The sequence below is a fragment of the Dicentrarchus labrax genome, unplaced genomic scaffold, assembly GCF_905237075.1.
Source record: "Dicentrarchus labrax unplaced genomic scaffold, dlabrax2021, whole genome shotgun sequence".
In the NCBI taxonomy this organism is placed as follows: Eukaryota; Metazoa; Chordata; class Actinopteri; family Moronidae; genus Dicentrarchus; species Dicentrarchus labrax.
Window position 1 is genome coordinate 22891449 of NW_026136720.1, and position 72089 is coordinate 22963537.

The window sequence follows — 72089 nt, forward strand, 5'->3', positions numbered from 1 at the left end:
GATTATGGAAAGCAACAAAATATGTTACCATTTTAATGCTCATGACACACAAATCTACATAACCATGTCAGCAGGGGACTATTAATCCCATAAAAGTGCTGAGTAGGTGCACTGAACAAATCAAGAATTGGATGCTGATCTTTAATACTAAATCAGAGGGCAATGTGTAATAAACAAACAAGCAACGTAACACTTTAATTCTAATAATTTCTTACAGTCTCTTTTTAAGCTGCCATATTGTCAGTGTTAAAATGTATAGTGTCTTTTAAGATTTTTTTAGATGTTTCATGTTGATTTTGTAATGTTTTTTAAATGTTTGTCTGTTGTTGAGGTATGTTTGTTTCTGTGAAGCAACAAATTGTAGCACTGTGCCCAAGACAAATTTCCCCTTTGGTTTATTCTATTTTATTCTATGTGCCAATTTGAGGTTTTGGATTAATATCTTAGACTGCACTATAAGATAATGATGGTACATTCTTGCTTTATTTTATTCTATTATTATCTTTTTTAAACTTTTAATTGTATTTAAATGTATCTTTATTTTGCCTTATGTTGATTGTACACTATCTTGATGCCTTTTATGTTTTATGTAAAGCACTTGTTTGCTTGCTAGTTTGGATTGCCTTGTTGTTGAAATGTGCTATACAAATAAACTTGCCTTGCCTGAGGGCTGGGTATTGTCAATTTCATCCAACCCCCGATGGAGTCTAGACCAGATCTGGATGTATATATATATATATATATATATATAGAGAGAGAGAGAGAGAGAGAGGCATAAAGATAGTCTTCCTGATTGAACTTGTGCTGAGCTTCATAAGAAAACTTTTTATTGGCCCATATCACTTTACTAGTTAATCCATCTTTAAAACTGATTGATCTTGCTTTGCTGTGTTTTTATATCCTTGTAAACTGGTAGAGAGGCATCAAACAAATCAAGGTATTGTGAAATTGTAAATTTCAGTTGCCATGATAATAAAAAGCATACAAGTGTGCACAAGAGTATTGTACTTCACACCAAATAAAAATATTTTTATCCTAATGTATAATGTATAGAAATAGAAGTGCATGTTGCAGGAAGCAGACATTCAGCCGCCTCAGGTCATCATCAGTGCTTAACAGAGGTACAAGACACATACATCTTTTTAAATTGGTTAGCAATAACTGTCAAGTAACAGATGGACCAGCAAGGTACAATAAATCCATAATGGCGTCTTAAAGAAACATGACACTTTTTGAGCGAGGAATAATAGAAACTGAAGACAACTTTTATCTTAAGACTCAGGAGAGCACTGGGTTTTATGTTTGCACGTCTTATGCCAACCTTTTGAGGGGATTTAGAGAGAAATATGCAGTATCATATCACTTTCTTGCATTATATGTTATAAAAACATTATCTCCATTTTGTTTTTTTAAACTTCAAGAACAAATGTGCTGAGCTAGACTGTGTTTCATTATATTGCTCATAACTGTTCTCACATTGTATTGTCTACAATAACCTCATTCTGCTTCAGCATCTCTCATATCCTTCCCCTTTGTGTGAATGATCTTTGAGCTTTGCCTCTAATGTATTCCTCTTATGTGTGTATGTTGTATGTCCTCTTCACAGGTCTTTATGGTACCCCAGGGTACTTGAAGGCAGGGAGAAAAAACGGCTATCATATCAGAGAGGTTTAAGACACGACAAATCACACAAATGGGCATAATGGCGCACACTTTTCGGACAGTCTCTCCTTGATGACATTTATGTTGTGGCACTTTGTTATACACACAAAAGGTTACATGTGTCTGTTTGGCCATACAACAAGCACTTTGTATACTGCACCTTAGAGCCATGTTTCAAATCTTGACTATTTCTTCACATCTTACATATTTACGATTAAATAAGCAACAATAAAAGTTGAAGGTTTTAAAACTGATTAAACTGTTGACTGAAACATATCCTTTATATTGAAAACACATTCACACCTGCTGTCTGTAATCAAGCAAAATGTGTTTTTCTTGTTGCATTTCATATGTGATTTGTTCCTGTTTAGTCTGCCTTACATGTACAAACTACAGTACATAAGTACATAAACAAACCCAGAGGCAGAAGCACCAATTCTGATTCCCTGTGTGTGCTCTGACTGCTGTAATTTATCTGATGTTTATGACAGTTGAGAAATCACAAGGAAAACAACAGCTGAATGTGGGCATGAGTCCAAAGTTCAACCCTCACTCTATTGTGTTTGGATTTCCAAGTAAAGAATCTTTCGGATATCAGATATCATCAGTCCATACCCAAAAATCCCTGAATAGTCAAACCAGATGCTCAACATATCAGGTCTTGTTTCCTGCAACAGGAGCTGTCTCTGTATTCAACAGCACTACAGTACATTTGTATTAAGCATAGGCTGGTACACGTGAGATGCCTACATATGAGAATCATCTAATTAGGGCTGTATCATGTCAGAACATGTTTTTTAAGGCTGCTTATTAATTCCCTACCAGTTTACGTGTTGCCATTCTGCACTGTGTGACATAATCCCATTTAACTGCCAAACCACGAGTCTTTTTTTTTATTTTTTTTTAACAACTTTATTTAAGGCATTTTCAGTTATAGAGACAATGGTTAACATACATACACAAACATATCAATTCTCGTGAACATAAACCCGTACTAGTACCCTCCCCTCCTCCCTCCCCACATACCCTCCCTTGGGACCAAGGGTACAAAAAATAAAAAATAAAATAAAAAATAAAAAACGTGTTTGATAAGAGTCCCACCGTTAACACGTCTACATGACAATATTAAGACAAAGTAATAGCGGAACCTACTGGCAACAGGAAGTAAGCACTGAGTGGCAATTTTGAGCTGATTTTCGTGAAATTTTCATGTTGTGGTCCGCACGTGTAACGACGGCACGTGTTACGACGGCACGTGTAACGACGGCACGTGTTACGACGGCACGTGACGCGGCCACAGCACACCCCGAGTTGCGTGGAGTGCGAGGTCCTGCCCAACGCTGCTTGCAGCTTTAATTTCATTTTGAGATTTTAAGATTATCTGTTTAGTATCTCACATACCCCATTGTTCAACCCCACCTCACCTTCTTTCTTTCTACAAGTCCACCCTCTGTCCGTCTGTCTACAAGTCCACCCTCTGTCCGTCTGTCTACAAGTCCACCCTCTATCTGTCTGTCTGTCTGTCTACAAGTCCACCCTCTGTCTGTCTGTCTACAAGTCCACCCTCTCCCTGTCTGTCTGTCTGTCTGTCTGGTCTGTCTACAAGTCCACCCTCTGTCCGTCTGTCTACAAGTCCACCCTCTATCTGTCTGTCTGTCTACAAGTCCACCCTCTCTCTGTCTGTCTGTCCGTCCTGTCTGTCTGCAAGTCCACCCCCCACCCCACACACACAGAGAGACACACACACACACACACACACTCACTTGCACTTGTGAGTGCACCTGTTCAGGTATGTCAGACATACATTGGGTATGGCATGTTATAGCCTTTAACCCCTGTTAACGTTTGTATAAACATGTATTTTTAAAATAAATGTTCTATTTTTGGACAAATGCAAGAATTCAGTGTGAAGCTCTGTCATTTACCATGCAAGTTGAAACAAATTTGGAATTTTATTCCTCTTAAATTTAAATGGGTAGTCGTATAAATATGAGTTATTTTAATTGTGAGTTACAATAACAATGAAATGTCTGTTTGTTTTACTAGCTAAAGAACGTTATTGTATTGATAATGTTTAAAAAAAAATTTTTAACTCACAGTATCAAGTTTAAACAAGATGTGATTAAAAGTTTTCATGTATTGATGATGTATAATGATTTTTTGTTTCAACTAATGGTATCAAGTTAAGATTACAAGTCATTAAAAGTTACTTATAACTCGGGGTACCTCACAGTACACCGAGCTAAATGGGGGGGCACGTACGACCCGCAAAACAAAGATGGCAGCGCCCATATTGAGATGTATTTTCTTTGTATTTGTACTACGTTGGTTGTTTTAATGTCGATTTTAAATGCTCCTACACACTTTACTGCATTACTTTACATTACTGCTTTAGTCCGGTCACCAATTTATGCATTGCACGGTGTTGTTGTGCGTGCAATACAATGTAAAGTTTTGTTTTCGAGCTGGTTTGCTAAATAGGCTAATGTAGCTAACAATAACACTAGCCTGCCACTGCCCCTGGTGGCTCGAGACAAACGCCACAGCACTTGTTGAAATTTAAATAGGCAAAAATGGCAAAATATTATTGAAATGTAAGACTTGCAATAACGGAATTACTTGAAATGTTAGTGTTTCTGTAGAAAAACATGTTACTATTTCACATTGAGCTTGTTTAAATGAGCCACAAACAATAACCAGACAGCTGCTGCACTTCTCTCCGACTCGTAATGCCCAAAGACAAACTGGAACACTATAAGTGGTACAAGCCAGGCAATGACGTCTCACGGGAGAACAACTCAGGCTCCGAGTTCACGAGACAAATGGATAGCACCATTAATTGCGGCTTGGATCTCATTGGTGGTGAGAGGTTGATCAAGGGAGGATTGGATGTTTGGATTAAGAGTGGGAGCATCTAGAGAGTCCAGAAAGGATTGTATTTTAGCTGTATTTGTGTCTGCATCTGACAAATAAAGGTTTGAGTAATACTTTTTAAATTGGCAGTTTATAAGGTTTGGGTTAGATGTGGTTACGCCCAGGCCAATGTTAATCTCTGTAATTTGGGAATTGCTGGTTGACTGTCGCATCTGGATTCAGTTTCCTTCATGGGTCTGCAAGATTGTAGGAGTGCATGAAAGAATCAAGGAGACCACCAGATTTGGACAGTTGGCTGCCCGGTTTGGGATTGGATCTGTCTAATTGTGGATGAAGCACACAGTTCAAGTCTCCAGCTATAATAAGCTGATGGGTGTTGACATCAGTTAAGGACGAAATAACTTAAGTATGAATTGAGGATCATCCCAATTTGGGCCGTAGATATTGACGAGAATAATGGGAGAGTTATATAGCTTGCCAATTAATATAATAAATCTACCAATGGGGTCTTCGATTGTTTTAGTATGGCTGAATTGGAGTCCCTTCCTAAAGAGAATTGCAACACGTCTTGAGTTGTGGTTAAAGTTGGAATGATAGACCTGGCCAATCCAACTGTTTCTCAGCCTTGTGTGGTGATTGACCTTCAGATGTGTCTCCTGCAGGAATATAATGTCTGGGTTAAATGATCTCAATGACAAAAATCTTGTTTTTAACTGCCCTCATTTCCAGATGGAAACCGCCTCAGTTGTTACATTGAATTTGTAAATATATATTGTGTCCTCAAGCCCTTGGAGAAAATGGTTGGATCTAATAATACAAACGTACAGTACAAACAAACTCAAAGAAAACTTCAGTAGAGTTGAGAACAGGTTAACAAAATACTCTTGGTACCCTTCCTTAAAGGCTATCAGCCCACCCATGTAGGTTGCTCCATCACCAGTTGAGCATAACATCGAACAAGAACACTTGGTGTTAACTGTAAATATTGACGTATTGGTTAATGCACCCTTTCAAAACTGTCATGACTTAGTTTACAGTTCAGATGAAAAGTAGATAGACTGTACATGACATTTTGTGGCATAACAGGTTGTATGTGAGTGTGGGGTTTACAGTCCTTCAGTTATCTGTATCCTCGATTTGCAAGTGACCAACAATGTATTGCTTAGCTTCAGCAGGGTTGTCGAATGATCTCTGTTCTCCATTTGGGCCAGTGATTTTCAACGTCGTGGGGAACAGCAGACCAAACCGGGTGTTAGGGCAGTGGCTCAGCAGCTCTCTCGCTTCTTTGAAGGCAGCCCGACGTTTCCTCACAGCAGCAGTGTAGTCTGGATAGATGTAGATCGGCTTGTTGTTATGTAGAACTGGGCGTCGGCTTGACGCTCTTTTCAAGACATCCATCTTCTCTTGAAAATAGTGAAACTTAAACACTATCGGTTGCGGGGGATCCCCCTGCTTGGGTTTGGGCAGCAGGCTTCTGTGAGCTCGGTCAAGTGTCGGAGTGTAGTCCAGACCCAGTGCATCTTGTAGTAGCTTAGCCACTGACCTTTCCATACGAATATCCCCGAGGCTTTCCTCCACTCCGATAATTCGGCAGTTATCTCTGCGCTGTCTTGACTCCAGATCTTCCGTCTTAGATATTAACTGCTTGACTTGGGAGGACAGCAATGTGAGCTGTGTCTCAAGCTCAACGACCCGGTCGGAGTAGTGGTTAGCCCCGTCTTCCAGGCTATGTATCGATGTAGCATGTAGCTTGAGCTCCTGGTTAGCCGTCTCCAGAGCTTCCCGTGCTTCAGAGCGGACTGTATTTATTTCTTGACGTAGCTCTGCGGAGAGGCTCTCTATTTTTGTGTGCAAGTCTGTTGATAGTGTAGAGACCGTGTCCTCTATTTTGGCCAAGACCGACCGTTCAGAGGCTTTGATGGCTTCCATTATGGAGGTGACGGCCAAGGTGTCAGTGGGCGGTCCTGTCGGGCTTTGGCTGTTTGCCTGGGCCTTTGTTTACTTGACATAAGCGCAGGCGTTAAACGGGTAGAAAAAAGACAGAGAAACGAAAAAAAACTGCAGCTACTGTATAATAGGAGATCTAGGATACGCTTTGGTTAGTTGTTTGATTGTTTTAGAGGATGAAATTTAACAAAATTGTAATTTTCATGCAGAGCTCAAGGAAGATGCGTGTTTACATGTTGCTGCTCTTGAGCGCCCCCCAAACCACATGAGTCTTAAGCTGCTTCCACTGAACTAAGGCCAAGGAGTTTATAAAAATATGTGTATGTACAGTAGGAATTTCCAGTAACTGAACAGGCAATTTTCGTTTAAAATAAGTTGAAACACACATTCTTCAATTACACAGTGAAATTAAACATATTACAAGTTTTTATCCTGTGACCTCACATGACTTTTTCTGCTTTTGGTTTATATCAAAAAAAGACTGTCTCTGTAAAACATTAAAGTGAAACTATAATTAAAATGTACTTTTGCCAAGAAATCAGTATATGTAACGTTGCTGTTTTTTTTTCCATTTAGGCTAAAATTGTTACCAAAAAGAAACAGCCATCATTCAGCAATCCTCCAACTTTACTTTTCTTTACTTTATTATGAGAATGTATGAGTGAGTGGAAAGAGGTTGAAGATGAGTGGGTTTGAAGGGCTTTCTTATTGACTGGAAAGTTTGAATGGAGTTTCTTGGGGAAAGTATACATGAGTAGATTTATTTTTTAGTCGCAGAGTTGAAATTTGACATTTTTAGATTTGTTTCCAGTAAGCCATTATTGACTTTCTATAGTGGCTTTGCTGTGTAAACTTTACTGTTGCTGCTCTAGAAACAATATGTGTTGATATTTAATATATAAATAAATTATAATGCAGTTCAGTGCAGTTTTTCTTGCTGAGGAATGTAAATATGAGTAAATATATGTAATATGTAAAAATGCATAGTTTCTAGTCAAATAACATTAAAACTTACCCCATAATTATGTGTATAGGATTTATTTATGGTTTATTTAATAGGGACAGATACAATGAGCATAGACATGCTGAGAACAGCTATCTGATTCAAGTATCATGGTGTTTATTGCAGATGCTAATTTGTAACACTTTGGGCTTTTATGAAGAGTTTGAAACAGGAAGTTAATATAGGGTAAATGGAATACAAAACTGTCACAATTTGAAACTCTTAAGTGATGAAGTTTGATGTTAAACCAGGGTTATAGTTTTAAATGAAAATATATTATGAAATACTATAAATGCATTTTCATTTATAATGCAGGGCACTTAATAGGAGTCTGGGAGTCTTCAGGGGGCATATACAGACAGATCGGCATGAATTACAGCTTCCTCAAAATAACATTTGGCCTTGATTTAAAGTTTAAGGGTGGATCTTGTTGTGTTTCCCCACATAATCCAGTGTTGTTTCTTGTTTTTAAAAAATCCTGATTTGATTGATTAGATTTAAAGTCACTGTGTGCCCATACAGTAATTCACTGTAGTAATAAAAGTCAGAACTTTTTTCTCCATGAATTCCCTTGTTGGTCATTCTTTTCTGTTCTGGAAAATCTCAAAGCTGTACAGTATAACAGTTTTTGCAAAAAAATGTCTCCTTTGTGCATCCTGGTGGTCGCAGGCAAAGTAATGAGACCAGTGGCCTCAAGGTTGAACAATGCCACCTTAAATTAGGTTGACATCAGTTCCCCACAAATAACAGTAAAGGAATAATACAGAGGCATGGGTTTTGATTCTGGATGGTCAATTCATTAAACACTAGCTATAAAAAAAAATCAGGTTTAGGACAATTTAATACAAAAGGATAAAAGCACAAACAGTCATTAACATATATAGAAAGTAGCTTAAGCCTGCTTTGAAGTTGTAGAGCTGTTAATTTACATATCTGTGGCACTATTAGTTATGTGCACATTAACATGTATGTTGGAATAAGACTTATTGAGCAACTTTTTGATTCAACTTTGCATTTTTAAGCATCTTTTCCATTAATTGTTTTGTTTTTACAACACATTTACTACCAGCAGGCAGCAAACAAGCTCTAATAAACACACTGTACACTACCTGCCTAGCACCGATCAGCAGACAGACACAGTTAGCAACAAGCCTCTAATAAAAATGGAACAGAGCCAGATATACTTTTAGTTCTGTTGGTTATCAACCAAGAAAGAGCTAAAAGGAGAGTGACTTGTTAGCTATGACTACAACTTTATATAGTCATATTGTTTAAGGGCTGTCAGTTTGTTTTGGACTGACAAGTGTAATAATTAATTTTTAGCCCCCCGAGTAAGTGTTGTAATATGATTGTCAATTGCCCACCACATGTATTAAAGAAAGTTTTATTGTAAATATACATATCTGGTCACTATTGTTTACAAGATAAATAATAGTTACTTAATATATTTATGGGTTTCACTAAATATTGAGCTTTAATCTGCAAGTGTATTAAAAAAGGTACATTGTGACACTGAAAGCATTAAAAGGGAGAAACAACAGGAAACATTACTTCAGTTCCAAAATTGTAAAAAGGACCTTTTCTGCCTTCTGTCTGGCCTGTAAAGGGAGGCTGTTTCTTTTCAGGCACTGTTACTCACACTGCTTTTGACACACTTCAGAGTCAAATCGGGCATAATAATTCAGGCTGTGGATCTAACTGCAACTGAGGTCATTCTGCATGTTCAGACCAGGACGCTTAATGTAACTGTGAACATATGCTTTCCTTTAGTCCAAGGACAACAGTAATGCAAGAATTTCTATTTTCATGCCTAAAAATAATATAATCGTACACAGATGTTTTCTAAAATGTGCCACACACGCACACTTAAACAGAACATAGTAAAAAGCAAATCTAAAGTGACCTCTATCATCAGACAATGTTCAATTGCACAAAATACACTGATTTTAGGATTTGTAGTGACTTCATATAGGTTTGTGAATCATTATAGGTGGCCCTCATGTTTTTTTAATCTTCGTCCCAACTCTGAGAATTTGGAGAATTACTGCATCTCAGATCCACCCTTCATTTCCCACAGTTTATCTTCTGATCACACAATTCTTGGCATCTAAAAGCCAAACACTGATGACTAACTAACTGAACTAACTGAACTAACTGAATGGGTTGTTGTTGACACTGTTGACAGAGATGCAATTGGTCTCACGCACACAAAGGTCGGTCATGATATGATATACCCTGATAACCAGGGTCTTATACTCCCAGGCTTGGGGAGTAACGGATTACATGTACAGTATCTGAGTTACAGAATCAGGATACAAAATAGGTAACTGCAATAAATTACTTACAGAAAAAAATAAGTAATCCGATTATAGTTTCACTTAGTGAAAAAGGGGGATTATTAGCAGGATTACAACTTTAAAATACACTAGTATTTCTTTAAAAATACATTGAGCAAAGGAAAAAAAATGTATGCTAAAAATCTTAGTTTCTGTTTTTTGTTTTTATTATTATATATTTAATGTTATATATTTCTTCAGTTATACGAACCTGACTGCACTAGATGGTTTGTTATAAAGAACCATCTGGAAAGCTGTCATTGGAAACCATTTGGTAACTCTGCAGATTATTGGATGAACCATCTGTCTTTCACCGTCTATAATAGGCAAACTTCAACAAACCATTTAACATAGTCAAACTCTGACCTAAGTTGGGGAGAGGGGCGAAAACATGTTTTCCATTGAGAAAAGCCTTCAGTACCGTTCTTTGCTCTTCTTTTAATGAAGAAATACTTGCCAGTTTTGAATAAGTATAATTTGGATATATTATTACTTCTGCTGAAACACCAATATTGAAATACTTTTACCCTCAGTCAAACAGGCACCAACATGGCCAAAACTAACTAAACTGACTTTGAAAATTCCACTAGAAGTTACATACCATTTTTTTTTGTTTGTTTGTTTGTCGTAGTTGTCTTAGTTTGTTTAACAGACATGTGACTGTTTCCAGCTTTATCTAGGATTCCTCCAGTTTGGCTGCCTGCACTAAATTGCAAACATGAGCCAAATTCATGATTTAAAATGACAAGCAGAAAGCTAGATTTGGCAACTAACGCTGTTAGTAAAACACTTTATGACCTCTGAGCTAGAGCTGAGATCATACATTGCCTATCACATATAAAGACATGAATCATGGCTTCGTCTAATTGTCAGAATCATACCACCGAGCATTTTCAAATTGGGTAACAGGATGGATCAAAAAGAGATTTTCAGTATCAGTTATATAGAATTTGACAATATAGTAAACACACAATTTTGGGAGAAACTGATGGAAATGAACATGTCCTATTACACAATAGCAAGTTTTTTACAGACATTCCTTATGCATCTAACATAAAACACAATGGTAGTCCCAGTTGATCCCTTTCAAATAACTCCCACACAGTTTGTCCAGCAAATAAAACAGCAGTGAAGTAGTTTGAAATAATTGTGTGTGAGATTCAAAACTTGTCAAATGAGGATTTGATTCGTTGATTAACCAGATTATATCTACATCAAGACAAGGAATGGTATAAAATAAATGAAGGCAAAAATGTGCCATTACTTTACCATAATGCTGAGTGAAGTCATTATGTACATAATTTTGTCTATGCCATGGTATGGAGTATGTGAAACATCCTGCATTTGAGCTTATCCTTGTACATTTAAGAGGGTTTGGTAACTACAAAGCCAGGGTCAGTCTCATAGCCTACAGTATCTATAATAGCCCACTTTTAAGTAAAGAAAACTTAATCCTAGCCTTTTATGGAATCTGAGCTTGTCCACATCATCTAAACTGGGTTAGAGTTCATGCCTAATTTTAAATGTCCACATACTGTATCACTGTCCATCCATTGTGAATTAATGCTGCATAACTCGATATTAGCATCAAATCTGGAAGATGTCTTTGGACCAAAAATGGATTTATTATTAATTCATCTGATACATCCATGGCCAGTCATGGAGCCAGAAGTTGGATGTTTTGAGGAGGAACTCCTCTAAGGTTGATGAAAGAGGGCCTCTAGTAGGGAGTTTTGTATTGCATTGAAATGCTTTATAAAACTAATATTTTTTTTTTATGATCAACTTTGTATGTCCCAGAGCTGCTGATGTAGAACTTTGAAGTTATAATATAATATGTATCTATTAATATTATAATTTAAAAAAGTTTAATATAATATAGCCAGAAATCAGCACCTATCCCACTCACAGCTAGTACCTGGCAAAAATACATTTTGTTAAAAAAAGCTGATAAGTGACTTAATGGCCCACACACTCACACATTTCCCCAGAATTACATATTTTTTACAGATCATAGTAATGGTTAAGAATTACAAAGTATACAACACTTTCAACAGAGACTAGTGTACCTGCAGGTAAGTCTGATAAAGTTTCACAAATGAATATTTGATTTTTTGTGATCTACTTTCTGAATCTCTGTCTCTGTTTTTCCAGTCATAAGTTCTTCCGCTCATGAGCTTTCATCAAACAAATCTCTTTTATAATGTGTGTAACTGATATATAATTTCTTGGTTGTTTCTTGGAATCCCAAAGCATTCGTAAATATTTATCTACACTGCTGAGCTTTCATGGCACTCACTGACACGCATTTTTAGGAGGGGTGGTCTCTTGCCCCATACAATCAGTAATAACAGACATATCAATCCTGCTGATGTCATTATCAGCTGACACTGAGTCTGAAAGGGCTGCGCCAATTTAAAGTTTTGGACACGTTGCCTGTGTCTGCAGCACGTGTGCATTGCAGAATGTCTTGCTTTTTATTTCGGTGCCCATGTCACCAGACTAGAGCATTCAAGCTGTCCGTGTGAGCAGTTTGTGTCATGTGCAGCTGCAGCAATGCTTCACTAGAGGGTAGAGGACTCATCTTTTTTTTCCACAACCTACTATGTTTCCAGCAAAAACAGATACATTTAATAATCTGTTCATAGTAATTTAAAAGGATCTGTCATAGTCATGTCAACATTATACCAGCAACAGCAGCAAAGCTGTGTCATCCACATTTATTGGCACTTTTTTGCTGTTTTTTTTTACTCTTCCACAGACAGATTATTCAGGATTCCACCAAATGTTGACTCGACCCAATGTTTTTAGAACCAGGCAAACAGGCAGGGGAGTGATTTACCTTGTTTCTAGGAGTGCTTATTTAACTTTATTTCGTTAAATTTAACTTTATTTCGTTAAATTCCTCTATCAATCAAAATCAAATTCTAAGGAAAATTTACCTGACAAGTAGCAGTTGCATATTTGAACACCTAGTTTTAATACGGTTTAATAACCCAACTGACCATTAATACTGATTGTGGTATCTGTATCGGTGAAATATCAATAACCTATCCTGGTTGGAAACGCTAAGAAATTTTACAGTTTTTCGCTTGAGTTGAATTCTAAAAAACAGGAAGGAACAGAAGAATGTTTGTGGTTTCAGGAACAGCAAACTGGTTAGCCCAGTAGTATGCTATGATCCATCAAACTTTGAACATGGCACAAAAACTTGCACAACACAGTATATGTTGTAATTTACTATCAAGGAGAGAGTGTTACGATAACGATAACGATAAATCACTTGTCTTGTCTGTACGCCCTACTTACTGGCATCAGTTCAGAGTTTCTGGTACATGGACTGCCTCATGATTTCAGGTCTAAAGACAACTTTAATATGAATAATAACAGTGAGGAAAGTGCAGCGCCACAATGTCAACATCCACTGTCCCAGTGATGTGCACTACAACTACTGTTGTCAGTAGCACAGGACGGTTGGAAGAGATAACATTGATATTTGTGAGTAATGTCAGGCATCAGTAATAACATGCTGACCAACTGCAATGAAACAAATCATGCACATAATGTGTGGGGAATCAAATCTTGATTCATATCTGCTACAACAGTGTTCACTGCTAAAGTTTATCTGAAACTTTTCATTTAGTTAGCTGACGGAAAGTGAGGCAATGAGGACTCGGTTTCCATGTCACAATTTTCCAATTATAATAATTAGTTGTTGCTGAATAAAAAAGCAAGTAGTCTATTTACAAACTGCTCAACCCTCCACAAAAACTCAGAGATCAAGACAAGGACAGGATTTAAATTACAGGACCAGTGAATTTGTCAAAAACAGTGGGTAATTGCGACTGTAAATGTTACCAGGGTGAAAAATGACCAATATTTTGGATTGAGAGATATCAAGTTACACAAATGCATTTGTGCAGAATATATGGTGTGTTCTTGTGATGGTGAGAAAACAGGAGGAGCAGCTGAGTATTATTGATGTATCACTGTAACTGAAGGTGGGAGCAACAGAGTGCTTTGAGCCTGCGAATAGAGTCTTTACAGTGGTGTCTGGGTCAAAAGTGAATTTGTTGTCTAGTGTAATTCCCAGGTATTTCAAACTGTCAACCCGTGTAGAGGAAAGGGCAGAGGACACAGTCTTGTGGGCTCCAGTTTGGTGGTGATGGTTATAGATGTTGCTGTGCTGACCCACTCATCCAGGGGATGAGAAGTGAGGTGACGTTGAGGTGCTGGAGCTTCTTTATCATGTGATGGCAATGGATTGTGTTGTGCACGAAACTTAATTAGACAGTTTATACAGTGAGCATGGTAGAGAGCTCCACGTCACAGGCCTTCAGCAACCCTGCTGGGATTGCATTGGGTCCTGCAGACTGGACTGGTTTCCAGCAGCTGAGCTGTGACGTTATATTTGTACCTTATTGCGAACTGCGAACTGAGAACTGCAAAGGGTAAATTCTGATAAGCTGTTTTGTCTCTAGTTAAATCTCCAGAATAACTATCTACAGCATCCCAAGAGTTATGAAGCATTATGAAAAAATTATAACTGACTCGAGTTAATGTGTTCAACTACATCTCAATTAAAATACATTTTTGGTCATTATTGTTGATAGACATCTTTTCTTTTCTTTTTAGAAAATATATTTTGGGGCTTTTTGCCTTCATTAGATAATGGGGGAGAAAGAGAGGGAATGAGATGCAGCAAAGAGCCCCACAGATCAGACTTGAACTTGTGGCTGTTGCAACAAGTACTTAGACAGGTGAGCCACCAGGGCACCCCAGAAATATTTTCATGATTTGATTATGTCTGGTGGCTTTCATCTTCTTATGCCAAATTAGAATTTACATTCCGCAACTCTTTTTGAAAATTGGTTGATTTTAAAGCACGCTGTGCCAGGTTGGCCGAGTGTGCAGGCAAAGTAAAGTATGCACAAAGAGTATGTGTGCAGCAGTCTTCCAGCGCACCAAGCAAGAGTTTGTGAGAGTGCATGAGTAAAACTGAGTTATTTTTGCACGTTAATAAGGATAATAGTAAACATGCAAATACATTTAGAGAGTACTGAAGAGATTTTTTGTTTGCTCAAATGAAATAATTTTTCACGTATAATTTCTCTTCAAAATATAATTTAGGGACTTGCACAGTACTGTTCTGTGCTCCAAATTTCTCATTGCTCACACAGGAATGAGACACAAATATAATTCCATACTCAGCTCAGTCTGTGATTACAGATATTCACCTAAAAGATATTACAGTTTGTGCAGGCCAGCGCTCCCTGTAGCTATGCAGTGCTGGAAAATGTTTTGGTGATAAACAGCCAATCAGCCATAACATTATAAGCACTGACTGGTGAAGTGAACAACACTGATTATCTGGTTATCATGGCTCCTGTCAGTGGGTGGGATATATTCGGCAGCAAGTGAACATTTTGTCCTCAAAGTTGATGTGTTAGAAGCAGGAAAAATGGTGTTCCCGGTCTGCAGTGGTCAGTACCTATCACAAGTGGTCCAAGGAAGGAAAAGCAGTGAACCAATGACAGGGTCATGTCTCATGGCCAAGTCTCATTGTTGCACGTGGGGAGTGAAGGCTGGCCCGTGTGGTCCGATCCAACAGACAGGCTACTGTAGCTCAAACTGCTGAAAGTCATCAACAAATCATATTCTTTTATATAATATTGATTAAACTATACAAATTTGTCCTGCCTCTGAATATCATAGTCCAATTAGCCACAGTGTCAAGGTGTGTTCCGTAAAGAAGACCTAAATATACACACAGCTGATGACAACAGTATCTCCAAATTTGTAGATCAGATCTGACTATTGCTTTTAATGTTGTTACACCACTCATTCCAGAATCCACTGCCTGTCTCTTTACACGACTCCCCCATTCTGTTGGCTTTGAAGATAGTAAAGTTGTCAAGGCTGACTTAAGCCTCAAGGAGCCATGTCTCAGTCAGAGCGATGATGTAGGTGTCCCTGAAGTACCTTACACCATACATTTAGTATGTAGCATGTCAAATTTATTCCGGAGAGACCTTACATTTGACAGGATGATGAAGGGAAGAGGAGGTCTGAAAGATCCCCCCTTGTCTCCTCTTTTCCTCAGTTGGATTTCCAGAAGGACACAATAATAGACAAGAACACAACTTGACAGGATAATTCATTTATGTGGAGGCAAGTGAAGTGGAGCACAGACGTGTCGATAAGTATTGAAAAAATTAGTACTTACTTGAAGCATGAGACCCTGACCTCTCTTTAGGCCGTGTGCTATAAGAAAGTCATGCTTTTGTCCTGTATTGGAACTAAATTTAGCCAGTGAACGAAATATCAGATGCATTTCATTTCCCCCTAAACATTTTAGCCATGCAACGCAGGGGCCGTCCACACAAATACGTTTTTTTAGAATCCGGATAAATACTTATCGTATCGTATACTAATCGTATCGGCCTCGCGTCCAGACGGATACGGCGTTTTTCGGGGTGTGAAAACGGTATTTTTTGAAAACGGGTCCCAGAGTGAGAAAATCCGAAAAACGCCGGATTGCCCGGAGTCGTCTGGAGATTTTTTTAGAAACAACATCCACAGTGAATGTCCAAGGTGAGTATTGCAATAGGAAAGATATGGAGATGTGGATGTGGATGACCCCTTTTCCGAAGGTGAGTAGCAACCAGGTTGGAGATGCAGATGGATGACAGCAGAAGATGTTAGAGGAACCGAGGACTGAGGACCCAATTGAAGGACTCTAAAAAAACCCAGCCTACACAGCCAGGCAAAATAATTACTCATCTAGTCCATATAAAAGGGTCCATTTGGATATATTCAAATTAAGTTACTGCTTTACAGTGTCCATTTTACTCTGTTTTGCATGAATTCTTAATAGCCGTCATAACTCACAGTACACTTAACATGAATTCACATAAACATTTCAAAATAAAGTGTTTCCTTAATATACAGCTCAAACTGTAACCTATTTACATGAATTTTACACAATTTTACATCACTCCAAGAACTCAACACACTCATAAACTTAGCTGCATGAAATTTCTGCTGGCCTAACACCAGCGCAGCACCTAATTAGCCTGCACCAAGCAGTTATCAAGCGTTTCACACACAGTAATAATTTGAATAACAACACAAGATTCATAAAGCACATAAACACAGGCTTCAGACTTCTGACTTAGTTTTACACACACTAGCATCTACACACACCATGCATCAGTCGAGGGGATTGCGCAAAGATTGGTACCCAGGTAAGATGACCACTCCTATCAGTTTTTCACGCTGAAAACAGCACCTAACAACTGCTGCTTCAATTAAAGGTACAGTAACACATATACAGGTTGTGATTTGACTTAAGCTTTGGAGAAGATACTTTTAGATTTCCTCTCGTGAAAAATAATAATACATTTATAATATTACAACTAAATTAGAGAGAAACATTTAGAACACAAATACATTATATACAGCTAAATTCTTGGAACAGATTAGAAATAACCTGGGATTTAACTAACCACGGTTACATAAGGCAGCTCTAACACATTTCCAGTGTAAATCAGGGAGTGAACACATTTTCAACAAACATTCCCATAACCTTTTTGATACTGACCAACTTTCCAGTATTATCATGACCCAATTAAGACTAATAAATAACAGCTTCCAGCCTTCTGGTCCCGTGGCCTAATTTAATATGGTGTACCTTGGACTAACGGCTTGGACTCACTGACCGGGTGACCAGTGCACTGAACTGCTGCAGCTCGCACGCCTGTGGTGTCCACACAGAGGTACAGGAGGTGTTGAGTTAAAAAAAGAATAATATTTTTTTATACATACACAGACATATATTTACAGCTATAGACACTGAAACTGTAGTGAAAGTTGCATATGTTGCTGGTCTCATGTCAATATGACTGTGAACATATCCTTATCACTGTCTTTTTTTGCGGGGAAGTAGACCTCAGCTCTTCTACGAGACATGCAGCTCACGTAGGCAGTGTGGCTGCTCCAACCTGTAAACATGGACACCAACATAAAAATGTGTGTCCAGGCTGGTAAGCTGCATAAAGTAGCTTAAAAGCAAGAGTGGAAAAAACAGCACCATCTTTTGTCTAATCCCTGATCTGTTGGTATTGGTTACATTTGGAGATTAGTTTATTTGACTTGCAACCATAAATAGCGCACCAAAATCTTAAATATTCCTTCCAGCTCACTGTGTCTGTTTGAAAGTTAACTGGGAATGTTCCAAATCATCTACAGGCAGAGATATTTAGAATTCGGAATGCTTTTGGGAACCAAATAAGCTTCTTCTGGTGAAAAATTGTACAGATTTTCTACTTTTTATTTTAATGAGTTAGGAGTATTCCTAAAATTATTTTAGTAGTATTAATTACATTAAATGAAACAACTGAAGCAGGTTTAGTTCTATGGATGGAGTTGACTGGCTTAGTTTACTTTAGTACTGGCTACCTTTTACATGTTATTCAGCTCAGAGCAGGGATGTGCAGAGGATGTTAGAGGGACAGGGGGGAAATAATTAATAAACACATGGCTTGAATTACTACTTTTATGAGACTGTTTCATAGTTTTCTTTTCTCTCTTGTATGCTGCTGCTGGTAGGGGTTCTCAAGCTTATTTAAAGGTCCACATCTAATTTCAATAACCTACATTTACAACCAGTGTTGTGCAAGCACACACATTAAATGGAACAAGTTCACATTCAGAGGTCACAATGTTAAAGTTCACATCAAACGGCAGGTGATTTTCAGGACCGGGCACCCCGGATTAGAAGGAGAGCAGTGAGTTTAGAGCGAGTTGATTTCTGAATTAAGTTGTAAATTGTGTTGATATTTGTTTTTTTGAAGTTATTCATTCTGTGTTTTGAACAACTGTGTTGAAATAAATTGTTTAGTCAGTCTGGTTGTTAAGAAATCTTCAGAATAATTTCTGCAAATATATATTTAAATAATTAAATAAATAGCATAAATGTTCGACTTATATAGTCGCCCACATATACATTCATTAGTTGCAAATGCATACTTTCAGTTCACAGTTCACCAAAAACATGAGCACATTCAATGATCATTGGTAATTTAGCACATACATGCAGAACAATAGTTACAACAAACTAAATTTTCATTAGTTGTACTAATTGTGTAGTAGAGAAAGCAGACACATTCTGTATCTGCAATTTAGGAGCCAATAGCAAATTCTCTGCTATATGGCTTTGGTCTCTCGGATGGATTAAAAAAAACATAAAAGCATGTTCAACAGCCATCATGTTGTTAGAAATTCATAGCATGAGTTATGGGCTGGGTCCAGGTTGACTCAGATAAGCTGTGCATTAAGAGATTTGCAGCATTCAAAATGGTTTCATCACTGCTTGGTTACCACACACACACACACACACACACACACACACACACACACACACACACACACACACAACAACAACGATACTATAGACAATGAGCTGGTGGAGGACTTAGATTCACTGTACACTTTTTTTAAAGAGAGAGAGAGACAGACAGACAGACAGACAGACAGAGAGAGAGGGAGAGAGAAAGATAGAGAGAGACAGACAGACAGAGAGAGAGAGCGCCCCGTAAAAAGAGCACTTTCTCTCTAGGACACTAAGCAGCAGGTGCCCAAGCCCCATTTGAGGCCTATTTATGCACGTGCCAGGCTCAGTGATGGCACACCTCCAAATTGAGTCACGTTTCCCATGGATGATAAAACCAAGGGCAGGTAATACCCTGACAGACTTTCTCTAATACCTCACGTACGGAACATTGGGACTGAAGGTGCCTCTTCACTTAATTAACACTCGCATCTGTCAATACGACACAATCCTGATTAGGATTTAGGAATCTAGTTAGATTTGTGCCGAGCTGCAAGGCTAGACAACCATCTTAAATGTAAATCTGTGCAACTGGCCTGTTCCTTGCCTAACCTGGTGATGGTCTTAGTTTCAAACTTGTCCCAGCCACATGGCTTTCACATATGGTACTTACTGTGTGTGGCCCCATTTACACCTGCTATGTCACAGAAGCTGTTTATAACTTATGTTACAATAGATGCTTCAATAGTCCTGCATATTACATTGTAAGTGAACATAACCAGCTGGTACACTTGATTGGCAGCAACTTCAATTTATTTAATGTAAAACACAATAAAGCTACAATTAATACTCTTTAACATGCGGTCTTTCTTTATTGCTTTTATACGCAGATCAGTCGCAATGGAAAATAATAATGGTGAGAGAGGGTAGCCGTACAGCAAATAAAACTGTGATTATTATTGTTATCTATGTAAACAATTGCCATTGGGAGAAGTACCATTACAGTATGATCATGGTCTAAATCCATAAAATAGAACCCAAGAAAGTAAGATATTTCCAGTATGAGTGAAAAATAAAGAGAAAGACAAAACATCAGTCAAACATAAACTTGCTTATAAAGAAAACAATTTGGAAATGGAAACATACATACTCTTATACTAACTTAACCCCTACCACCAGAAGAATAATCAGCATGCACAGCACGCACTGTGCATAGGCCACCAAGGGCCTAATCATAATTAATCATAACAACCATAGTGTTATATGTGTCATTTATGGCCGTGTTTGCTTCTGTGTCTCTCTGCAGGACAGAGAGCAGGGCAGCTCCACACACATAAACACACACACACACAGAGCATACAGGACACTGTGCAGTTTTCTTGAGTTGACGACAACTCCCAAAGCACAACATCAATTTAATCAGTTTTGCAGTAAAATATTTCCATACAAGAATCGATTTCTTATGCGGGAGACCTCGGAGGATAGGAAAAATATTGTGTTTTGTTCTACCTCCGCTAGGTATCTCAGGATTTAACAGCCATTAATTCCATTAAGATAAGCATGGGCCTCTCATGGTCATGGATGCCAAGAATTGCTGGCTGCATCTGTATATTGCATCTATACATCCATTCATTTAGAATACTGACATTTTAATTCTGTTTAAGGAAAGTTCATCTTGGATAAACTGGCTGGATTATACATTTTTTCACAGCAGCCATTTTGACATGTAATAGCAAAGTAAACACAGGTGTTATCCAATGATACTAATTAAGGTTGTGTTCCATTCAGATCAGCCAGTGTCAGGGTGCTGCTGTTCTGCATATTGGCACACTGGAAAGGCTCTGCTACACTGGATGGAACCAAAAGTCAATAGCTTGAATCATCAGTCACAAAGACCTGGAGTCAACTTTGCATTTTGTTAGTGAAAGTTAGTGTTTTTTAGCTGCGTCACTGTACACAGCATGGCAGGTTGTAAACTTTACAAACCAAGTGTCAAAATTACCACTAACCATAAAACTTGGAAGCACAGCAGTTAATGGAAACAGCGTGATGCCAGACAGCAGGGCAGCGACTGCTCTGATGCTCTCTGCTCTGCTGACTGTCAGTTAAGTCTGCTAAACCACTTTTGAAGCAGACGGTGGTATAACCTCCTCTACTGCCGTCCACTGTTATTGACTCCTGATCTGACAGTGCTCTGTGGTATGCTGATATTTTTTTAACCAAACTACGAGCAGCACAATTTTACATACTCTGTGTTGAAATATGATGTTTTCACATCCCAGATGACAGAACAGCATTAAAACGTGAGGTAGACTAATGCATGCTGTGCATCGGTGTATAAGTGTGTATGAATGATTAGTTTCCTTTCAGATGAGCAGTTGGCGCCTTGCATGGCAGCCACTGCCATCAGTGTGTGAATGAATGAATGAGTGTGGCATGTAGTGCACAGTGCATTGAGTGGTCGAAAGACTAGAAAGGTGCTATATAAGTACAGTCCATTTACCATTTTCCATTTACAGAGGTGCTCCCTGAACTGCTGCAGCTTACACAGAGAGCTTTTCTGCAGCGGCTGTTATTATACTGAGTTTGCTTTTGATAAATTCAATACAATAAAAGCCTTGTTAAAATATGAATGGATTCTGTCCCTAGAAATGCGAGACAGCTTTTGATCTCAAACAGATGTTGAGTTTAAAAAAAGAAATTTATATTTTTTTCATGTTTATGACATATTTTACTTCTAGGTACAGACATTGAAACTGTAGTGAAAGGTATATATTTTATTGGTATAAAGTTGATCTGACTATAAACAGATCATTTTCACATTTTTTGCTGGGAACCATGCTCGATTCGTGGAAAAAACAGACGAGACCTCAAATCTCTGGTGAAGCCTGTGACGCACGTCTCAGTGGGGCAGTGTGGCTGCTCTAATCTGTTAAAATGGGCGCCAAAATAAAAAAGCAAGATATTTCAGCAAGCACTACAGACGCAGGCATTGTGGACTGTCAGGATGCTGATATCTGATCAATATCAGCTCCTCGTGGTTAAAGAGCTGAACATAGAAGTATAAGAGAGCAAATTCCAGTCTAGACTGATACCAAAATGAAAAATGTTGGTACTATCATTGTGATTTACAGACTAAAAAAAAAATAAAATAAACATATTTCTGTTCTCTCCCTCCAATCACCTTTATTCCTCAGCACTCATATTAATGGTGGTTCAACACTACATCCATCATTCGATTTAATCATGGTCTTAAAATGATAATGACATAATTATCACAATTTGTCTGTGTATCCCTCAGAGACAGATGAATGATTTAGCTTAGCGTGTCAGGTGCTAAGCAGCAAGGTGTGCTCACCTATAAATTATGTAGCAGTTCAGTTAGACAGGGATGAACATGATATTTCTTGAGGGTAATCTAATCCACCCCTTATGCCATTAATTACAGCAATATAGCAGCTGTCACTTGATGCACATTGGCCCAAAAAATACTTTTCCCATAAGCTTACATTGTGCTGTAAAATTATGCATACATTTTTCTGAGCGTCACAGTCCCACAAAATGATTCATTTCACTATCAGACTTCCATCCATTTGGTCTGATAACAATTGGAAAGAATAGCTGTATAATTAAATAATTTTATCCCATTAAAGGAGCACATGTTATTCTGCATAACGTTACATCAACATACCAAATGATGATGTGCGATGAAGAGGCATTGTTTGTAGTGATGAACATACAGACAATTATTAAGCTGCAACTTTACTATTTCTGTTTACTCTCAAGACTCTCTTTTCAGCTATAGCAGACAGTTGTTTTCAACAAAAACACTCTAGAATCCCACTGTATACACTACCTGCTCCACACCAAAAGGCAAACATACAGTTAATGTGTGCATTTAGCAGCTGGTAGAGAGTTGGTAGAGAACAAAAACTCACCTAAAAGTGAGTGAGTTTTGAATTACATTCATCATGTGGCCAGAAACATGACTCTAAATGACATTCTTGCCCTGTCACCACTGAAGGTGTAAAAAAGCAACAGTTTGCTAATAAATTCACTATATTGACATAAAAGGTGATAATACGTCAATGTTGTGTTCACAACTTGTTTACGCTGCCAATGGAGAATACTGTATGCAGTGTTTCAGTTTTGCTTTATGTTCACAATGGAAGAAATCCCCCTAGTTTCACACCTAAAGAGCTCTTATCATATTCATATTAAGATTAAAGTAACTGACCATCCTTTGCCCTATAGCTGATTTCCCTACTTCTTCTGTACTGGAAGTTTTCATCCTCATGTGAATGTTATTATAAACCCCAATATCTCAAGTTGAAATAAAGTGATGATAAAAAAAAGTCTTTATTAACGTCAGAATTTATTTAACAACTTGTCACAGTTTAGGACAGATTCATACAAAAAATATTAATTAATGTAAATAAATATGAATATATTCATTAATACAATTATAGTACAAAAATTAGTACAATTACATTAACATTCATAAATGTAAAAGCATCACATTTAAAAATGAACTTCTATACAGTGACAAAACACAAAAAAGAAAGGTATAACGCCTTAATAACATTATTGAAAACAGCTCCTTTAAAGACATCACATAACATTTTTTTTTAAAGGAAAGCCTTCCATTATCCAATTATCTGTTTCTTGTTACTGTTCTTGATCCTGAGGTAGTAATGACCCGACTGAAAACATATGGGTTACAACACATTTGTAACACCTAACCAGTGGCTTCATTAGCTCCATGAAAAATTAACTGAATACTGACCCAGTCTTTACACCAGCTAAGTTATTCCTGACTCTGCATTCAAACAGTGCATCCGTTTATTGAGCATATATTCATGTAATTCTACATGAAAGTCACTCAAATTTTGTCCAAGCTTAACACATCCAAGAGATGTGTTTATATTTTATTTTTCAAACCGACAAAATGGTTCAGCAAGAGTTCAACAAAATCAGGACTTTTAATTGTCCTGGCTCCACAGTGGTGGAACAAGCTCCCCATTGACATCATCTACACATCTTCTTTCACAGACTGAAAGCTCATCTGTTCAAACCGCACCTGGGCCCATGAAAAACAACAACGAAACAACTCTTTCTCTAGCTCTTATTGAGTCTAACTTGAAGCAGTTCCGCATATTTGATGAAATTCTTTTTGGGTTATAACCTCATGGTTGAATGCACTTATTGTAAGTTCCTTTGGATAAAAGCATAAGCTAAATAAATTTAATGTAATGTAATGACTGATGACGATTAAAGTGTCTCATGCTCTGCTCTTTGCTTGTTCAGGCACTACAAATGTTTTATTAACCTGGAAATGGTGTGGAAGGGGTTTATTTTTTTAAAGTCCAACAGTAGGAGACAGGGCAGCTCAGCTTTGTTTTTATAAATTCAATAAAAAAGTGTTTTACTGTATATAAAGACAAAATAATCAAACTTGGAGCCAAAGAAGATATCAGGTTAATAGTTTAGATTATATAATATTTATTTAACAAGACCTCATTCACTTTGCATTATTTTATTTCTTGTTCCCTCGGAGTTGTACGTTACCTATAGTAAATAGGGCCAGGCTGGTCCCACAGTACCCTTATGTTTGCATTGCAGTTTCAGATGCACACCAGGCTGCATAGAGATGCCAATGTATACTACCCAAAAAGGCAAGCAATAACTATTTATTTTAGTTTTTAAGATATAAGGTTTTACACTACAAGATTTTTAGAGATCAACAAGTTTTTAGACTGTGGGAGGAAACTGTAGAAAGCGTGCGTCACAGTGAGGTTTTATATCAACAAAACTAATGTAAGAGCAATTAGACAACATAATGTCCTGTCCACTTTGTGCTCACAGGGTTAGCACAGGTGAGCATAGAAGCCAATTTTTGCATTTTTCTTTTTTAATGCTCAACTAACAGTTTACCTTTACAGGGCTAATGAACAGCATCAATGCTACCCTGTAAGTTTATTATCACCATTACTTGGATGTCCCCTGTTGGGTGGTCTTGTAAGTAGGGAGGAAGGGCAAGTACTTGAAACATCTATACCTCTTCAAAATACCATTGCAGAAAGGTATATCATAGCACGACTGGTCACACATGTTTTTGCTTTGGTCTTGTGCCTTGTCTTGCCAGTTCTTGATGCCGCGCTCTTTGTCGGTGCCTGAAAAAGAAAAGAAAATGTTTGCTGATGGTGATGTTATGGCTTGTTTGGTAATTTATTATTATTAACACAAGTATTCTGTCATACCTGGAATAGTGTTGTCCAGGATAAACCCAAAGAATCCTCCGATGAACATGTGTGTGGTGAAGAGCACTACAATCACTTGGTCCAACTCTGTTATTCCTTCAAACACAGAAGACAATACATATATGTCATTTGTTACCCTTCAGTAGCTTGTGAACTATACAGTAAATCTTTTAGGGAGATTGTCTTTGCTCTTGCTTTCTCCACACAGAGGTCAGAGGTCTGCTTTAAGTTCAGCCTAATAAAACTAAAAGAAATACAAGCTGCCTCAAACCAAACCCAACAGCAACTGGGGCCTGACCGTAAATTCTGCAGGACAGGATAACAGCCAATTCACACACGGTCCATCTCCGATCCATCTGTTGGATGGATGTCATACATGTCCAGAAAGGCTTTCTTGGCCCGACAACCCATATCTGTGTGTGTTAAACCCTCTGAGCTGTATACCTTGAATTTTAATTCCCTCCACATGTCCAAAAAACAATGTATATTGGCAGGCACAAGATGTTCTGGATGACTTCAGTGATCAAAATGTATGCAGCATTCCGTAGGATGATGTATTCATGAAGCACATATCAAGCGCAAATCAAAAAAAAAACTGAACAGTGTAGGAAGTTAAAGGATCAGTTAACCCAATTCACAGAAAGACATATTTTCTCTCTTAACCCGAGTGATATCTAGCCAGGACAATTTTGAGATATCTGTCTCTGTGTTGGAGTGGGAGAATGAGATTTCTGCAAAACCCCATATCTACCACATTTTTCTTCATTCCTGAGGAGTAAAATCCTTATATTTTTCCTTATACTCATTCACTTACTCTGGATAATCCACAGATTTTCATTGGAGCTGAATGTCATTTTTCAATACTGTAGGCACCACAAACAACCTCTATTTTGCGGGGGTGGTGGCAGATATCTCAGAGGTGGATATCTCAGATCTGGCCAAGTTAAATTAAAACTATTTGCATGGGCGGGTTGCACCAGGGTTATGTAAGGAAATATGTTTCTTTGCAACTTTGGTGAATTAACCCTTTATCTTGAAGCCTTATATACACTAAAATATCTGTCCTCTTTCTCTGTTCACATCTTAAAGAATGACGAGAAATAAATGAGACTAAAGATTTGTGGCCATTGCACTAACCTCCCCTTAAAGGCCTGGCAGAGTTATGGAGTCACAATAATGGAGATTAATCCAGCAGGACTCAGGAGAGTGTTGTAAAGTCTGCAGGTCCACAAATGTCCAGATATTTGGACTTTTGAAACTGGCTTTGGTGGCTGAGGGGCAGCCTCTGTAATCACTAGACCACCGTGGCACTCCAATATCCTGAGTCAGAGTTGGCCTTTCTTGTGGCATGTGCTACCACCAGCACATGGGTGAATACAGAGCGCCATTGAATATGTGGATGCCTGCATGTCCAATTCCCTACTTTCATAATGCCCCTCAGGCAATAAACTGCCTAATGAAGTTGTATTGAATTGAATCAAGAATTGCAAACAGCCCTGACGTAGTTTGGCTCCGAACACATTCTTGTTCAAAGAACACATCCAAACACAGACACACAGACAGGCACATACACACACTTCCTGCTCAGATAGGCAGCAGTCAAAAGTTCAAGGCACCCGCTGAGCTGGATTTTAAGTCCCATAACCTCCATCTAAAGACGTCTGGGTGAGCAGCAGTTTGTTTACAAAGAGAACTGACAGGCCTCCTCTTGTGTGGTGCTATCATCTGAGTGTTGAGACTGGGGAAAAACTGGGCAAGAGTGCTTTATCTGAGCCAGGCAGATTACAGCCGGTGACATGGCGCCTTGTCAAGAGGATTGGGAGGTAAGCAGCCTAGACCTGAGAAAACCAGACAAGCCCTCATGCCCAGTGTTGAACTCTGGATTAGCACTTTCCTGATAGACACTTGCATCACATGACTCATGGGATCAAGGTCTTATGTCTGCAGAGAAGAGCTGTTTAATCTTGAGGATTGCTCTTTTGATGGCACTTCATTGGAGGTGGCCACAAACCCACTATGCAGCCAATCAATGGGTCATCAAAAGCAGGGAATCATCAGCTGATAGCTTTCAATTAATCTCTGATTGGTTCTAAGATCTTTGATTGATCAGACTTGTGTTTATAAAAGCGCCACATGGTCTAATTGCATCTGTTGGATTAATGTTTCATGACTGGATTAGTGTAATTGGGTTCTACCTGTTGTGTGGTTGTTTGTACATGTATGAGTACATGTGTGTTTATGTAATGTGAAGTTGAGAATAGTTTACTTTTTTGTCTCGATTTTTATTTTTTTAATTTCTTTTCTCAAGTTTCCTTTTCCAGTTTCCTACTGGTTTTCTCTTCCTACCTGACCAACCACTTCTGACACTAATGAACTCACTGGCTTTAGACGCACCCACAACCACTGCCATTTGTGTACACTGGAAGACACAACTAATTTAGTAGCACCACTAAACCCAGTCTAATCCAGATTAAACCTGGTGGTGATGTGTGAGAGTTATGTCCTCTTTCACCCAAGTAGCCTAATTTTCTCCCTTGAATCTTTTTCCATATTATTCTTTCAGGCAGTAGCATAGTAGTCAAATTTTATGATCATAATGCACTCAAAAATCACTAATTATTTGCAAAATACCTGATTAAAATATTCATGGAGGTCAGTCAGTAATATCTGTAATCGGCAGCAAAACAATAACCCCCCCCACACACACACACACACACACACACAGGCTGAACAGCTTCTTACACCCAACTAGACCAATGTGGTGGGATCCGACTGCCTGACCAACTGAGATATAAACCGACTGACATTTCTATCCTTAAACTGCCTATCTGGGGAACAGACAAACAAAAAAACTAATTCAAAGTTCACCATTTAAGACAATTAAAAAGGCTCTCATTGCCACTTTCAAATCTAGGCTAAAGACAAAAGGTTGCCAAGATTTTGCCATCTGGACCTGTGGGATTTGGGAACACCTTGGCCTTATAAGCCTAGGCTGGCAGAATCGATGCCATCTTTTCCAGGGTAATCTGTAAGTGGAGCAGTGGGAGCACACAGCCTCCCACTCACTGGGCCGCGTTGCTCCTCTGATAAGGATTTACAGCCTGTGTCAATTTCTGGCTTTTTTTTTTTTTTTTTGAGTTGCTTCAAAAATAAAAACAGAAAAAAATAAAAGACTTGTCACCAACACAAAAGTGAGAAAAAGGTATGTGTGGATATGGTATGAGATTCTAAAGTGAAACTGACAAAGTATTCAAGGTTCAGTAGTGATCTGATCTAGTGGGCAAATGTCATCAAATTGCTGTTTTTCTAAAGAATTGAAGCACATTGCTGCTGGGAACTAAACCAGTGCTGATACATATACAAGTTAACACATGTTTGTGTGGCGTGTGAAGTTATACATTAGGTGCAGGTGTTTTGACACGTACCATTTACTTCGTTTACCCTTATTTGTTTGCCTTCTGTCCAGGTCTGATGACATTTTGTAACAAAAGAAATAAAGACAAACCTGTGAGAATGAGCACGGATATTTGAGAGTCTAGCCCATCAGGTGCCACAGCTCACTTTGCATAATCAGCCATTTCAAACTGCCCTGTTTCTTCATCTTTTCTGTCCAAATTACTTCATGAAGAAGTAGCAAAAGAGTTTGTCATGGATGTCTCTATCTGTTTTGTGCAGGAAGACAGGAGAATATTTACTGATGGGATTTGGGGGATTGCCTAGCGACATAACTAACTATATTCTATGCCCCCCCATGTTGTTCAATTTTGCACCTGTCTGACTAATGCACTTGTGTATGGTATTGGAAATATTCATTATGTGTGTATATATTTTTAAATATCTTCAAGACTGTTCCCAGTGTAAAGGACTGAGCCGGTGAGGACACTTGGAATTTTTGTCTGTGTGTGTGTGTGTGTGTGTGTGTGTGTGTGTGTGTGTGCGTGCATGAGTGAGTGTATGTCTGAGTGTATGTCTGTTGGAAAATCACCTGTGTCAATGATGCCAGGATTGGAGTTAAACCAGGTAGGTAAAACAAGACCGCTGAAGGTAGAGAAGCCGAGGATGAGGAGGTTACGGGACGAGTTAAGGTCCACATACTGGGGAGAGAAAGAGAGAGACTTTGTTTTGTTGTTCTGCCTCAGCTGGCTGCCACCTCTGTTTTGGAACTTCACTAAAATATGATTAGAAATAATCTAGAACTCCAACACTTGATTTCTGGTCCAGGATTTATCTTTATTTGATTACACATCAACACATTGGAGGCAACCCAGTCTATAAATGTGCTCTGACTGATAAATCAAATTGTAAAGAAGCAGGCCCATTACACAAAATGGCTGAAGCTCTCAATAAAGAGCCAAAGAACGCCCCACCTCTGGGTTAGTTTCTGTTCTAGTAGCTTTCAGCTTTCATGCATTTTCCCATTGAGGATTTCTTCATTAGTCTAAAAACTGAAACGTAATACTGGGCTTTTCTATCCATATTCTGAGCTAAATCTGAGTCATTACAACCAATTATTTTGTATATATACTATACTATTGCCTCCACAAGTTTTGACACCTATGACTAAGACTCAAGGGAGCTATAGTTGGTCAATGAAAACAAAATAATCCATTGGAATATGGACACAAGATCCTAGTATCTGGTTTCATCCTTTTTACAGACTGAGGAAAAAAGACCCTGTGGGAAAATTACACTGTCTGGGTGGGGCTTTGGCTCTCGCTACACCAAGGCCATCCAAAGTGGGGCCAAAGTTGGGCTGCCATAAGGTTTAATTTGGCCGGCAAGATGTTTGAAGTGAAAAATGATTAAACATTTATTTAAAATATATAATATAAATCACTGTTAAGTCAGTTTTATTTTTTGTAATGTAAAAATGCTCTTTATGTACATGGGATTCCTAGTTATTGGAAGGTTTTTTGTTCATTAAAGGAGCAGCGTGAGACATTTCAAACCAAAGGGACCAAACAGTCTGTGGCTGGTTTAATGGGCAACAGTGATAAAGACTTGCTCTGGCACTCTTGCTTTAATCACATAGAAATATATTTTTTGCCAAGAAACAGTATTAGAGTTGACCTAAGCTGACTGGGTTGCCTGTTTCTTGGATTGACTAAAATTGTATCACCACCCTTAGAGGGCATTCATGTATCATGGACTTAATTTCTCAAGGGCCAGTAACTGCCATGCTAGATATGCATGCAGAGGGAGCAATGGTATGGTATTTAGTATCTGATATGCAACTGTAAATTTGTTTTAAGAAAACCTATGTATATAGATATAGTGTTGTTGATTGATTCATGTCCAAATGTTGACATATTAGTGCAAAGTATTTGAGTTTCTAAATATTTTGCTATAAAAATGCTTTGCAACTAGCCTCAACTGGTTGAAACCCCATTACAATTGAATTTTTCTTGGGTGATCTGGAGGCAGGTCACATATCTGGTGGCAACTTTTGTCACCATTCAACCAATGCTCCCATAAAACCAACGTCTCAACTCTGCAGAGTGTGGCCTGCTACGTAGTTGTAGCCTGACACAGTCCTGCACAGATGCTGGAGAGTAGCTTAGCTAGTGTTACAACACAAGTACAACACAAAAACTTTTAAAACCATAAATGTGGTTCTGTGACTGTCAAAGCAGATTCTCTGTGTTTTCCAGTGCGGACATCTCAAAGCAGCTGCTCAAGGCTAGTTAGCTCTGACTACTGGCAGCTGTACTGCTGCTATAGTCAGCGGTAGTCAGACTGTCACTCTGGCAGATGTTACCTCCCGCCAGAGTCCTGCACGGGTCAGGTTGTGTTTTCTTATTTTTTATATTAACTGATTTATTTTTCTTTCTTTATTATTATTATTTTATTATTTGTTGGTCTGTAACCTTGTATATTTGATTTTTTTTTTTCAGTTTGAGCTACCCAAATAAAGTTTATTTAATTGTATATAATTAATATTACTTTTGTTATAAAATAATTATTTAATAATTTAAGTGATCCCCATAGGATTCTTCTGTTTTTGCTGTATTTCAGGTCAAGGGGTCAGTGCCAGAGCAGCACCCCCGGGGCCACTAGACTCAGTAGGATATTTACTATAGTTTAAGGACAGCAGGGTGGATGCTTTGTGACTCAGGGTCTTGATCTTCCAAGGAGTGGGCTATCTCACTACTCCATACATCAGGTGCTTTGGATAAAAGTGTACACAAAATAAAATATGATATGTCACAATATTGGAATATGTTTACCTGGAGATTGGATATCCCCACCGCTGCAATCATTCCAAACATAACGAGGAACATGCCTCCGATGACAGGGTCTGGTATGGTGATAAAAACTGCTCCAAATTTCCCAAAGATCCCCAGGACGATCATCAGAATGCCGGCCGTCTGGAGGACCAGTCTGCTGCCAACCTGGCATAAAATAAGCACAGGGACTTGTTATCCAGTGTATACAAGATGGGTTAATCCATAATTTTCACCATACCAGCTTTATTTTTTACCAGGACACTGTGTGTGGAAAAAACTCTGAAAAACATGCATGTTTTAACAGGTAAACTATCAATCTCATCTGCGATGATTTGAGAGAGACATCAGAGAAAGCGGCCTCAGTAAAAGAATGCTCAGGTCAAGCCTGCACAGCCCATAAAACATTTAATTGTAACATAAGCTTTTAAGGCCTCATGATGGATGTTCTCATGTATGCAATGCTGATGGTTGCTCATGCAGTTTTATCCAAATGTATTTTCTCACTGTCATTTGACGTAATTTATTCTTCTACGTGGACAGTTTTTGCTATTTGGCTAGAATGTCAAAATTATATTTTTGAAAACAGCAAGTAATTCAACAAGATATAGTGGCGTTTGACGTAAGAAACGGAGCTGTTAAATTCCATCAGCATACTACAATACTCCAGTATACATAATTTAACAGAATGTCTTTCAAAGAAATAGTGAAAAAGGGATGAGGACACTCAGCACTCACAATGGCCAGGACACACTGCCCACATGAGCAGTCATGTGCATCGCTGAACCTCTTCCTTTTTATTTTGACGCCCATGTTAACAGGTTAGAGCAGCCACACAGCACTCCAGTAGAGAGTAGAGGTCTTGCCTATTTTTTAACACCAGTGGTTCTCAGCAAAAGTAGACGGCGAAAAGGATCTGTTCATAGTCATTATACTAGCAACCTATACACCTTTCACTGCAGTTTCAAATCCATATTTATACAGTATGTCGCAGATATGAAATATAAATATATATATTGTCTCCTCAATAACTCCTGTATCTGTTTTAGATTTAAAGCTCTTGAGTGTTTCTGTTGACATAATCCATTCATTTGATAACAAGGCTTTTATTGTATTGTATTTATCAAAGATAACTCAGTGAAGCAGAAATTGAAACAGCAACTCCTGCTCCAGTTATACAGTATATGACAAGGATTTAAATAATCAGCCTAGTCAGCAGCTCAGGCAGTGACACTCAAAAACAACTGCAGCACAATCCATAAATCATCCAGAATCATAAGTTTACCCTCCCATTAAATGTATAAGAGCCAAAAAGTCAATCATTTCCGAACCCTCTTACCCTGCTCACTATCTCAGGATGTGCTACAGGCCTCTGTCCCCCCAATACATTGAGCTTCATAGACAACTTGTATTTGACCTGCATTTAACCAGGATGGTCTCATGAGATATACCTTTATTTTTTCTTGCCAAAACGGCAGCATTATAATGTTAAACAAACCATCGTTCACAGAGGAAAGATGAGTTAAAAGGTCCAGTGTGTAGGATTTAGTGGCCATAGATTGCACCCAACTGATCTCCTTCCAAGTGTGTATTATATTCCATTTCTGCTAATAGATTCTCTTAAATATTACACAAAAGACAGACAATTAAACACGTTTGTTTCCAACAAAAAAAAACTATTAATTCTTAAATGGAACATTTCAAATTGTCTGTACTGTTTGTGGGACATGTGTATGTATGGTGTTGCTGACGCAGTGAACTGAGCTAACCTTCCATGCTGGCCTGAAAAATAATTCCACCAAGCCCTAGTCATATGATCATTGAACTGAAGGCAATGCACATTATTAGCCTATTATTCTTTAATTGAGTATCAGCTGATATGTATGCAAACATCATAACTCTAAATAACTTCATATTATATTCTTAAACTTTAAAATGATTATATGTGGATTTAACACCATCAGCATAAACTACATGTCAGGAGAAGAGCCCCCTAGCTTGCAAAACTCTCAGCCAGACAGACGTTAATTCCCTATAAATCATCATTATTTATGCATTCCACAGTCCACACTCTGCCCTCCACTTGGCACTTGGTTAAATATAGCTGTGCACATCACATGTGCAGAGGTAATAGTATGTCATGAGTGAATTCTTGCACTGTGATAGTCGGTATAGTCTAGAATCAGTATGACAGACACAATTGCCCTCCAACAAGAAAATGTTACCTACTATCTAAAACGTTAACCTAAAATCTAAACCTGTTTACCTTTTTCATTTATTTACAACCACTTGCCACTTGATATTCCATTTCGCAAAGTGCAAAAGAACTGATAGAAGACTACAAAGCATACTGTGACCTTTGCATGCCTCTCACCAGGCCCTTGAAGGGTTGAGCTAACCAAAGTCCACTTGAGTTTTCATTGTAATATACCGTGACTAAAGACAGCAGTGGGGATTCTTCAGAGGGAAGTGCCTGGGGTCAGTTAACCATCACAACACTCTTCAATACCTAAAAGGTCTTTACTGCCACAGGCAGGAAGTGACAAGCATTTGTCAAGATACAATAAATTGTTCCTTCTTTAACCTCTAAACTCATTAAACTCATTTCACTCGTAAATGTAATATCAACCCAATTTCTAGCAGCAGGAGGCAGCTGTTCTAAGCAAACAAGAAAAACTGTATTTTACCTGCCAAGCATCAAATGGCACACAAACTTAGCAATTAGCTGGTAAAGAAGTAATATCTAACAGCGAAAGAGCCAGATATTTTTCCTAGAAGTTGGTGGAGACAAAAACAGAGCTAAAAGGAGAGTGAATATTGGACTTACATTCATCAGACTGACAAAAACACAACTCCAGATAAATGCTAATGTAGCTTATCTATATCATGTTTATATGTGAAAATGTATAATGATGTCAAAACTGTCAGTTAGTTGGCCTTTCATAGAGTTCTGCAGCTTTAAAGATTCCTAAAACATAAGCAGAGACTGTTATGACGTATACCTTGGTAATGCCAAGTGCAGCGATGTTCTGGCTGTAGGAGGTGGTGCCGTTTCCAGTTCCCCACAGTCCAGCCAGGATACAGCCGATGCCCTCCACAGCGATACCTCGGTTTATGGCATGAGTAGGAGGAGGAGGGGCGCCAGACAAGCGAGCACAAGCATAGTAGTCACCGATTGATTCCATGGTAGATGCCAAGACGCCTGCCATCATACCCAACACTGAAGACACACTCACTGTGGGCAACCCCCACTGACCTATGGGTATAGAGTAGGCATACTTTAGTTTCCATACATGTAGCTACAGACACACAACTTTACACATTAAGACTGCAAAAATCCCACAACATTTAAAATCTTTTAGGGGTTTGTTCCAGCTCTGGTTGGCACAATAACTGAATGTTCCATTTATTTATTTTTTGATTTAGGGAATGGCTTGCAGACTGCTACCAGATGACCTGAGAGGGCAAGATGGTTCTTATGTTAGAAGACAAAGAGGTATTTTGCTCTTAAACCACTGAGGGATTTATAGACAAGTGGTACACAATACGTGCCAGACCAATGGTTTAAATTACGACATGCCAACTTATAACAATCTGTTATACAAACATCTGGGCAAATTCAAATATCATGCTAAGATTTTATTTCAAAACAACTTTTCAGATTTTAATACAGTGGACTCATCCCAGCAGTCACCTAATTTTCTGGATAACAGAATTTATCACACAAATAACTCAACAGGTGAGGATCTCTGATCCTGTTTTTCTTAGAACCCAACAGCTATGTACAACATTGACTATTGCTAAATTTCTTCTTGACAACATGGCAAGAAGACTCACATATGACTCTCAGCACAAACTAAATGTTCAACATTTTCTTGCAAAACTGCTCTCTTTGAGGCCCTTATGGTAAATAAAACATGATAAAAGTACCCTCTAGGGCAGTGGTCCCTTAAGGGTTTCACTATAAAAACATCACAACTTTCTGCATGCTAAAGCCCAACAGCCTGAGTCTGCCACTGGACGGGGGTAACATGCCATAGTGTTCTTCATCTGAGCTTGATTAAGGGACACTGTAGTGACATGCACACCAAACATCCCTGCACTCTTTATAACTTGGTTTTTGTCTCTCTGGTCGATGTAGGCCTTTAATATTGAGTGGCAATGATCTACATGCACAGAAGAAGGAGATGCAGGTATTGCAGGATCATATCATATATGATCATACATCATATTTTTTTCTTTTTTAATATGCAGACCTTTCCACCATAGTCAATTATAAAAACTCAAAATGTTCTATGTACAAATTGAAATAGAAAGGTGGATGGAAATGTATCAGTTGAGTGCTGAGTGGTTTAACACTTCTTTTTTTGTGACATTTACAAAATCTGGAGTACTTCTAAAGCAGGCTCCTTTCATACCCATCTCATTAACACATCTTCAGAAACTGATGATGCAGATACACTGTTTCTGATTAATGGCTTAAATCAAGCAAAATGCATAGGTTCATATTCATAAAACTCTTAAACTACCAGTTCTGCAGTGGGAAATTTTTTCAGATTAGTCATTATTTTACTTAACAACAACATTGATTATAAATGCCTGCATTATCAGTGTCAAATCTGCTCAAGATCTTCGCCTTCAACATTAAATATTTGTCATGCATGGTAGAAGGGGTTTGGGTTCATATTAGGATAACAGTGTGAAACCAGCAGATTTTTGTGTTTTATTTTGTTGTTGTTGTAAATACCCTTAATTCATAACCATTTATGCACACTGAGTCATGCCAAAAACATTGCGTGCATTGTTAAAAAATAACGTGCTATCATATAAAAAGTTTTGTTTATTTGTTTCATTGGCACAGTTCCTATTATTATTGTAGATTGTTTCCTGGCTCAAATGTGGATTACCAGGTCTAAGTGAATGTACCATCTACAAACAGCAGGTGCGTGTGCAAATAGAGTAAACAGTAAACAGTAAGTCATAAAACTAACTTGCCATTTAAATTTATGAATAAAACCGACATCACACTGACATTGCAAGTGAGTTTTCCGAAACTCACAAATCCATAAATTGTTTTTGACAGACATATGTATTTAATATTTGGCAGAAAACTGAAGCTACATTAAGCTCTATCTACAGATATCTACATCATAGTTAAAATTATTACAATTGTCTTTGATCAATTTGCAAGAGCAGATAAATAAATAAATAAGTAGTAAAATTCATATAAAGAAATAAGCTCATATAAAGCCAGTGAAAATTAAATGAAGGGCATAACCACTTATATGAACAAATAAGACGTGGCAACAGCTAAGCTACAGAATGTCCTCTGTTTGCATTTGGTGAATATTTTTCAAAAGATCTAAGAAGAGGCTTTAGTTGTAAAACTAAAGACCATAGACAGCACTGATGATATTAATGCACTTACCTGGGTAAGGCACACGGAACCAAGGGGAGTTTGTCACAGCATTCAGGTTGATGTCAGTCCTTGCTGAGAAGCCGTACTCATTGGATTTTGAAGGAAAGACGTCAAAGATGGTCAGTAAGAAACAGACCAGCCAGGCACCGCACATCCCAAACAAAGCCTAGAATTTGTTATCAGATACAGACTGTCTCAGTACATTTAAACTGCTTGACCAACCAACACAAAACATACACTACTGAAATTCTTTTGAGAGACTCCTCGAGGCCTGGTGTTTGAAGACCTTAAAGCTATTGAGCACAACTACACAACTAGCCCCAAAAAGCCCACATAGCTAACATTGCCTGCCAGTTATCTGTTTTTTATCAAAAGCCAATGACAGTCCTATCTATCTTAAAACCAGTAAATTGGACTACCCCTAACTGCAAGCACAGTTGTTGGGTAGAATCTTCTAGAGCATAGGTGTGAAGAGGGGCTGGGTTGGAATTCAGCTGCAGGGAAAGAAGTCTCTCCCTACAGCTGAATTCCAGGAACTTATTTATATGCATAACTGTACTGTTTATCACTTTCAAATATTTTACACTGCATGTGTCTTCATACAGAACGGTTTCTGATTGTATTTGTACAAAGATTACGTGGGAGCAAAGAGTTGTGCACAAGAGGGCGTTTTGTCATGGGCATGTCTTCTAGAACTGTCAGACAGTAGCTTGAGGGCAAAAAAGCAAGCCAGACAACCATGTAATTCAAATTTACTTGATTTCTGCTTTGATGTCATGTTGACAGTTTCACCTAAAGGCTCAAAAGCTAAGATAAATTGAGTGAGCTCTATGAAAGAGTTATATTTAAGCTACAAATTATACATACGATGTGATTTAAGTACTAAAATACAGTAGGCCTATGATACCATGCATTATTAGGCCACTTAATGATGAATAGGACTTGGCAAGAGGCTGTGTGGCTATTGAGCATTGACTAACCTCATACAGTAGGTGGGCTCTTTCTATGCTGCTAATCCCCTATATTCATTCAGGCTGAGTCATATTGTATGCTTTGCATGGCTTAATTTGATGATGGATAGCATACGTGATTAGTTAAATAAAACATTACAAATTACAACATTACCATATACTGTAAGATCAAGAGACCTTACAGTTTTGTTGATTCAATAAACCTTTATTTATTGAATTAGCATTTCATTAGAATGTGCAGTATATTATCTCTCCTCACCATCCTTCTGAACCTTCAAGGAGTTATACAAAGTCACACCCAGAAGCTTCAAAGCGTGGCCGACCAACCCTTAGGCTGCTGCCATGATGTATTTATTTTGGCTATTGTTGACAAAAAGATATATGTCATGTTGATTGATGGAAAAGGGTTAATCTGCATTAAAGTTCAAAATATATGTCTCACTTGTCACAGTGTAAATAACTTTTGCTTACAAAGTAAAATCTGTATTCGATAAGTTCTGATTGACCGCAACCAGTAGAGGATTGTGGCTGTGCTCGTCAGCTCTCATACTGACTAGGTATGTAACTGCATGAATGTGAAGCAGGGCGGTTGTCAATAAGAGCCTGTGTGTTTGACTAAGATCCTTCCTGGGAAAAAAAAGGTTATAATGCAGTCTCTTTGTCGGTCCCTCGCTACAGGCATGTGGCAGGTAATAACTGTAATCACAAGTCATAGTAGAAGGCTTGGAAATGTGTTCATACCCTTTCACACTGCTATTTCAGTGTTAAAAAGAATAAAGTGTCAGCATTTAGCAAGATTCACAAATAAGTATTATATATGCCTCCCTGAAATAAAGACATTGTCTACTGTGAAAGCCAAACAAAGCTTTTTTCTCTGTTTTCTTTAAAACAAGTTGTTTAGTCCAAGCTGATACCGTGGATCAAATGTGACTAAACACTTCCTGTAGACTTAACTGGTTAAATATGAAAGCAACACTATTTGCACAGAGGCTCCAGGAATGGAGATAAGAACACTTGCATTGTAAAAAAAAAAAAACCCAGATGTTTAAGTACGCTACATAAGTGGGATAAACTTGTATTTTAATTAAAAATCTAGTTCCACTTGTTTTGAATATAGAAAGATTATCTAGCATTCCCGAATAGATTTTCTCACGTATCTCACCTAAAGCCACTTGGTTAGAAATGTTATCTTTACTTTGGTCATGTTTAACTAGATACAAAAACATGTTTTAAAGATCACCATCACTCCATGACGTTTAAGTCACTTTAGCACACTCAACTGGCAGACTTTGGCTTGATACTAGATGATTTTATTGCACTGTATGGTTTTATGGACCATAAGTCCTAAAATAAAGTGTTTATGTTTTTTTTTCCATGACAAAAGACAAGCATATGAGACCTGGATAATGTTGGCAACTCACAGAGAAGAGCTTGAACAGCGGATACTGGAAAACCTTCCACTTCTTATCCTTGTAAGCAATCATTGGAACATCGACTTTGCTGAGATACTGAGAGAACAGGAGGATCAGACAGACCGTGCTGTAGAAAAACAGAAGACAGGCCCATATTTGTCACTCACAGTTGTTTCTCCCAAGGTCGGAGCAAGTATACACATGTCATTTTACACAGCAGGCCTGCCTACATGATACTTGTCATTGTGGACAATTATAGGTAAATAACAGTAGCAGTGCGGCAAAAGTGTTTGAACATTGAATAATAATGATAATAATAATAATAATAATAATAATAATAATAATAATAATGAAGATTTGTATGTCAAAACAAAGCTCAGAGTCAAAGATCACACCCAAATAGTATATAAATTGTTTGATGTTTGAGGATTTGATTTGAGGTTCCCAGGATTGTTTCTAAGTCAAGGGTCAGGATTTGAGGTTTGAATAAAAGGACTCATTGAGCCAAAAAGAAGTTTTGTGATATCCAGTTATTGATATCAGGCAGACAAGCCATAACATGAAAAAATGAATCACTACCAATCAGTGGAAAATAAAGTTACATATCATCTGGGAATTTAATATTATACTTATGGATTATCTGTCCTAAATAAATATAGGACCAATAATTGACCCCTGGGAAACACCACATGAGAAGGGTGCTCGGGTGAAGAGAATTATCCCATTACAACAGAGAAATATCTGTCTGTCTGAGCAGTAGCACTGAGGCAAGTGAGACATACTGGCAGAGGGTTCAGTACAGATGAGGAGATTTCTTGTTCACAGGTGGGATATGTAATGCCATTTATTTTATGGAAGAAATGGTGGAAAAAGTGGATGCTTCTCTTTGCTGCCTAGAAGGGGAAGGAGGGTTAGTTTATTGCCTGTAGCAGCTTCTAGCAATCAATTTTGAGAGATAAGAATACCTTGCTTCTTTATGTGCACACTGATAGGCCAGCATCAAGCTTTTTAGAACATCAAAATATACCTTGAGTTTGTCTTCAGTTTCATTCAGCTCTCTGACAAAATACTTCACTCAGTGCCCTGCCTTTGACTGGCATTTCATGCTGCGCATGAAGCACTTCATGCTGTGTGTGAAAACACTGCACACTGTGCATGAAATACTGTTCAGGGCCAATGCGAGTTTTATGTTACATGTTATTTCAGTGGAAAACTCTGCAGCCTGGTGAACACTTGGAGAGAAGAGTTCCCCAGTATCGTTCAACTGTACTTTGTTTCACATAATGAGCAAATCAATCAAATATGATTTAAACATCTACATTGTAGCTGAATCACTGATCTAGATTAGATTTACGACCACAGCAGGAAAATCAGTCTGAAAATCTAGTTTGACATATGGAATTTAAAATATGTGCTTGAGATAAAAAAAATCTAAATTCCAAGAAATCTTAATTTATCTCTTTTTTTTGCAGCCAGTGGGGGAAGGTGCAGGGGATGATGTGATATCAGAGAGATCAACAGGCTTATCTTCCCTTCCTGAGTTCCTCAGCTGTGGCAGTCTGGAACTCTCAGTGCTCTGAGGACTCTCACTCAGTTTTTAACATATATCCTACTTAGATTTTTATTTGATCTTGATCATGTTTTGGAAATTTACTTTTTAATTTCATGTGTACTGTGTCTTATGACAGACTAGTATAGTTTTAAGTATTTTTTTGTGTGCTGGGAGTTGAATTACAACCACAAGATGTTTGTTTCTCTACTGTTGTAAGCTGCTGCTCTTGAACTGAGACTGTTGGGGGGTCAGGGCACTGAGGCTAAGAAGGATATGACTGATTACGACCAATATATGACACCAGGAGGTGGATGTGCTGAACCTTTCAAAACCCACAAGGATCACTCTATGTAATGACTTTAGTCTGAATTATCTGGAGATGGCGGCGGTAAATGAAGACAGTTTTCACGAGGTTGGACAGGGCAGGAGCAAAGGTAATTGAATGGAGAGATAAAGTGGAACAGTGACTTGCAGTAGCAGTAGTTGTAGAGATTAGGTGGATTTAAGTAGTGGACTTGACTGTTTTCATAAAGAAACAACGGGGGTGGAAAACAAGCAAATACATACTGAATTAATACAAACATTTGGATGCATAGAAACATGGTAATTTGATTTTGTTGGAATGTGTAAACAGGATGGAAGGACTTTGTTTTCTAGGAATTTTCTTAGTTTCCCATGTGATCCTATGTCTTATCTTGCTGTACTGTATTTGTAAAGCTAAGGTTTGTTGTTACTATGTTGCTAGGTTCAAATATACCCACATTAATCTTATTATATCAATCAAGAATTTTAATTTTATCATTACTCCTAATCTTATTAAGCTATAGGAGAGACATACAGTACAGTGTATTCACTCAATATTTTGTCCACAATACAGTTCAACAGCGCTACAGCATCCAAAACGACCAGAGTTTATTTAAACTCTTCTCTGCTGAATGTACATATACTATATACCTACACACAGACAGATAAGCAAACTAAAGGAAAAACCTGAATAAGTGAATTAAGAGACTTAACAAATTATAGATGCTCTAATGCAGAGTATGAAAGGTTCCTGATGAAAATAATGTGGCCCTCATAATAACCCACATTTCCCCGCAAATGAACAGATGCTTGCTGTGAGACCCCCCTAAGTAAGATCGTGTGCAACCAATTGCTTTCGGAAGTCGCACACTTTGTTAAATAGAGTCAACCTGTGTGCAATTTTATCTTAATATAAATACACCTGTCCTGTGAAGGCCTCAGAGTTTGTTGCAGAATGTTGCTAAAGTAAAAAGCAGGGTTATGTTATAAAAACAAATATGCAACGCTTTGAATATTTCACAGAACACTATCATTATAAAACCCAACATCAGAAAATTTAAACATATGGCACAGCAGCAAATCCACCAAGAGAAGGCTTTCTACCTAAACTGATGAACTGGGCAAGGAGAGCATTAACCAGAGTAACCAGTACCCAAAAGGCCAATGGTAACTCTAGAGGAGCTGGGAAGATCCACAGCTCAGGTGGGGGAATCTGTCCACAGGAATCCTATTAGTCATGTACTCCACAAATGTGCTATTTATGGAAGAGTAACGATGAGGGGAGCCATCGCTGAAAGAAATCCCATTTCACTTATGAAAGAATGTACTCTGGTCAGGTGAGATCAAAAATGGAGGGAATCTTGTGAGATAGTTCAGGCAGTCAACTCGAGCGACGCTGCTATACACACATGACGTGCCTTATTCCATAATCACTAACCAAGTAACCTTCCAATCTGGAATTCCCAGCTCTCCCTCTGCTCTGTCAATGCCGCTGTTGCCCTGCATCCGTATTGCTGCCTGCTGCTCTGTAAGCCCCACCACCACCCCAGCAGCCATCTGCTGCATATACATATATACAGTATATTGTTTTTTTGTGATTAACATATTTATATCGTTTGTGCAACACATTGGTGTAAACAACCACTCACAGAGCAGCTATTCCCCAGTGACCTCCAGACTTCTTCCCAGCTTCAATGAACAGTGACAGGCCGATCAGGTTGATGGTGGGAGCGATAGCCAGCGGGCCAATGTATTTCAGCACAAGGCCCACCAGCCCAGAAAATCCTAGGACGATCTGGAGTAGAGAGGACACCAGGATGGCCCCCTGGATCTGCGGACAGCAAGGCACACAATTACAGAATTACAGAAGAGACACACAATTACATAAGCCAGGTTTTCTGTACTCAACTGTGCATCATAGCATACCAATGGTATTCCTGGAGGCATCTTTAAACTTGTATTTTGTGAATAAAAAGTAGTTTTATGGAGAATGTAATGTGATGTCATGTGAACTTAACTTATGTTAACGTATGTATGAATGATGTATGAACTATTACTCTTCCATAGTAGTTACCTATGTGAAGTCTTAAGTTAAGGCAAAATAAGGAAAAAAGAAAAGAGAGGTGCTACATGTGATAAAAAAGAAACCTGTTTATACTGCAGAAGTAGCTTCATAAATCCACCTCTACAGATGGATTTATGATTCTCACCCTGAAGTTTTATTCTGTTGAACTTCAAGCATACAGCTTCACTATAATTGCATAGTTCTGTGTCTTGTCAAACAGATATGTAATTAAGTGTTGTAAAAGTAGCAAAACAGTGGTAAAATCCTACCTCAGAAACTAGTTATCACATGTCAGTCTTGCCTACTGAAAGCTATCTAAAGGTGTGGTAACTGTACAATCAGTACCCTTTAGAAGTCCCTCTTTTGAAACATACATAACATGTATATGTTGAGAAAAATATTTTACGCAAACACCTGCTAACAGAAGGAGGATACAGTGATGCAGTCATTCCAGAAGCTCACACTAAACATGCCAAACCTGCCCGACCATGAAAAGACCTTTGACCTCATTATAGGAATACAAGTTTTTACACTAATCATTCGCTTTACCTACTTTTTAAGCTTTTACTGGCACTTCCAGGTTTTTCCTTAAATGCTTCCCAGATTTTTATTAAAATCTTGCCTTTTTATTTTTTTGGGTCTTGTTTGACCTAATGTTTGTGTTTTTACCTAAATTTCCTCGCATTTGAACACACTTTTGGGGTACTACTGTTTCACCGGTACATTGTGTCCCTCATTGTAAAGTGTCATTAGTGAAACATCCCAAAATTGTGTTCAAATGCTAAATTGTGTCATCCCACACAAATCTGGAGATTTGTGCCCTAAATATTCACTTTTGGGTTTTTTTTAAAGGTTTTTATTCACAATACCAGGTTTTTGGGTAGTACTTTATCTGAACTTCAAGGTTTGTTTGTCTGAAATTTTGTCATTTTAACACAGTTCTTGGGTTGGTGTTTTTAACCACAGTCTTTAGCAAATCAAAAATTTTACAAATTTGTTTCACCTTTGTTTCACTTCAAGTCTTAAATTCAGTATTGCCAAGTTTGGCATGCAAATCTCTTAAGTTGGTCAATTTTGTGTATGCTTTCTGGATGCAGACATGTAGCGCTGAGGAGAATATTCTGAACCATATGACTATTTCTCAACATGCAAACATTAAGGTGTGACAAAAATGATACAGGATCTTCATTGTTCCCCTTCAATCCATTACCACTGCTAAGATGACCGATTGGATTCAGTGCAAGGATATATAAGGTGCTGAGAATAATCTTCTGGCTCAAGTAAATATGAAACATACCTCACGCATTCTTGACATCCATATCTCATCAGAACTTTCCATTTGCAGGGGACTGGTGCCATTCTGAAGCTGAACCGACAGCATCACAGATTCTTTTGGGGCCGGACACTGCCACTTGGGTAGAGCAAGAATGGCCAGGGTTGGAGTTATAAAACTGAAGGTCCCACCCTGGAGGATTGGTAACCTGCAATTCAGTAAGGTGACAGGGTCAAAGGTAAGAGATCACTGGACCATATGATGCCATATCTCTGTGGACCTGAAAGACCTGGATATGCTCAAATATTCATCCTGGCAATCCTCCTGCAGGCTGGATTTAACGTGAAACCCCTTACAGGGTTCCTCTTATTGGGAACCACTGACTTACAGACATGACAACAATGTCAACTTTCATTCCAGCAATTCACCTGCAAGATACAGTATTTTATCAACATTTACTGTATTTTGCACTAATCTTCAACCTTCAACTGATTACATTCATTTAATCAGTTTAAAATGTTCTAGTTTCATGCTTGAAAATCAAATTGAATCTTGAATTTTTAACTTAAAATGAATGGAGCAAGTTATTTAAAACACGTTTCCACAGTGGCTTTGTATGATACAATGTGGACTGTGCATATATCTATTATCTTCTTTGCTTTTGTTCAGTGGTGAAATGTAACTAGGTTCTTGGTAATTGGTAATAAATGTAGTACTTCACAGTATTTTGTTTTTCACACAAAACTTATAAAATATATTTGTTATATATATATTAAACATAAACAGTTTATACAACTATAGCTGTAATTATTAGTTGATTAATAAGTTAGTCGATTGATAGAACATTAATTGGCAACTATTTTGATAATGTTAACATTAATGTTGAATCATTTTTCATGTAAAAACATTTTTATTTTCAATAATTTTAAAGTTTGTACTATTAGTTGTGCATTTTGAAGGTGTCACTTTTGGCTCTAGATAATTGTGAAGTCATTTCTAACTATTTTTTTTTAGTTTTCGCAAACCAAACAAGCAATAGATTATGGATTATGGAGAAAATAATCAACAGATTCATCCATAATGAAAATAATCATTATATACACCATATAAAACAGTTTAAAACAAGCTCTACCTCAACCAACTACAACTACTGCTTTTACTTCAATGTAATACTCATAATAACCTAATGATATAGTACAATATATATTATAGTATTACAACAGTCACACCTTTATGATAAATACAATTTATCTAATTATACTTACTTTTACTTAAGTAATATTTTCAATGCAAGACCTTTACTTGTAAAGTATTTTTACATGGTGGTATAAGTACTTTTACTTATGTAAAGGATCTAAATACTTCCACCACTGCTTTTGTTGTTTTGCAGCGTATGTATTTCTATGCACTTTTTTTTTTATATTCTTTATATTCTCTTGTTTCACTAAGCCCTTCATACCACAGTTTTTAAAGGTCCAATACAAATAAAGATTAACTTTTTTATTATTCAATATCAAAGTGTTTGCTGGGATTCCATTTTTGTCCCCTTAAGCTTTTGCCAAACTGTGTAGGTGGAGAACTCAAACAAAAGCATTAGCTATTTGCTCAGGCTTACTGTTACAGTGCTGAGTGGGCCGAAAAGTGTGTGTGGAGCCCTGTACTGTATGAGTGGGAGGCAGCTGCACAGTTGTAAAGCATAGAGATTGATGCGTCAGTTTCAGAAGGATTTTCCTATCAAAGTGCCAAACAGCTTCCAGGATCTCACATCTCTGTTATAAAAGGAAATCCACAAAATAAGCTGCATAAAATTTAGAGATCGCACAGCTTTGAGGAAAACTATTTCAGAACTTATCTTGAAGGGGAAATCTCACTTCCACTGTGACACATAGAGCCCAGCGGTGGGCTGACTGACAGTTTAACTCTACATGAACCACCACAGGGGTCTCTCTGTAAGCTAAGTTGTAAATTCAGACTGTTGCACATAGAGCTCAGCGTTGGCATGAAGTTTGTTAAATCATGACAGAACCACTGCAAGGAGGTATTATAAGGCGAGTGTTGGACGACAGGAGTATACCGTCACGTAGCATAATCCTTATCATCAGACAGGCAAAACATTCAGGGAAAAGTTGTGTGAAAAGGAAAACACATGAGAGTTTCCTCCATCTTGTGAACATTCTTAACCTTTCCTTCAGTTTGTACCTGCTGTAAATCTAAAACCTGACAGCACAACATAAAAGGTGAACACACACACACCAATGAATACCAGCCCACAGAGAGTTAGAGTACTTAAAATGTTCACACGCAAGCAGAAGCTGTCAAATCTGAAAAATTTACTCAATCCATATCTATGTGTTACTTCCTGTGAGACAATAAGGGGGTGTTACCTGGTACCGACAGCTGTCTGCAGCAGCGTACATATTCCAGACACAAAGAATATGGTGGAGATGAGCTGGCTTTTGGCAATGTTGTTGTCCTTTATGCAGAGGGGCTCGGCCAGGATCAGCGGGACTGCGATGATGCCACCGAACGCGAGGATGTAATGCTGTGGAGGCAGATGAATGTGGATACATTTGGGGACTCTTAGGAGGGGTAAAACAAAGTTATTTTTTATTTCAATATGTAAATCAGAAGTATTTATGTTTCTCCAAATCAAGAGATTTACCTTAATTACTTTTGGTTGCAAAGGTTCCAAAATCACACAATACAATGCACGCAATGAATTGTCGAAAAAGAAGATGCTAAAAAAAACCTTCATAATAGCTAATATGTATCTAGAAGAGTTATTGTAAGCTAACAAAAAGTCATGTACTTTCTTTTATGAAATACAGATTGTGGCAGAGTTTTGAACAATCCAGCATAATATCCCTCTAAGCTGTTCTAAAAAAAAATTAAATGTAAAGTTTTGGTACAGTATTTTTTATTAATATAGAAAACTGATTTTTGCATTTTATTAAATTGATTGCAATCACCTGAAAACAAATACTGCCAATTTGAACTTGTTTGAACAAACACACAGACAAATGCAAGGCTTAACTGTACTGCACACTCTACCCATGTTTGCATATGTGTGTGTTGGGGTGGTGGGGATTGCCATTGATTCACAAGAATTTAGACTAAGAGAAAAACAATTGAAGACAGATGTTGACAGGCCTCACCTGATTTATGGGAGTATTTTCGAACCTACAACTTCCATAAACCAGAGGACGATGGCTAAGGTCAGTTTAATGACAGAGGAACCTAGGAGGAGTACTCCTTTAGGAAACAAGACCACTTACAAGGCCTCATACATCTCAAGTAACTCTATATTCATCTCAGATTTACAGACATGCAAACATTTACAAATTGAACATGGAAACTGAGAAAGTGATACTCATAAAGTATGAGACCTAAGGGTGTTTGGCCTGGAGGACCAAACCCCTGTCACATTTTATGTACTAATTTTGATCAAGACTGGTCATGTTTGGTCATGTTTCATAGAGAGTCAAATCTCTCCCCTACCAGTGGGATTTTATTTCAGAAAAAAATATGTATGACACTGACACAATTCAGTTTTTGATGCTGTCATGAGTTACACATAATGTTTGGCAATTTAAAAGTTAACTTTGTAAGTCAAGAAAGCCGCAGTTTGTTGCTTCCCAGCTGATAAAAGGAGGAGGAGTTGCTGGATAAAACCGACCACGTAATATAACTTAGATAAGGTAACAGCCATGTTGGTGTTGGAGACAAAAATTGTGCAAAACAAGAGACAGTTCACTGAGCGGTTTCACAGAAGACTAAATGTTACTATGACAAACTGCGACTTTCATGACTTGCAAAATAATCTTTTAAATTGGCAACCATCATATGTATGATTCATGGCACAATTCAGACACGATCAAAACATATTTTGTCTCTTGTGCTGACTGTTTTTAAATAAGGTCCCATGGATGACACCGGAAGGGGAGAAACTTTCTACTATCACTATCTAGTGAAATCTTCAATTTTAAAAGAAGACATTTTAAATCGTGTGTCCAAATTGAAAAAGAATAGAGCACTTTTTGGATTTTGATTAAAGGTTAAATGACATGTTGAATGAAATTAATTTTTTCAGAATTCTGAGAGAGGACGTTTTTTATGTGGATTACAGTAGTAGTTTGCACATTACGTCTCAAATTGCCTGTTTTGCGTTGTTTGCAGTTGCTCAAATTGATCAAAGGGAGAAACAACAAGGAGCTTTCATTGAGTACCAAAAGTTGGTGTCCATAAAGGAGAAAAATGCAAGAAATTGACAGAAAAACCCTTGTAAAAAATGGCTTGGGAGTAGAGAGGTCTAAAATAAGTGTCCATATAAGATAGTATAGTCAGAGGTTAAAGGGTAGCCAAATGCTGGAAATAAATACAAAGCCTTCTGGAAGAAACATGGTTTAAATTACATCAATCACATCTTTCTACTGAATGACGCGATGTAGCGAGCAACATTTGTGATTAAAAAGTCAAACGTCCAAGCTTTTGTTGTAACTCTGTGGTGACCCAGATGACATGGACACACATGATTTTTTGACATTTTCAGTCAGCCACCTGGTATTTTACAGCTCGATAACTCTTCTTCTTATGTGTTTCCTGTTTGGAAGACAACGCTTTTAAAGTGCCCAATGAAACGTGCCTCCCCGTGTTAATGAGTGCTAACCTTTATGTGTAATTGCTGTCATCTGTCTGGGTTTCAGTTGGATGTTTTTGTCATATTTATTCTTTTCATCAACAATACAAATACCTGTAAGGTTAGATATGATACCAACAACAGCAACAAAAAAACACTGTTAGTTAAGGCAAAGACCTATGTCTTACGTAGTGGCTGCTTCCTTGGCTGGTGGCCGTCAGTAGCTTAGTATCAGCCATAAAAAAAAACTTTTCAGTTGAAGTTTATGTACCTCATGACAAGGCGAGGCAGTCCCCATTAATATACTCTGAGATACAGTGCCACAGTGTACCCAAATATAACTAAGGCTGCGAATAATAATTATTTTAATTATCAATATATCCCTGATTTGCTTCTTGATTTTGTTTGAAATGTCAGTAAAAAAAATGCCCATCTCAGTTTCACAGAGTTTAAGGTGCTGCCTAGGAATGTCTTGTTTTGTTCAACCAACAGTCCAAACCCCAAAGAAAGTACACTATCGTGGAAAACCAGCAAATGAGAGGGCTGAAACAGAGGAGTTTGGGCATTTTTCCTTAAAAAAGGACTTTGGCAACACTTGCCAAACTGCTAAACAAAATATGATAAATGTATATATTTTTAAAACAACGTAAACACTTAAAAGATCACAAGCTTTGGCTGCATACCACATAGTACTCTTCCTGGAAGTCATGATACTGATTTCTGGGAAAAGGATGTAGTTTGTGGTCAAGGAAAAACAATGAGGTGACCGAAAGAGGTGCAAGGGGCTATAAAAATGGAAAAGTTGGAGAAAGGTAATGATCCTTTTGGAAAAAGAAGTTGTTGCAGCTGTAAAATAATGGATCCAACTGGGAGCAGAAAAAAGGCAATTCCCTTGGGTGGACAATTAATCTGTTTTTTCTTCTCCATTTTTTTTTTTTACTTTTATGTTTTAGACTTAAAGAATTGAGCATGTTGACAGGCTGATCTAGGGGGCATTGCATCTAAACACCATGATACTCTTGAGTGGGGCCCACTATTCTTACATTTCTACACATCGCCTGGTGTCATATCACACAGCAAGCTTAAAAAAAGTGCCTATGACAGAATAAGGGGTAACTGTTTACAGAAATGGTGCAATAATGAATAACATACCAATAACAAAACTGGAGAAAACAAGAAACTAAGCAGCCAATGGTTAATAATAATATTCACAGTGGTCAACGGACGTGTCTTGTTTGATACTCACAGCTTGAAAGAATAAACATTCGTATAAAATATGTTAAAAAGTACCACAGTATGTTCCTTACTTTTACTTTACAAGAGTCTTTAATGCACAAGAAAACTGAAAATATTAAGCTCTTAAACTAAATTGCTGATTCATGACCAACAATTTATCTATTTTGCTGGGCTCCCTTGTAACTAATTTTACTGCATGATTCTAATGTCATGGCTGCTCTGCTCTGAAATAAAACTCATGCACTTCTGGTCTTCTGATTTTGTTACGTAAGACTTTCTATCATCTCCTTTTTACTGTCCATTTCAGTTTATTAGAATATTCTCCTAATCTCTACATGTTGTGTGCAGGACACTTTCCCTCACCCTGGATGTCCACTTTTAATAAACCAAATAAAGTACCCTGAAACAAGTTTTCTCCTAAAACACGCGATTTGGAAGTATAATTTATTGAGAAATGTTGAGAGCTGCTGGATAAGAGGATAACAGGTTTAATGACAGAATCAAATCCATGTGGATTATAGACTCATAGTAAGTGACAGCTGCTTAAAAAGGAGTGTAACATTTTCAACATCATGAGAATGTCAGCTTCAACTTTTGAATGTCAGCAAAATCTTGTTACATTTTACAGTGAGAGCCACTGGACTCGATTTAAAAAAATCTGCTGGATAGCTTTTAGGGCACAAAAAGTTGTACTGTTCTTGGAATGAACAAAAAGCAGATGTCGAACCCTCTGACGAAGCACAGAATCTTTGGACTGCCAGGATGAGGTTTTAAGGCCCATGCCGGGGGGTACCCAGTGGGGAATGCTAGCAGAGAGCGGCATCAGAATAGGCACCAGAACCAGAGCGTGCTATGGAGCCCAGCCCACTACACTGACAGAGACCAGTTTGATTACAGGGAATACGGTGCCGAGGTGATTTACAGCCAATCCTCCTCCTGTGAAAGCTCCTGTTCTATTGGTGTAAACACCAACACTCCCTCAGTGGTCTGAGCTCCAAGTCTGGGAGGAGTCAGCTATTGGTCATCAGACTGCATGCAGTTAGCAGTCACTATAGCAACAAGTAAAGGCATATGTCTATCAACAAACTAACTTTCCTTAAAAACTGAAAAAGCACTCTTTGTGAGACATACTGAGCAGAATTGCCAAACTACTAGAAAGATTGAGACTAGAAAGATTGAGCGGGTGAATGGGTGTGTATCCAGATATCCAGTTAGAAAAACCAGTTGGAAACCTATAGTATTCAGAGCAGTCTTAAACCTGTGCATTTTGTTCACAGGAATTACTTTTATAAATGTTTACCTTCAATATTTGAAACTTTGGCCACCTTTAATATAAACATCTGACATTGTGACATTACACATATGACATAAACTGAGGAAAAGCATCATAAATCCACTTTAAAGAGTAATTTATGCAGTAGGCCACTAGTACTACTCAGACAAGACCAAACAAGCCATGAGATTAATTTACCTGGAAGCCAAGCAGAATGCAGAGGTACCACGGGGGCCTGTCATTGAGGGAGTAAACCAGATCTACACCTCTGTCCACAGTCTCCTCCAGGGCCTCCGTGTGTGGCTCCCCAATGTCCACTGTCAGCTGCGGCTGTTCATCACTGTCTTTGTCCTTGGAAAGAAGCACACCAAAGGTCACACACACCACACAAGTCATTCATTTATCAATTTTATTTATCCAAGCAACATCAAATAAAAAACAATATTTTCTTACAAATTGAGGTTTAATTCCATCCAGACTATTTGGAGACACACACCAACTCCCAGAATATTCTGACAACACAAACATATCTTAAACCAGTCTCTCACTGTTGCGTTGCACATACCAGAGACTCTCACTGTGCCAAGGCCATTTTAATGGTTTTGCTTTTTCACTGTTTTCTTTCCAGTGTAATCTAGAGCTGTTGGTTTAGTTTAGTTCAGATGAGAGACATAAATACTGACCATACGCAATGGAATTAATGTGATGAGTTATGGCGTGTGGAACATCCATGTGGGCGATTGTGGAAGGCAAGTGGGGTGAATATCACATACCTTCTCTCAAATCCTATCAAGATGCTGTTGATGAAGGTGCCTAAAGTTCAACTGCTCTGGTGGTCCTCCCACACAACATTTTTAACCTTTTACAGTCATGTAAAATTTCATGTATTGTTCGAAAGACGGTGATTTTTGTTGCACTATGACATTTTCCTCCACTCTGTCACCTTCAGAGATTATAGCATCCTTCTTTTTTGTCTCAAAGCAAGACAAGATTTGACAAAGAGGTACTGAGTTTGCTGGGTTGGGGTCCAGCCACTGAGAGTGGTTGGATTGAAGTATACAAAAACCTGAAGAGAGGATGTTTGGACAGCTATTGTTAAAACTTAAGTAAGATATTGACCATATTTTGTAGGCACTCCTATAAGTTTTTACAGAGAGATAAAAGTACATACTTCTGCATTGTATTCATTACATGTTTAGTTTGGTATGTGTGCGTGCAGGTGTGTGTCATCGTTCTACAGAGGGAATGGCAATAATTGAGGAGACTGAAGTTCGGGGTATTTTAAATATGCATAAAAATTAAGGTTATATATTTGCATTCATTTGAATTAAGTCAGTGTAATGCTGGTAAGGTAATGGTTTGCAGACAGTGTACCAGTAGTATGAAAAATTAACTTTTGTCAGGGGGAAAGTGGTATTCAGGTTTAACAATCAGGGAAAATGACCTGAGGTCTGGAGCTCTGTGCCCTTATTTTTGGCTCTGACTACTGTTCAAATGTCTGGAAACATGACGCCAAAACACCAGAGGTTCTGCTTCCATCAGGGGCACATAAATCTGTGTAGGGGTGATACAAGGTATTTTATATCAAAGTGTCAGCTAAATAACATAAGTTATGTGTAATGTAATTCCCTCACTGTACACGTCGTCCGAGGCAAAGTCATTAACCTTTGCAAGATTCACCTCAGTTTACTCTTACAAATAACAAAAATCCTTGAAACCAGAGACCGTATTTGTATTTCTTCTACTACTTCGACTTGAAAGAATACTGTTCCTGGAAAGACAAGTTTTTCTTTGCTGTTTAAATCATTTTGGTGAGATCGAGCAAATCACAGAAATGTTAGAAAAATAGATATCGAGTGTGGTCCTCTGGTCTTCACGTATGTAAGACTGAAGGCTCTGGCTTTCTTCCCAAAGAGAGATAGAGTAGGTCAGGTGGTTAATGTGAAAGTCTCAACAGTGACAGATGTGATCCACCAATAGAAGCACTTTTTATATATATAAAACTAGACTAGAGCCTGTTCTGTCCAGGGACTTTCTTTGGTATCATTTGGGAAGAAGTGATAGGTGTTGATGGCGATGTGACTTGCATTAATGACTATTAAGTGTGTATGAGTGATTTTTAAGGGCCACCTGATATGCGAGACCAGGGGCTGTCTTCAAATGCAAAGAGGTCAGCTCCTTCCTAAATCAGGCCACATGGGACAGATCATTTTCCTGTGGGTTTGTACAAACACTTCAGAGGATGTTTGAAGTGCAAGTCTGATTTGGTGGTTACACAATGCATTAACACTATAAAGATACAGAATAACACCTCTGGCCAATACGTAAGGAAAACATCAGTCATTGAGATATATATGGTACCCCAATCTTTCTGCCTTCTGTTTTCAGGATTATGTATATGTGTATACAGAATATGATGAGATGAGATGCCCTGTGAGACCCATGAAGTGTCATCAAATGCAAAGAGGTCAGTTCCCTCTTGACACCATCCACATGGGACATATCAGTTTCCAAAGGGGTTTGTTCAAACTCTTTTGAGTATGTGTCTGTTTGAAGTCAGTCAATGACACCATTGTCTCCCATTCAGGGGGGTTGTTTTAAAGATGGAAATGGTGGGGGTTTAGGTTAGGACATGTAAGATTGCATTGCAAGGAAAAGGTGTAGCAAACAACAAGATGTTGTTAAAGTGAAAGGGGAGACACGATGACATGGAACCCTGGTGGCTGGATTTTAAGTTATAGCTGTAATCCTGCTGAAGTGTGTGAGTACTTACAGCTCTGCATTTAAAATCTTAATCGAAAAATGAAACCGTCTATCTGTCTCTTTCTCTACTGTATATTAGTAACTAATAAAAATGTCTGGAATATTGCTTCATCGTTCTCATCGGATGCCTCACATAGTCATCACTAGCACAAGATAACATCCAGACTTTTCTGAATCTAAGCCACATGTTGCAGCCTTTGCTCCACAACTGGCATCCACGCAAACAAAACACCTTGCTGTGCACATCCCATCACTGCATCTGTCTCACATGAGAGTCACATGACAGAGACAGACCGTGCAAATACGGACCCATCTTCATCACATTTCATCTCTCTTTAATTCACTCTCCCATCATAAAAGTTCTCAGGTAGTGAACGTACACTGTTGATTCAGTGATTACATGGTGATTGCTTCCATCTAGTGGCTACCTACCTGCACTCTCCTGCACAGGAGGAGGCCATGGTAAGTACTTTTTGCAGTATCTTAAAGTTCCAAATACCTCCATTTTATTTGGGTGGTAGCAGAGAGACACATATCTCAAAAGCCTAGGGTTCTGAGACAATGACCATGTAATTGCAATTTCCATGGTTTGATTTCAGCAGGGGACATTTGTTGCATGTCACCCCCCCTTTCTCTCTCTCTCTCTCTCTCTCTCTCTCTCTCTCTCTCTCTCTCTCTCTCTCCTCATGTCCATATGTCCTCTCTCCCTCCACTTATAAAGGCAAGTTAAACTATCTGCATGATCACTGTTACATAACCAAAGTGTGACTCCCTGGTCTCTACACCAGGAGTATATAAATGTAGCTTTTGGAAGACAGAATTGCTCCTATACATTACATACAGCTAATTTGTGCATGTTGACACTTACATTTTGATGGGAAAAGCAACAGACTTTTTCAATATTAAACCAATAATTTCATTATGTTATGTCAAATGTTATTAATGTTTTTTTTGCTATAAGCAGATATCAATAATTTGCAACTTGGCTGTTAATTAATTATCATTAACAGCATTCATTAACAACAATAAACCCATTTTTTAACAGTTAATTTCCTGATAGACAGAAGTATGATAAAAGTGTGGTTAATCATCACTGATGCTAGCCAGCATGATTATTTAGTGCACAATATCATGTGCTGACATGTGTGCCTTCCATGTCACAGCTGTGACAATATGGACAGAAAGGTCAGGCGTAGAAAGACCAATCAGTTTTCTGGCTGCATGGATGAACTGGGACTCTTCAGTCAGTGACTGTAAGCATACTGAAGAAAGGGAATGAACTGGTTCAGTGATGCTGTTTTAGTTTCCAAATGACTGATTGTCTGATTGTCTCTTTTGGCTGGATATGTGAACTTCTATGGTTTGCTGATTCCAACTGAGTTATTGTTTAGTTTCCTATGTTTTCATTTTTTAATCCAGACATCTGAAAGATTGGCTTACCAGGGCCAGGCCATTATCCTGTTTTTCCTATTTTTCAATAATAGTATAACTATGTGAAGCAAGTCCTAACTATATGTTAAAATATAGTAAGCAAAATGTTGTGCTTGCTCATGGTGGGACCTGTTGGGTCTCTGTAAATCATTTTATAAGGAGTACAGTCTACACCCTATTTGAAAGTGTCCTGAGATCATTTTTGTTATGAATTGGCGTTTTTTTTTTTTTTTATGTAAAGTGTCTTTGAGTATTTAGAAAAGCGCTTATAAATAAAATGTATTATTATTATTATTATTATAAAAATAAAATTGATAATGCCAAAAATTTTAATTTAAAAACTGTTAAAACAATGGTTATATTCATCCTTGACATCTAAGAAACTATATATTTATGTGCCTCCTTAAAACAGGAAGTTTACAGAGCAGTTTCGTAAAAGTAGTGTAGTGAACAGAAAATATTCAGTCAACAACCAAACTTGACATTACTGACCAACTACACTGTTACAAAGCACTGGGCAGCAGTGAAGTAGGCTGCAATCATTCTGACAAATAAGGTTAGCCACCTTGCCCACACAAGCATCTGTATAAACACTATGTTGAGGAAGTATTCTGATTTAATTAGCAGTCTGTTCTACTCCACTAAAGCAGAAGCAGCACTAGATGAGAGTGTAATAGTTAATGTTTTGGCAGTTAAGTGAAAGCTGTCTTAATTTGTCATGAATAAAAATAACAAATTGGCTTGCTAACAGAGTTAATATTTACATATGTACACTAGTTAATTATTGGTTATTGTGACGAGTAACCCATTCCTAGCAGTCTGTAGTTGTTCAAAATACAATATGAAGTGGAGTTCACACTTTGCCAGGGCAACACCTAACCTGACACTGAAGTCAATGTCAAACAAACATTGACTTCCCCATATTCAACCATTTTTACCTTTGCTAATGTGTATAATGCTCGGCTGTTGGTGCTTGCCTCACCTTGATAGCCAAACCAGTATCTCTATATTAAACATCAAACATGCATTTTGCTTAGACATTTTTTTGGTGACATATATTTTCTAGCATAATGGTTATTCTATACAATTGCTTAACGTTTATTGGACCTTTGGTAGTTTTGTATCTTTCTCAGTCCATGAAAGCATCACTGATATGAATTGGCAGAGTTCCATTACCCAAAGAATACTAAAATCCCCAAAAAGTAACAAGTGAATTAGACATTTTGTTTAACATGAAGCCAGCCTTTGTTTTGGGAGTTTAGCTTCTATCCACTAATGATACCCGAAACCCTAGATGGACATCCCTTGGACACAAAGCTGATCTGACGAACAAAAGCTTACTTGTGGAAAATGCCAGAAAAATACCACAAACACATTTCCTTTTCCAATCTGTGGCATGGAACTGTTGAGTTCTAAGTAACCCTAACCCTGGTAGGAAATACATTCTGTGAACCAGGTGTACTGTGTATTGTTACAACATACCAATTACAGCCAGATCACAACAAGGGAGGCATGCTATGGACTTACCAAACAGACATAAATGGGTCCATTTTAAGTAAATATAAATGATTGCTACACTTGCGAAATTGTTTGGTCTCTCTTTTAAGAAAAATTCCTAATCTGCTTTCATTTTATTATGGTTTGATTCAATTATCTACTATTACTTAAGATTATTACTATTACTGCGTTTGATGTTTTTAGCTCTTGGCAGCAGCTTAGACACTGAAGGAAATCTTAATAAGGCACTACATATGCGATTTATTTGTTCACTCACTCAAATATTACAAAGGATAAGACTGCCAGTGGGACCATGGATTTTGTATTTGTTTAAAATGCGAAATATTGTGTCTATAGATTGAAGTCACACCATTACCTTATCACCTTGTTGTTCTTAAGCATTTATCCAACATACACTACTACTTTTGTCCCAAAAAAGCCTATAATTACCCAGCAACGCCAACAAATATACTAATAAAATAAAATTAAAAAAAACAGGGTCCACAGTTCTAAAAGGGTTATTGTGAAATATATTTACATACTCAAAAATGAATTATGAAAACTTAATCTGGGAACCAAAGTAAGTCCTAGTTCAACATATTTGAATTCATTGTATGGGAGAAGTCTCTCACTGAGCCTTTGTATAGAAGTGGCAGGTAGTATACAATGCAAGGATAAAAATAACAAATGAGGCCCTGTGCCTCTGCCTGTATTATTTTGCAGATGTTGACAGACTGATGTGTTTGCCCATCTGCACTCTAAGCTGTTCTGTTTGTTTGCTCTTCCCATTTTTTTTAATTCTTCAGTTATTGGAATGTGGAGAAAAAAAGGGGAAACATCAACTTGGGCTCAGCTGTGTACACTTGCACACCCCATGCAGCCCGACCCTTTTACCATACACAAATCACACATCCCCACTTCACTCTCCTTTATTCAGTTTCTGTTTCCTGATTGGTGTTTTATCAAAGAGCATTTCTAGTTTCAGTTCGGAGCTCTTTGATCCGTCTCGACTGCACAGGGTTAATCTTTGTCACATACTTTGAAACCATGCAATCGATTGCACTGAAACATACCGTCTTTTGTGGAACACATGCACACTTTGGTGATTTCACATTCCACAGTGGCTTACGTTTAGCTCTTACTGTTGTAATGTAAGAACATAGCACTTTATTTCTCTCTCTAGTTCTCTCTCTCTCTTGGTAGGAAAAACTAATTAATAAGACTTAAACACGAAAAACAACTTAAAGTTATTCATATTAAAAAAAGATTTTTGCTTTATCTCACATTCTCACCCAGTGTTTGATACTTTTTTTCATTTTTTTTTTGTCAAAAAAGCCAGACTGAACAATTAAGACAGAATTAAGATGACACTACACTTACCCCAAATGCAGGATTGACTGTCCCCTGCCCCTTAAGTCCAAGCTCTATTTTCTCCTCTGTAGCGAGACGCATTCTGGTAAAATGAGGTAAGGTGGTGTATAGTTGCTTCTGAGGATCAAAGTGGACTCCACACAAATACACAAACACACACGGTGGGAGTATAACTCTGACTGGACCGACGACCTAAGAGGAGAACATGAGTGACCGCCTCGCGTCACCAGGGAAACTGAATATCACAGTCAAAAAGAGAGTGGCTCAGTTATTTTGTAATCTCCTCTCCGGCACTGAAACGTTTCTGGTCTGTGTATGCTTTAGTTACTCTGACTTAAGGTCATGTGCCTGATGTTGTGTGACGATGGCTCCTATGAGAGGAGACAGGCATGTTTGTCACATGAATCTTTAATTTGTCATGCTAATTCAGATGCTCTTCTCCTATCAAAAGAATCAAAATAAGTGTGAAATTAAGACATTTTGGGAAGCTGTTATTGTGTGGGGTTTCAGAGGCTCATCATTCAGCGTTTGTAGTTCACCTATACTACAATAGACACCATGTTATCACTCAACACATTATAATACTTGAGATTTAGGTTGGATGAAATTGTCATTAGTATCAGTCTATGTCCCTAACAGATCATTGTGTCACAGTGATGCTGCATTCAGTTCCTTTGCTTCCAACCTTCTTTTAAAACTTATAACATTACTTTTCCAACTTGCTTTAATCTTTTATTGTATATTTCCTTGCCACCAGTATCTGTTGTTACTCATTCACTGTTATTTTGTATGTGTTTTATTTTTGCTGAACCGTAGCAAAGCAGGGTCCAAAAGGCCAGAAGGTGTACAGACAAAACATTCTGGGAAGAAGCAAGAAGTCATCAAGTGTTACCAGAAGATCACCATAAACATGGCTTCACATTCAGCTATACAGCTTCTCAGTGCTGAGGAAGAATTGTAATTAATTGTAAACTCTAGTCTCTATAGGTTAAATATCCTTTATACAATTTGACTCTGCCAGCAAAATAGGATTTACTCAAATGTAATGTTCTACAATGTTCGCTAATGTAATGAAAAGTTCTACAGATGCCTGTGAACTTCTGTATTCAATGAAGTAAGAAAAAAACTAACACAATAACCCTTTATTTGTGTACGTAATCATCAGCAAAATGTTCACAGACAATGTATTTCATTTGATTTCCTACAGTAACCAATAGCTTGCACAACAAGGAACAACAAGAACTTTCATTTATAATGAAGCTATGTTTTCTTTTGTGTATAACCACCTCGTTATAGAGAATAAGAACCATTATATTTTGAAAGAGACAAAATAGTTTTTACCAGTTTCTGGTAACTTGAAACTTCACTAGAGCAGTATTTTCAGAGAATCTGCTTCAGGGCATTTTTTTAAATAGTTTGGAGCCTCTCCCCATTTATTTTACACATACATAAAGGGAAAAATGGTAAAAATGTTGGGCTGGCTATAAAAAATGTTATTCTTTTCAATACTAGTCCTAATACAGGTAATTTGACTTGAATATAGGGAATACATGAATGATGCTTTAATACTTCTTTCAACAGCTCTTTAGTTTTTAAACTGTTTTACAAAATAGTAAGTCCATTGTTTTGTTTTACCAATAATGAAATCTATGAAAAACATATTAAAAGGAACTGAATATCATACTTTCTCTCTTCAAGTGATTTACAGTTTAGAAGGGTATATTACGATGATAAATGTAAGGGGGTTTTTTTAAGGCCCTGATGTTCCTGATCATCAATTTTTTGGTCAGTTTGCAATGTGACTGTCAGAGTCTGAAGCCTACATTATTGTCCCTTCACGTCAAATCTACTTCAAACATTCCAAAAAGGTTCTGGATGTTAACCATTTGTAGTCTTTACAATCTTTTTCTCCACAATTGAAACCTCATCTGACCCTACAAAAGTAACAAAATCACTGGACATGCTCTGGGTGCTTGAAAACGAACACGAAAACTAGCCTATATTTAACATTACTTTCCCACATGACAAACCAATTTTCTTGCTAAGGGAACGAGAAATCAATTCATTCCTATGTCATGGCATATTTGTGAGATTTGTCATGAGAGTGGCAGTCATTGAGAAAATGTTATTCTGGGCTAGGATCAGCTGAGGGCTGATGCATTTCTAAGCTAACTAGTTGGAAAATGTAAATTTGATGTAGGGAATCATAAGCTCACATGTCATAAAAGTGAGGAATTCGAAGAGACTTTGCACAGACTGAATTGCACAGATTGGACCATGAGTAGAGTCAATAATGTTGAATGCTGAGAGTAAAGAAATGAAAATCTTGGTCCTTTTTATTTTCCAAGCTTGATAGCGACTGAATGTCAGCATACCTATCTTACCATGCACGGAGAGAAATTCAGAGCTGCCAATTCCAGTCCTGATGGCAGACCTTTTATCACTTATTCAGTTGCCTTCTTGCTGAGCAGATGATTCAATTTTTCCGAACAAATGTGACTTGTGACATAAGTTTCCATCTGATACATAAGTAATTTAGCTGTTAAATATGCAATAAACCCAAACTGTGCTGTTCTCACTTATCTACTTTTGAAGTAAAAACTAAAGTTGAATTTAAAACAAACAACAAAACAGGCCTTATTATATATTGGATGTTTGTATTGCCCTTTTGCTGGTTGATTTCTAGCCATAGTCAGTACTGTATGTCTAGGTATAGGCAGTGTATGGCACTGACTGTCTTGAAAAGCATTGAAAAAGAAAGTGGCCTTTACTCTGTTTGACCTGCCAGCACCAACATTATTCCTCTCTCGCTTTGCCATGTTTACAGTTGCGTATGGAGTAGCACTCTTTATTTCTATTGGTCAACATCATGGAACACTTCGTGGAAGGCATTTTATATTTTTGTACATTTCTGTTCCTGATTTTCTATTATTGGGCTGACATCATGTATTCTGTATTCTTCAGTCAAGAATATGTACTTGCTCAACAAGTAGAAACAGGGCAGCTGTTTTGAACTGAATGAAGAAACTAAGTACTTTGTTTTGTTTGGTGCACCACTGAGACTTGTGTATACCGGGTGTCATTGCACCATGTAGAGCTGAGTCAAAGGAGATACAACAGTTTGTGATTGTTCACTTTAGAAATGCTGCCTGGTGTGAAGATAAATCTCTGGCCCAACGGCATGAACATCAGAGGCATTCAAGGTTGTGCCACCCTTTGATTTTCTTATTTATGACTTTCTCCATGTACCTACATCACCTCCACAAAGAAGCCCCTTGGTCAAGGTCTGTTTTTCCCAAGGTTTTTGCAACTGTAAATAGTGTTTTACACTACATCTTATCTGTTCACGTGCAAAATTGTTATTCATGTCTGTTTATAAAAGATGCCACAGAAACATCGTCGTCTCAGATTCTGTAATAACTAAAATTACGGTATACATCTCCATACTCAAGTATTTCTTTTCTCCACAAAGTTGCTGTTGAGATTCTGAACAGCAGGTGCCTAAAGGGATTTGACATTGAGATTCTTTGTACCTTCAGCCTCTCACAGTTTACAATAATGCTGTGGTGTTTCACATGATAAAACCAAATGGGGGAAACATTTCCACCCTGAGAAAGCTAACATTGATTTAACATAGCAACATTGTTTGTGGACTTGGACTTGAAATTCAGTCTGTAACTTTTAGGGGAGTCTATTGGAAGAAATGGAATATAATATTCATAGGTATGTTTAACTTAGCGTATAATTGCCTCAAAGTAAGAATCATTGTTGTTTTTTTTCCTTAGAATGAACTGTTTTTATCTACAGAGGGAATGGGTCCTCTTCTACAAAAGCAGATATACATTTTCTGGAACAGACCAGAAAATAATTCTTATCAATGTGTGTGTCCTGAACAAGCCATTATACAACACTGGCAACACTATGCCACAGATCCGAAGAAGCAGCCAGTACAGTTTGAAGTCATCAATTATCCTATGATTCTTTGGACTGTGGGAGGAAGTTGGAGCACACAGAGTAAACCCACGCAAGCACAGAAAGAACATGTAAACTCCACAAAGAAAGGCCCCAGCTGCCTGGCTGGTTTGAACCCAGTGGCGTGAGTGCAAATAAGAGGAGGCGTACTCTGTGTTTACATCGATGATGCTTGGTGCACAAACGCAGTCAAAGCTGATGGACAAATTTCAAATGTCTCAAAGGCCAACCTTTTTATGTGAAGATGAAACCATCATCACTATCTTGTTGCTGCTATTTACATTCTCCCAGATGCACATTCAAAAAATGCACTGCATTGGGTGTATACATATCTATAAGTAATAGCATATATTGTTTTATATTATTTTATTTTACTAATTTACTGTCATTTGTTGTACAACCTTGTATGTGACAAATACATTTCCTTAAAAGTCCAGTGTTTGAAATTTTGGAGGCTCTGCCGGCAGAAATTGAATATAATATTCATAGGTATGTTTTCATTTGTGTATAATCACCTGAATATAAGAATTGTTGTGTTTTTGTTACCTTAGAATGAGCCGTTTTTATCAACAGATGCCACAGGTCCTATATGTAACACACTGACGGACTCACTAAATGACACAGGGATAATGTGATTTGTTTTGTGATTGTGAGTCTCACATGGGTCAGTCCTGTGTTGGAAGGAAGGAGGATTAGTCATCCTTCATTTAATCAATTATTCAGATGTGTATAGTGAGGTGTTGTGACCTTTCCCGCTATCTGTGTTTTACAGCTTTTCAAACTAATTCTTTCTGGAGATTTGGATTTTTTTCAAATTAGAGATAGAAATACGGCAAAGTTTGAGTAACCTATGATTCCTCTGGGAATTATACAACTCATAGTGTTTGAATTAATACTCACACACGTTTGTTATGTTAAACATTTAGAGCCAAAGTCATGAGCTCAGTCTTTACTACAACATTTCAGTTTGGGAGACGCAACTAGCTGAATGAGAATCAGAATCAGAATTAATTTTTATTGGCCAGGTATGTGCACACATACAAGGAATTTGACTCTGGTTTTTCATTGCTCTCATTGTACAAACACAGACTAACAGCATAACTGAAAAGTTATACATAAAAATAAACAAAAACTGTTCCTGTGTCTGTTTGTTTTAGTGTACGATGCTCTGTAGCACCTACCAGAGGGGAGGAGTTGGAAAAGGTTGTGTTCAGGGTGAGCTGGATCTACAGGGATGTTTCCTGCTCGTTTCCTGACTCTGGACAGGTAAAGGTCCTGAATGGAGGGCAGGTTGACACCAGTTATCCTCTCTGCAGTCCTGACTGTCCTCTGTAGTCTGTTCCTGTCCTGTTTGGTGGCTGATCCAAACCAGACAGTGATGGATGAACAGAGAACAGAATGAATGATGGCAGTATAGAACTGGATCAGTAGTTCTTTAGGCAGGTTGAGCTTCCTGATCTGGCACAGGAAGTACAACCTCTGCTCGGCCTTCTTAATGATGGTGTCTGTGTTGTGTTCCCACTTAGGGTCCTGGGAGATTGTGGATCCCAAAAACCTAAAGGTTTCCACAGTAGACACAGGGCTGTTCAGTATTTAGTGTATTAAGCTCCAGGTTGTTCTGACCAGACCAGAGGGCCGGCTGCTCAACTTCCCCCATAATTCTGTTTTTCCTTTCTGTTCGGTATCCAGCTGGTTGCAACCTGCAATATCACCACTAGATGCCACTAAAGCTTTAACACATTAGCCCTTCCAAATGTCAACTGTTGTTAAGAGTTAACAGGACTGAAGAAACTCTCGAGAGGAAACAGAATCAAACTTTCACTTTTTAAAAAGAAAAAGCTCTGTTAGGAGATTTAATTCATTAATTACGTTACCCTGCTGTGCCTTGACGTAGATGAGTCTCTTTTAATAGTGAGATGCTTCACTCTGTTTCACCCACCCACCTAATTTTTATGAGCCAGAGATCCCTATCTGCGGATTTACATTCACACCTTCTCTGCACCACCATTTTCTCTCTCTATCCCTCTTTTGGCAACAGTTTCAGTTGTGATGGCAACTGCTACCTGCTGTCACGGACACCAGCCGTGTCACTGCAGCTAAAATGACCTATTAAATATCTATATAGGCTATATAATCCCAGGATCAGGAAGCCCTCAAAAGACTGGCCCGCTGGGAAAATTCCCATACTTCCCGATGCCTGCTCAGGACAGGGCATGAAATCTGCAAGGCCAAATAGCAGCACATGTTGTCAACAATACATCATTTTGAACAAAGACATCTATTCAGACCGAACATACATGAAACAAAGACATGCTGCTACACAACAACCGACAAAACTGATCAATCCAACTGGAACTCTTTGCCTTACAAAGCATGTCATATATGGCCTATAAGATAATGATTTATTTTTAAAGCGCATTTGATAGATAGATAGATAGATAGATAGATAGATAGATATAGATAGATAGATAGATAGATAGATAGATAGATAGATAGATAGATAGATAGATAGATAGATAGATAGATAGACTTGATTTATCCCCGAAGGGAAATTGGGTAATTGGGAAATTGATGGAATATTTATCTCAATCAGGACTTTTCATTTAATAGCAGATAAAATGCTCCAACTGATATGCTCTTTCATAGGAACAGTTATGATTTCACTATCTGACACAACTTCACCAGTGCATAATAATTATTTTATAATATAATAAAGGCAAAGGAAGCACAGTCATTGTATTCGTATTGTTTCAAACCCCCAGAATCGGTCTGTATGGTGTATTTTATAGATATTTTTCTTCAAATTAAATGTAAATTGTTAATTGATGAACTTTTTTTTAAATAGCCTTTCAATGCAAGGTATATTTCCTGTACCACGCACTATAATATAAAGCTGAGTAAAGGCTGTAAACTCTCTTTTGTCCAGAAGGTGGCGGCCTATTCTAAGCCAGGATATGACTGTCCGCTGAGTTTCTCCGTGTTCAGCAGTTAAGCCAGTGTTTAACACTTTACTGATTTGAAAAAAAAAAAGCTCAGGTATCACATCTGAACAATTATTTGACCAGGTTTAGGGAATAGAAGTGCTAAAGCAGTCTAGATACAAAGTTTTTTTTTTTACCCCCAGTTATCTATTTTATTTATGCATTTACTTTGTTGGACCTACACATAATATGTATGCTGTTGAGTAAACTGAATTTTGTGACTTTTTCACTGTAAACACATTACATATGAATGGAGTACAGTTACAGTGTATCTTGTGATGACAATGTGTCTTGAATGAATCATTTATAAATAATTTAATCTTTGTTTAGTACATGGGGTTTGGTAAAATAATTCCTTGCACAGCTCCTCCCAACTTCAAAATGAGAAGAGGTCTAATTAGTCAGAATAACTGACCTGTGTGGGTGTACCTTTATCCCCTTAAACAAACACATTCCCCTATTGAAATCCATTTGGATTGCAGTATTGCAGCGTATACAAATTCCCTGTTTGTCTAGGTCCCATGTAATCCCTTTCAGTACATACAGCCCATTCATGCATGGGTCAAGGTTTACAAAGGTGCATTCACAGGGCAAACATAAACATAAATCCTTATCTGTAGCCATAACTCCTTGAGGTCATTACATCTCACTGCAGTGCAAGATTATCTGAGGTAATCCTACACTGAGACCCTTGTACTTAAACCATGTAGATCCATGTAGAATTAAGTCATTGATAAAAGTCCTTGTGTGTGTCCTTCTCCATGATGACTGCAGCAATGGCCCAAATGACTACAGGGTTTGAGAGAAAAAGAAAGACCAGAAAATAACTTGTTTAACACAGAGTAGTAGTCTGACTACCGTTGTAACCTATTTGCCTTACCTTTCCACAGGCATGTATGTTCTGCATGGGCTATCATGAAAACCTAGAGTGTATTCAGGGCTCATTTTAAATTCAAGCATGTCAGCTCATTGGGATACACTACTGTGAGTATCGACCCTGTCACTGTAACTTATGTGTCTGTATGTGCAGTGTGTGCCATGGGTGGTAGTTGACACAGGTCAAATGATACAATGCTACTTGACAGCACCAATGTTGCACTTTAAGTTAATTCAGAGGTAATTATTTGGTTCACAGGGAGCACTAAACCAACAAAAGTCACAAACCATACAACCAAACCTGTATCATACAGTTTTGGATGAATACATTTACTGTTACAACCCCCGCTGTATAACACCAGATTGAAGACATATGCTTAGTCTATTGCACGAGCCTATATGCTGTGAATACATTGTAATTACCTCCTACTGAATATTTCTGTGCCTTCCTCTTGTGTTTGTGTTAAAAACAGTTAATTACCATATGCTAAGAGATACAAATCCACATGACGCAACTGCAGCTAACATTTGCTTATTTCTTGAATCAAAATTATTGTTTATCTTTAAGCAGTAGATATGGAGAGAAAATGGGCAGTATATTACCCTTCATTTCATTTTTAGTCAAGTAAATGGAGGGACACTGCGATGAGATGCTGCCAATTAACATTTCAGGCAAGACTAGCCCTCTAATGGCTCAGCATTTACGTAAGTTCACAGGAAATAGGCAGAAGCCCAGAGGCAGGAGTGAGCGGCTAATTAGCGCCTCGTGGCTAACAGAGGTTGGATGGCCATGTGAAAGTGTGTTTGTGTGTCAGCGCAGGTTTCAGTGAATGTGTGTCCTGTTTGTGAGAGGAAGCAAGCATATCTAAATATCTAAGAGTGTATATGTTGATCGCTTGTGTGCAAAAATGAGCATGTGTGACTATTTGTGTTTGTGTGAGTGAACAGCGCTCTTATTTTCCACTGTCACAGGAAGTACATCAGGTGATAGCGGCCTTGTGGGTTTTGTGTGTGTGTGTGTGTGTGTGTGTGTGAGTGTGTGTGTGTTTACACTTATGTGTTTGTGTGTGACTATTAGTATTGAGGATGTGGGTGTTCCACTTTGTTGCTGGCTTTCCAATATTCCAAAGATTATTCTTTCTCTCACACACACACACACACACACAAATGCACCACAACAGACAATCACATTCTGGTCTGTATTAGCCTCTATGCTAATGGAAAAGCCAAAAGCCAGCAGAGAAAGGTAACGGTTAACTCTCACTGAATTTCTGGTGTTTTATGTTTAAGCTCATATTGAAAATCTCATCCCTGCAACTGTTTCTAACACAAACTCGATGCTGACGCAAACAAACACAATGGGGAACAATCAATTTAACTCCAATACTGACACACACACGCACTTGTGTGATATAACTGTGACAAATAACTGTGTGTATGTGTGATCAAGCAGTGGTTAATACAAATACCTCGGGCCTCAGTACGTTTGACTGACCCAGTTAACATTGATGCTTTAGTCATTTAGCAAACATTAGCTTACTCTGGACAAAATGAATGCAGCAGTTTAGAGTACATTCCGTTCGAATTCCATCAACATTAGAAGCAATTCTATGATAACATGCAAGAACATTTTTGATAACTTCTGTACTTCTGTACTCTACTGTAAGTGGAACACCCCCCCCCTTCAACCTACATAAGACAATGTATGGACCTGTGTCCTATGTATGAAAATTAACTAAAATCCTTTAGTATCCATTCCAGTTAAAAACTGCTGGCTAAAATCTCATGAGACAAAAAGGCTACAGTCACATGCTGTAATGCTCATTGCATACCAAGAATGTGATGTTTCACCTGAAGGTGGCACCAGCAAAAGGCTATTTTAGAAAGCAGAATATATTTTATGTTTTATGTTTTGTGTATATGAATGTATTAATGTATCGTGTTATCCTGACACCATCCATGGATATACTAGCGTATACATCAAGGTATTATTATATATGTTTTTGGCAAGACATCTTAAGTAAAACCCCATGATTCAAGCATGACTTTAAATTAAGATAATTATTTAAAAAAAAAGACTGCCCAGGCCTCCCCACGGGCATGCTAAAAAAAAAAAGAATAAAAAAAGAAACTAGGGCTTGTAAACATCTAAAAATTGAAACATTGTGAATAGACAACAGGGACATTTACATTACTTTGTGGGGATGAGCTAGGTACTTATGTTTTACTACTTGTAGGCTTGGTAACAGATTACATTTAACAGAGTTAGGACACAAAAAAGGTCATTGTGATCTGTTACAGTATACATACATAAATAGATTAAAATGGGGATTATTATCAGGATTGCAATTGTAAATACATTTTAAAATAAAGAACAATATACTACCATGCACATGTGCAGTGCATACACATTACAACACATCACAAGTCTCACAACACTTTGGTCTCAAGTAAAACCATATTACAGTTCCCAACTCATTATCAAAACCATTATTTTGGGGAACAACAAAACAGTACAGTGCAAGTTATGCTTTCCAGCTGGAAAAATGGTCCACAGGCTACAACCTGAATTTGCTTAAAGCAAGTTCTGGAAAAGGACTGTGTTACCCCTCCAAATCCTTTTCAGTACTGTTTCCTGACATTTCTTACCCTGTCAGTTTCTTTCTGCTTGCTATACAAAGCAGACTGGGAGAACAACCCGTCATCACACCCTGTCCTTGTCACTGTAGCACATGTAGATCTCTTCTTGACATCTGTCTTGCTTTCTCAGTTCTGCTTCCCTCTTCAGTTCACTGCATGAAAGCAAGGTATAGTATCTCCAAATCACCATGATTATAAATTCATTGTATATTTGGTCAGTATGTTGAATGTGCCTGTCCCCCTAATGTTTTCTTTGGCTTCTATAACTAATTGGTGTAATCAGTTGCTTTTGTACATTACCGTCTCCATTTATCTCATGTTCTCCTTCTGCTTGTATCATTTTAGCTAAGAATCCTTCCTTGTTCTTTATATTGCTCTCTCTGTCTCTGTCTATCATTTAGCCTCCCCCAGTTACATCCACTGCATTCACGAAAGTCCACTCTGCTGCTACACTGATGTAAAGCTAGCTGTTGCTATAAACGCTTTATATCCCTCCCTTATCCTCCCTTTCTCTTATTCACTCTCTCTCTCTCTGTGTCGTAGTCAGTTTTTCTGAATGATATTTCCTGTGATGACGGCATACTTAAACGTCCCACTCAGGCTCCCTAGTCCCCCCCCGCCCTTCATCCAGCTGCTGTTTTCCTCAATGAGCGCTGAAACCGTCCTATGACCTCATCATTGGCTCAGCTGTGCCCCCTCCCTCCTGAAACTCGAAAGATGCAGCGATGAGGATAATAATGGTGGTGCTGATGAAGATGGAAGGGGGGTGTGGGATGGAGCAGCGGTCATAAACCACTGCTGTTGCCATGTTATAATGCAACCACAAACATCCGGTCCTCCGCAGTCAATCGTGCATGTGCACACACACAAACACTCACATGCACACGCTGCATCCCTGCGCTTCAGGATTACAACACTTAATCTGCACAGCAACAGCCCTCCTGCTGCTGTAATGCTGAGCTGATGGATGAGAGAAAGAGAACGGAGGAAGAAACAAAAGACAAAGGAAGTATGAGAGGAAGTAAAAAGAGGAAATAACAGAAGAAAAAGCGCAAGACAGAAAAGCTAAAAATGTATGAGGGAGACGCAGGGGAAGCTGCAGAGAGAGTCAGAGCCAGAGGATATAAAGGCAGCAGGGATAGGGAGACAAGATTAAGAATGGCTGCTTATTCATTCATAATTTCCAGTTCATTCAGATCGTCCATCAGCCCAGGCATTGGACAGCCGTGATCCCCCTGTTACATAAGTGAGTGAGAGGAGATAAAGAGGGGAGAGTGGAGAAGAAGGGACAGGAGGTGAGGTCAGGTGAAGAAGGGTGGAGATAGAAAATAGAGAAAGAAAAAGGGGCGAGCGAGCAATAAAGCCGGCTGCACTAATCCCATCCTTTTATTGCTGGAGCGATCACCTATCAGCATCACTATCAGTAGGCAATGTGATTTATGTGGTCTGATGATGATGGTAACTGGTGATGTCATAATGGTTACAGAGCTGCAGGGGGGAAAGTGGTGCACACAGCACAGATGATGTCGTAGTAATGGTGGTGCACTGCGCTTCATAAAAAAAGCCCCTACTGCATCCATTCTGACTGAAACAGAGACATAGAATGTGCCCTGTCCCGATCTACATTGCTGTATTATGTATTATATTATTATTAATTTGAACAAAAGGAATTTTACCTGCACAAGGACTCAATGACGATTGTAAAGTACATGAAGGCATAGAACTTACACCTTTTAATCAGGTGAAAGGAAACCAAGGGTTACAGAGGATCATGTATTCACAAGAGGTGGCATACAGTACGACTGAAAATGTGGGAGGTGTGAGGAGTGTCGAGAGCTTGTGTGAACAGTGTAAAGACAGCTACAGACGACTAAGCAGGACACAATGTGCATCGTTCTACAGTCTTCTGCTGGTCATAATAGGCTGTCCTGGCAAATGTTTGCAAGCTATTTAACATCTTAGCATAGCTGCCATTGTCCTACTTGCACTTGACTTGCCTATTATTGGATCTAGATATTGCCTAGATATTGAACTAAAGATTTGTTGCAATAAGCAAGTATAGCCTTGCTTTCTTCATTAGACTGTTGTTAAACTACTACTTCATGATTAACTTGTGTTAAAGTGTGTTCAGATTGAACATAAAGCAAATTTTAGAGGTGGCCCAATTGCATGCAAAGTCACAGAAAGACGTCAGTGGAATCATGTGTCGAAATCAGAACATGCTGCTGTGTGAATAAACTAATGAAAAGATACGTTTTCATATCAGTGTGAGTCTGAGCTGTGACACAAACACACACCTCAATTTAGCGCACACAAACCTACAGTAACTACCTAAGTCGAATTTGTCCATATGCAAAAAGGAAAAATTTGCTTTGCGATCAGTGTGAACACACATACACTTTTAGAAAACAACTGGATCATGTGCATGTTTAATTTGTGTGTGTTCTTGCATGCATTTCATTGACTGTATCATGAGCATTGCTTTAAACTTAAAACATTAAACTGCTGCTGCTGACACATCTTGATAACGCCACCAATTTTCGTTAGTTCCACCCACAAAGGCTCTGATTGCCCCCGTTTCTCTAACCAGGGAAAGACAGGCATTTATGAGAGTGACACAAGACCTTTTTGAATCATGGACGAAATTAGAGATGTGGGTGGTGATTCAGAGGACTGGAACTGGGTAACTGGCAGCTACAAGATAACAGCACTGGAGAGAGGAATATTGTGTAAGACAAAAATGTTTCATTTGTTTTTAATTACTATTATCAAGCTGCAGTG

The 72089-nt window shown here is 38.1% G+C and overlaps 1 protein-coding gene across 1 annotated transcript; it reads right to left on the reverse strand.

Moving 5' to 3' along the window:
• Positions 1-23511: 23511 nt before the first annotated feature.
• Positions 23512-59117, reverse strand: si:dkey-106n21.1 (solute carrier family 23 member 2). Its single transcript, XM_051382190.1, has 12 exons — positions 58849-59117; positions 51976-52128; positions 47017-47174; positions 44657-44840; positions 42944-43125; positions 39449-39566; positions 37066-37222; positions 34640-34893; positions 31641-31805; positions 29399-29507; positions 25414-25509; positions 23512-25326 (listed from the first exon to the last, which is right to left on the reverse strand). Exons 1-12 carry the CDS (start codon positions 58918-58920, stop codon positions 25142-25144), a joined length of 1833 nt encoding a protein of 610 aa, XP_051238150.1. The 5' UTR covers positions 58921-59117; the 3' UTR covers positions 23512-25141.
• Between the last annotated feature and the right edge of the window lie 12972 nt (positions 59118-72089).

What these genes read in the sequence shown, in the direction of transcription:
- si:dkey-106n21.1 (XM_051382190.1), bottom strand. Translation starts at nt 58,920, where the DNA reads ATGCGTCTCGCTACAGAGGAGAAAATAGAGCTTGGACTTAAGGGGCAG. An exon ending in CTGCACTTGGCATTACCAAG is followed by an intron (nt 31,806 to 34,639) that starts GTATACGTCATA and finishes ATTTTATGCCAG; the next exon opens with GTTGGCAGCAGACTGGTCCT. An exon ending in TCCTGGCATCATTGACACAG is followed by an intron (nt 25,510 to 29,398) that starts GTGATTTTCCAA and finishes CTGTGTTTGAAG; the next exon opens with GAATAACAGAGTTGGACCAA.